The sequence below is a fragment of the Perissodus microlepis genome, chromosome 3 (genome assembly GCF_051167445.1).
Source record: "Perissodus microlepis isolate ML-2025 ecotype Zambia chromosome 3, ASM5116744v1, whole genome shotgun sequence".
NCBI classification, from domain to species: Eukaryota; Metazoa; Chordata; class Actinopteri; order Cichliformes; family Cichlidae; genus Perissodus; species Perissodus microlepis.
Genome location: NC_140463.1, coordinates 9,301,381 through 9,373,336, shown reverse-complemented (window position 1 = coordinate 9,373,336; position 71,956 = coordinate 9,301,381). Strand labels below are relative to the sequence as shown.

General features: G+C 42.7%; 2 long non-coding RNA genes and 2 pseudogenes across 2 annotated transcripts; 2 read left to right on the top strand and 2 right to left on the bottom strand.

The window, feature by feature from the left end:
* Positions 1-9,058: 9,058 nt before the first annotated feature.
* On the bottom strand, positions 9,059-9,560 carry LOC146389791 (uncharacterized). Its single transcript, XR_014798556.1, has 3 exons — positions 9,354-9,560; positions 9,191-9,279; positions 9,059-9,112 (listed from the first exon to the last, which is right to left on the bottom strand). It is a non-coding gene; the product is annotated as an uncharacterized LOC146389791 (long non-coding RNA).
* A 2,202-nt stretch (positions 9,561-11,762) lies between these two features.
* Positions 11,763-12,678, bottom strand: LOC146389790 (uncharacterized; annotated as a pseudogene).
* A 15,002-nt stretch (positions 12,679-27,680) lies between these two features.
* On the top strand, positions 27,681-32,368 carry LOC146389789 (uncharacterized; annotated as a pseudogene).
* Positions 32,369-55,623: 23,255 nt separating this feature from the next.
* On the top strand, positions 55,624-56,394 carry LOC146389788 (uncharacterized). Its single transcript, XR_014798564.1, has 2 exons — positions 55,624-56,088; positions 56,222-56,394. It is a non-coding gene; the product is annotated as an uncharacterized LOC146389788 (long non-coding RNA).
* Positions 56,395-71,956: the final 15,562 nt, after the last annotated feature.

Below are 71,956 nucleotides of genomic sequence, written 5' to 3'. Positions count from 1 at the left end.
CTGTGATTGAGCAGCAATGTAAATCCAACTATTTTCATGGTTGTTGTGGTCGTGATAATTTTGTGAGGCCACATCAAAAAGGCTCGGAGGAGCTTGCTTAAGTTCTATAAGTTGTGCCTCCATTGCTTGTGTCCAGATCACACGCTGCACTGCTACTCCGTCTTTTCACATTCATTTCTGTGTTTGCGCAGTGTGAGAGGCTGCGGTGACACTCTCACGATGTTACAGCCGACAGGATTTCAAACAGGTTTGATTTTCTTACGACCAAGTGATTGATGATCGGTTATTTGTGACCCAGAAAGAGTAATATTTCAAACTCCACCACTCTGTGTTCCTCCGCCACTGCCTCGTTTGAGTTTTGTACGAAATGGATTCTGGGATATTGCATTTCGTCATTTCGAGCTGATTGGAGACCAAAGCAGCCAATCAGATTTTTTTGCATCCAAATCTGTGATTTGCCACGCCCCCTCCCACCATGACAGTAGGCCAAACAAAGCACACGGAAGTGTCAGCTATGGTTCGTACGTACTGTGTCGGTTGCAACGTTAGATCACACGATAGGGACGGCAAGAAGCTGGAAAATGGGCTCTCTTTTGTTTGGAAATCAGTTTTACCCCGGTTCTTCTTTATTCCTCGGGCCTCCAGAGATGCACCAGACTCAGTAGTCATTTTCACAAAAACTTTATTCATCTTTATCCATCTTCATTCATCTTTATTAATCTTTATTTATCCTCATTTAAGCATGCATTCTTCTAGAAGGGAACTCTAAAATAGGCTACGCATATCTTCACTTTTCATCATTTCCCCCTTCTGGAGGCAACGGGAGGGATCTCACGTATCCGATATTACTAAACGAAGACGTCAGGCTTGGATTGCAGCGGTCAGACTCGGACCGGTGTTCCAGATTAACTGGTGTTTAGATTAACTGGCGTTGGTTGAACAGATGTGTGGCAGACTTGCGTTACAGGAGCTGCTACCAACAAACCAGCAAAAAAAAACGCCAAATGTGTCATCTGTGACACTTGTGAGGTTATCTCAAACACACTCTGTCAGTCTTGATGCTGTTGAACAACAAAATGTTTAAAAATGTCGCGGGTTTACCTGGTGATATTCTCACGTGCGACGCGATTGCGAAAACAGCCAACAATTAACACCACACTGGTGTTGTTCACAGGACCGCAAGAGTAAACGATAGGGAGAATCTTGTCGCCGTTATCACTCCCCTCACACGTTTTATTACTCCGATTTCAGCGTTTTTGCTTCACAACCAAAGCGTGCAGTTTACTTTGTGTGCACTAACATGGACTCGAATCAACCAGCGGCACCTCTGGCCAAGTGCCACAGCCTACAGCCAGATCAACTTGTGACACACATTTGCACCACGTTTGAATTCGTTTCATGCACAACACATTTGTACCTTTCAGTTGTGTCTGTTTGTGCATCATGCAAATAAACCTTTGAAATGAATGAAATGATATCATGTATCTATTTTGGACCACATTTGTAAAAAAAAAAAAAAATCCAAATTATATACACAAAGTCATAGGAATCACCACCCCTGTTCATCATGATTTTAATATTTTTGCCCATAAGAAAAACGTCTTGAACAAAAATGACACATCAATATTTCATTAGTGTTGTCACATCACATCCTGTAAGCAAAGTCTGTCTGTGTCTTTACTCTGAAAACAAATATTTTAGAGTTGGTTGTTATATACAGTCTGTATAAGAGTGGTTAATCCAATAAACATTTCTAAGGAGATGGAAGTTACTGTGAATTTACAGCAATTTTCTCTTTTTCCCATTTTTATATTCTAATTTCTTTAATATGCACATTTCTGTCTGTTGGGTCTGTGTTTCCACATGCCCCGCTAGTTTAGAGACTTAGTCCTCATGAAGAACACTAGACATAACAGAACATCTTCAACCGGTCTTTAACTCGCTAACGAGGGAAGTTTTGGACAGAACCAGGCGGTGGAGCATAATGCTTATCACCTGTCTCCAGCCCAAATCCTTCAAAGAGCAGCTGTCCTAGTTGCATTTTATTGACATGACAGTTACAGTACACATCACAGCACAAGCACCTCCCACCGTAAAACCCCCCTTGGTTACAAACTTGTCTATGTTTTCATGCCAGAAGATCCCACTCAAGAACACTTAAATATTTTAACAACCTAAAACTTATTCTGTGTATTTATGTATTTTAGTTTGCACGATTAATGTATGAATTGAGGGTGAAATTAAGATGATGTTCGTGGAGAATTTAGCTTTATGTTACTTTTTACATTCTAATCAATGATTTAAAAATTTAATTCGGGATAAAAAATCTATTATTAGAGCAGACCTTCCCAAAGGGGGAAAAAAACAACAACGCTTGGACACTGCTAGCACGGGGCGCCTACACAAACGCAAAGCAGGAGATGAAGTATAGCTGAATATGTCTGTGAAGGTTCTCAGTCATCCAGGTCATCGTAGTCAAAGGAGCTCGCTTTTCTTTGCAAGCTCCTTTGACTATAGCTGAATATGTTTCCAAACCAACTTCATTCCAAGCCAAAGACTACAAAATATGGTGAAGCATATCTTCCCTTTGGCTTCACCTGCACAAGTGCCAAGGTAGGTCTCCCCTGCAGAATTGGTTTTCCCTTCATCGGGAGCACACGCTGGGCTCTCCAAATCACGGACAAACAGTATCCCACATTCTTGATTTTTAGTTCACAAACACTTCTTGTAATGACTAACTACTCCTGACATTTTGGAGACGTTAGCTCTTTATACAGTAAAGTTACACTGGGATACAAATAAAATCAGGCTGATCCTGCCACCAGTAGCGTTTTTTGATACGGGCGACACGGGCGGTTGCGGCATCGTGGTGGGGGCGGCATCACGGGCATCGGCAAAAAAAAAAATTGCTTGTACTCATGCTGCCCCGACATCAGCCAGCCCATAGTGGGAATGGCATAGGCACCGATCTGTTTTCTATCGCCCATTTGCTGGGAACACACACACAGATGATTGAACTCCTGAGGTAGATAATATGGCTGCAGGCTAACGGCTAGCAGCATGCCGTCTGGACCTTGAGCTGTGTCCGGGGTTACAATATCTGTTTTTAATGTAGACAATGGGTCCCACCTCTGCTTTTTCCGCTGGCCTGTGTGTCCCTATCGGCTCTCACGTATGTGAATCCGCATAGGTCACACATCCTGATAAAATCTGCATCCCCCCCCCTAACTTTTGGTAGGAGGGAGATATCATTTCCAAAGTAACTGGTTATTGGTTATATTGTCATTTATTTATCAAATGAACCCCTTTGTGGTAGCACCGCTAATGTGCATTATTGATAAATACAGCATAAATTGACTGGAGAGCGACGTGTTTACATGATCACGTCTGCTTTTACAGTATTATAGTATCAAAGTCTCCCAACAGGTTATTACAGTGCACAGCTTAAGGTAAATAGTCTTCTGCACGGCACATTATAATGTCATGAAATTAGCATTAAAATGCATTCACGAATCGAGTCTGTTGTCATTCAGCATTTGGATGTTATTTCAATGACTGCAGTTCAGCTACAACTAGCGTACAGAAACAGAGCTGGGCGAGTTGCTCCTCCTCCTTTGCGCGGTCATGTAGATGGGGATGCAAGTTCCTCCCACGGATTCCTATCCTATCCTAACTGTCCAAACGGCCCATCTGTCTCTGTTCCTGTCCATGATGTGGCCTCCCATGATTTACGCACCGTCTTTGTGGGCCTGGATCCTTGTGTCATCGATTCACAGAGAGTTGGGGAATGGCTTTCAACTCTCTGTGAATGGTACTCGTGGCCATTGATCAGTGGGCTTTGGTCAGTGGGCTTTGGTCAGTGGTTGTTGATTAATGGTCATGAGAATTTGTATATTAATGATCAAGGAACTGACCTCCCAGCCCATTGTTCCTTCAGTGGGCTGGTTTCAGTCATTATGCAAATGTACTGTTTATAAGGTTGGGGAAATCTGCAGTCAGCTGAGACTGAGGAAGTCACTTAGATGAGTGATGAAACGTTTCTCCCACTGAAAACGTTACGTCCAGATCAACAGAATCAGCTTTTGGAGATTTACTTAACTGCATGATTGAGCATGTATCAAGACACTTTAAAATTTGGTTTTTAATATTACTATCACCGGGTTATTACCAGGAGAAGCTCACAAAGCTTTCTGCTATACTTTAGTTTCTCATTAAAATAAATAAATAAAAACTTTCAGATCTTGGTACATCACAAAAACAGACATAAAAAAGGCCATTCATTTGGTTTCCATGTTAATATTTATTTAGCCACAGCTATTTTATTTATCTGGAGATGCCCGGGGAAGAGGCTCATAACGTGGTGGGAAAGTGGCTGTGTGGTTTCCCCTTGGGTATTACATATTTCTTAATTAACTCCACCTCCGCCCTCCAATCAATGCTGCTCACTGGCCCGGGAAGCCGGTAAATTCACAGCCTGGTACGCCGGCCCCGTCGTCTACATGGAGGCGATGTTCACGCCGCCGGCCCTTTTCAACACAGCCAGATTCCCAGTCTCAAAAGTCAGCTGTCGTGAGTAACAAGGACTATTTTCCTTTACTATAACCATAATCTTGCCATAACCATGCCAGTCATCAGTCCATCTGCTTGAGGCTGCCACGCCATCACCATCACAGACACCCATGGCAGCCTCGCCACCATCATCTCCAACGCCTGTGGCTGCCACACCACCATTACCATCTGCTCAATCGTCTGCAGCTGCAATGCCGCCGGATGGACCCACTCTGCCCGAGCACGAGGTCAGCACAACGGAGGGTCCTGCATGTCCATGTCCGGCACAGCGTCCAGCATGCAGGGTACTGTCAGGGACCTGGGCTCGAGCAACCCTGGTTCCATGTGCACTTATATTCACTTATATGGTTGAATTTGCAGCTGGAATAGGGGTTAAAGGTATCATCAGACTTGGGAAGTTGCTGCTTTCTACAAACAGCAAGTGAAATAGCACAACCAACAACTGTAATACTTGCATTAACAACAATAATAACAAAACAAACTACTACGACAATCAGTCCAACATATCCCTCCAACAGATCCATCCATTTGGTTCCTCCTGGCTGACCTGAAGGTAAGAAACATATGTAGGGTGTCAGCTGTCAAGTAGGTGATGAGTGAAGTAAGTAAGTAACTAAAACTTATTAATATAGCACTTTTTTAGACAAGAAACAACATAATACACAACAACATCATAAAAAAATATTTTTATAGTTGATCAGAAATTTACTGTAACTGTTTTGTCTGGGAGTGTTATCTACTGAAACTGAATTGTAACTGAATCTTGGCTCCATCCAAACATCCCCAATGCCTAGGTGGAGTTACCAAGCTGGACATTACACTACCAGGATCACACCAAATATTCCAGTAAGGAAAGGTGCGACCACAGCAGAGAGCAACCAGGGTGTCTATATCATTGTTGGGGACTTTAATAAGGGATGTGTGGAAATTGTACTCCCCAAATTCCACCGATATGTTACATGTCCTACCAGAGGGGTGAGGACACTGGACCATGTGCAGATATCAAGCAGGCCTACAGACTGACACCCCTCCATGACCTAGGACAATCTGACAGAATCTCTCTGCTCCTCATCCCTGCCTACATCCCCCTCAGGAAAAAACAAGCCCCTCCAAGCACCCTGGTCATGGCTACAGACCTATAGCCCTCACAGGAAAAGCTATGTGAGGATGGTCTTCGTGGACTACAGCTCAGCGTTCAACACCATAATCCCAGACATTTTTACCACCAAACTGGACCACCTTAATCCTGATCCTGATTTAAATATTTCCTCATCAACTGGCCCCAAACAGTCCATGAGTCCAATAAAAAAAGACGGTTCACTCGTTAAGCTGAAAGAAAGATGCTTTAATCACAGGAGTCACACATGTGTCCACTGTACCATCTGGGAACTCTTCTTGTTTCGTAATATCACAAACACTAAATACTCCTTCTCTTGTGCTGTTTTGTAGCAGTGTATACACCTGAGACTGTCACCTGTCTGTCTGTCCTGCACTCTCTCTCTGTTTCTTTCTCTCTGATTGTGTAATAAAAGTATGAACATGTGTTTATAAGTTACACTTGTGTTTGAATCCTGCAGCTTATCACACATTTGATTTCCATGTGTGACAACTGCAAGTGTCCAGAGGACAGACTGAGGGACCCACTGCTGCACATCATCTGTGAGGCTTTGCACCCCTGATGATCCACCAGAACAAACTCAGCAGTGTGTGAGGAAGAGGAGGAGGAAGAGCCAGCAGCAGCTGACAGATGGAGAGAATAGACAGACTGTTCCCTGTTTGTGAAGGACTGCTAGAAAAGTTTAAAATAACTAATTGTCTGTGTATAAAACAGTTCAGTCTGTCCTGAATCAGTCTTATTAGGTAATGTTCAAATAATATTATCATTCCAGTGTTTTCAGTGTGGGAGAAAGTACTCAGGGCCTTCAAGTTACACACTATGAAAGGCAGCAACAAGTTTAATGTTCAGAAACCTAAAGTATGTATCAGCAGCAGAATGGACCTAAAAATAAATGTTTGTTTCAGTTCTATGAAGCTTTGAGTATTTTAGATTAGTAGTACTGCTCTGTTTGTTGCATCATATTGCTGTAATTGTTTATATGCTTTATATATTCTGAGGTAAGTTGATCTATAGTGTTACATCATATTATATAAGGATGTCATGTGTTTGGATACTTTCTGCCCAGTTTGACCCATTTAGCAGAAGTCAGCCTGTTTAAGACTCTGATATCTATTCTGTATGACTTAAAGCAGTTATGACATGGTCTGATTTTCTCACCCAATAAAGGAATATTTAATATATCAGTCTACTCTTCATTCTATCAGAAACAGTTATCACAGCTCGTACATTTGCTTTTTTCCCATATATGTAAGCATTGAGCCAAATGTAATAATGCCAACAAATTAAATGAACAATATTTGTCTCTTATATATGATACATCTATATGTATTTATACACTGTAAAAGAAACTTGTCTTTGAGTGAAGATTTATGGTGATGGGAAATATAAATAACTGAAACTTGAATCTTTACTGAAGTTCGGTATTTGACACAGAGTTCACTCACATGTGACAATAAAAGTGAATTGATTTGAGAGTTCAAGTTTACTGCTGTAATAACTAATAATGATTAATACAATAACTATAATATTGGCCGTATTATATTTACACTGACTATTCTCATGAAAAACATTAGCTAATTGTTATTTAAAAGCTAATCTTAAAATGACTGTTCAGTACAGAAATGAAGCCCAACAATCATGTTTTACAGTCCTGTGGTCTCAGCCTCAGATACTTATCAAATCACACAGAGCTCATGTAGAAACACACAAACAAATGAACAAAATATGTTCTCAGATACTCAACTAATCAAAGTGATGTCATGACAAAAATGAATGACCAACAAAACATTTTTTCTCCTTCATTTCTGTCAAACAAAGCTGTATGCAACGTTTCCAGCGGTTAGTATCATGGTTGCTAGGCAACCTGGGCAGCGCGACGGAGGCTAGACCGTCCCATTTCACAAGCCTCGCCTAAGCGGTCGTTGAGTACGCGGCCCTTGTGGACTGCGTACTTTAAGGCTGCAGAACCTGAATTGAGTTACAGCCTAAGGATGTTCCAATTCTCAGCACCAATATTTCCCTGAGTCCTTAGAAATTCTCCTTCCCATGATTTCATCGAGGCCGAGGAAAAGAGTTTAGGAAAAGGAGATAGAGATTGAAAATGTGACGTCATTCAGGGCTAAGACCGCAAAGAATTCTGGGAACTCGTGGCAAGAGGTACTAGTGCATGCAGGCTTTCAATTGAAATCAGTTACACAGCGATAAAAAGAAACACAAAAAATGGCAAGAAGCTGTTGTATTATTAACTGCAATGGACTACTTGCACAATCACTTCCGCGTTCTATGTAGTCCTGCCCCAGTGCTTCCGGTGTGGTTAAACCATGGCGACGTTCTACACTCGCTGCCTACAAGAGCTCCCAAAATTGAACATCACTGATGTTCATCGGATTTGCAGAGTGACGACTACCCCCGCCAGCAAATTAGATAAAGGATTTAAGTTATATGCTGCATCATATGTACACAACTACGAAGGTAATGTGACCAAGTGGTCGGCGGGGTTATGAAAGAAATAATAAAATGACAACACCACCTGGGGGGAATTCTAGCCCCCAGGAAATATGAACTTTAGAAATGAAATATAATTAAAAAGAACGTTTGCACAGGTTCAGGGATGCACACTGAGGCCGGCTCAATGTATTAACACCATTTTATTTATTGAAAAATAAATAAAAAAACAAAACAACAAAGACAGCGCACTAAATGTCTAAAATAGTGTCCCAAATTACAACAAAATAAACATACAACTGGGACTTACCAGCAGCGGTGGATCAAAAGAAAACCACACAAAAAAACCCACTATAGTCTATTCACCTGGTGCTGTACAACAAAAGTGTTGAAAACGACCCGCCACCTAAGTTCCCACGGCCGCTGGTAGATCCTCAGTTCACTGAAATAAAAGCACAAGATATACACGTTAAACAGGATAAAAAGAGCATGGGACATAAAAAGGCTCTCTATATACTAAAAAAAGAAATTAAAAGGAAAACTGAGACCTGCAATAAAACACACCCACATACACACCACAGAGCACAGATTGGAAATACTCGTGCTCTGCGAGCCAGCCCACAGCTGGTGCTGGTTCCGATTGTCCGTAGCCCTACTCAGTCTCGCGCAGCTCTCCACAACTGGGAGAGGGAAAGGGAGAGGCGGTACCAGTTTTTGTAACACCAGCCCAATATGCAGCTGAAGATCGCCCCGACCAGCCGCAAAAGCTGGAGTAAAACGATAGTCCAAAAAGGGGCTTAGTGTGAGACCCAAAGCCCCCAGGGGCGAGGCAAGGCCAGCAGCAGGAACAAAACTGGACGGCCAACAGATCGGAACACAAGATAAAACAGGGCAAGACAAGACAGCAGCTAGGCAGGCGTCTCGACCCTTTGCTTAAAATCAGGCAGTTGGTCCCTGAGAGGGTGCGGCAGCAATCAAACCCTACAAACAAAAAAGGCAAAGATAACCTTAATCGTCTCTAATTTACAAATACTAGCAGCTATAATATAAGCGGCTTACCCCAAGACTGGAGGCGCTGTACTGTACGGTGAACGCAACTCACGCGTCTCTCCACCACAGCTGGAGTAAAGAAAAGAGAAACAGCCGCGCTATAGCGGGCCGCAGAATTATGACTACTAGTTACCGACTTTTGAGAGAAATCAGAGGTCGAAAGGAGGCCTACCTGTAGCAGTCACACAATCCGATTGCATCGGTAAATTAACCAATAGGCCAGCATTTACTGCTGTATCGCACCAGAAGCTCGGGAGGAATGATCCAACAAAAAAACCCAGCTTCCCTTTATACAGGTAAACACCACCCTGTAATCAATATGCAGGTGGGTTCCTAATTAACCCAATCACACGATACAAGGAGCGAGTGCAGCGGAAAGAGAGCGAGGGTGGTAGAGCGAGCGAGAGAGAGAAAAAGAAGGGCGAGTAGCCCATCCGGCTACAGTAAGAAAAAGTAAATTAACGACAAAGAAACGCTAAGCGTCAAATGCAAACACTACGTTACTCCGCTATGTCCTTCATTTGATGTCAATTCTCTATATTAAATGTTTTATTAAACGGTATTTTATGTCGTCCGAAACTATAGTTGAGGTTTTCTTAACTAATGTCACTTTTGTTGTTAGACACTGTTATAATAGCGTTAGGTAGTTGGCTAACTAAGGAGGTAGTTAACTACCTAATGCTACTCTTGCTAAGTGTAAAATATATATGTTTAAGACGTGCTGACATGAGTAATACAGAAATAATGCTAATGGTATCTTTATTCAGTGTCCAATAAAGACAGGTTGTCAGGGGAGGTCGGTGTGAGAGCCTTGTGCTACAGGTCAATGAGGAAGAGTGAGGCACCACACAGACTAAGTGTAGGCAGGAAGCTGTGTAAAGTTGTTAATCCCCGTTCAGTGGGGTTCAGTTCATTTAAGCATTAGTTAAGTTCATTCCTAAAGGCCCATCAACTTGAATGTTTTCCTTGTCTCCCTGCTTTATCACTCCTAATTTGACTAGTCAGATAGTTAAATCAACGTGTGTTTGGGTGATCAGAAACATTTGACACCAAGTTAATACTGCAAATATACACAATCAAAGTTATTACAGTTATCAAGGATGGTTAAGTTGTTTTATTAGGGAGAGAAAGAAACACTAAGCATTCAGGAGGGTAAGCCTGTAGGGGTCAGTAACCATAACACTGAACTATGTTCCTGTTTGGCTCTTCCATGAAGATGTTACATTTTTAAATTTTTGTTCTTTCTTCTTAGATTAAGCTTCTGGATTCATCGCTGGTGATACTGACACATAGTCAGTGCTCCTGTGTGGCAGGCGCTGTTATGTGCAATCACACAGTGGCACTGCTCTTCCAAACAGCACACTACTCACAACTCACCCTGTGCATAGCTGCACGGAATCTGAACAGCAATGGCACAAGCCACGGACAGTGGTAATTTAAATGAGGTTAAAGTTTTTGAATTAGTCCATGTTTACATATGAACAGCAACACCATCCATAGTAAATGTGTCTTCTGTTAGGGTGTGAAGCCAGGACCCATCAACTCCATGATCTTCACTAAGCCGGTACCAAATAGGATGGCCCAGACTGGAGTACGGTAATTAGATTTGTAAAATTTGGTTTCATGTGTTCCAAATGTATGTTGCTATTTGTTCATACATACATGTGTCAGAATAGGTATTTACATACAACATTACACTTTCTGAAGACGGCTAACTCAGTCATGTACATATACATCCCAGTCTCTAACTTATGCACCACTGTTTTACACCTTTTAGTTTTTAGTTTAGTTGTTGTTCAACTGCTCATCAGTGGGATGCAGTGGTGTGACTTTGTTGTGTGGGCACAAGAGGACTACCTAGTGCAAAGAATATACATGGATACAGATGTGCACAATGCAATCAGAGAAAAGGCAGACTATTTCTTTTTTTACATATATATGCCAAGATACCTGTGTTTGGAAAAATGAACAGTGAAAACATAGCAAAAAGAAAAACAGATCCTTCAGGCTGGCTGGAACAAAATAACTGATGTTTTATTTGCAATGTATTTCATGAATTATTTTGTTGTTACATGTTACTTTTATGTGAAATCAATAAACTGTTATTTAAGCAATGGCATCAATTTCATTTTTTAAAAACACACATTAAAACATTGAATTTGTGTAGAACTTATTTACATAGTATTTAAAACTCCATGCCTAGCATACTGATATACATTTAGACAATAACACAACTGAATGAAGAAAATGACAAATGGTATTTTTGATGTTACAAAAGCACAATGTCACTTATGATTTTAAAACGATTTAGTGATTTACTTTATAATTTTGATAAACAATTTTGTTGAATCTGAATAGTAATATAGTAGTATAATTAAACAGTATTATTAACATTCAACATTTGCAATGAATTTGAATTATCAATAACTGAAACTCAACTATCAGCACTCAAGTACCAGTTCTGTAATCAAGTATTGTCAGCTGAGAAGGAAGAAATGCAACTGTAGTGGCCTCAGCTGCAGGTCATTTTCCATAAGTTACTTGTACTGGCACTGGTGTCTTGGGAAAAATCCATCTTGTCTCACTTAACCCATTTTTTAACTAATGCTCTGTTCTGGTAATTTGACAGCATACATGCTACTGCAAACAGTTGGTTGATATTGTAAACATGTGACATGGTAATGATGCTATCAAAAAGTTTGTTCTGTTTTATCCTCCTAATGACTCGCTCCACATGCACCCTGAGTCTGGCTATGGCCTGCGTCTCCTTAACCTGGTATGCTGGCATCTGCTTCTGCTTAGATAGAAAAGGTGGGCAGTACACTTTGCATTTACAACAATCGGTGATTAGGAAGCCCTTATCTACCATCCCTGCCATGTCTTCAGTCAACTTCTCAACAATGCCTGATTGTTTGAATAGTTCCTTGTCACTAACCGAACCAGCATACAGATTAGAGATGAATGTCACTGGACCATGTGGAGCTATGCCAACCAGGGCTTTCATCGTACAGTGGGATTTGTACGAAGAGTACATTTCACTTTGGAGAAGTGGTGAGGATGGTGTCTGACGCCTCAGCTCTGTACAGTCAAGGATCATCTGGGTGTCTGAGAAATCTTTGAATTCCTCAGGGAGGTAAGCTTGCACTTCTTCACGTGTAAGCCAAATGCATTGAGACCCCAGTGCAGTGGCAAGAAAATTTGTCCATGTTGCAATAATGCGGCTCACTGTGGACTGGTGTATGTTAAATCAGTGTGCCAGGTCCCTCACCTTCAAACCAACTGACAGGAAAACCAGGAAAAGAAAAACCTCGTCAATTGGCTGTAGCAGCTGCCTCTGGAAGGTGAAAACAAAAGGGAAAATGTTACTCCTTAAGCTATGAACTAGTAAAATTATGCTTTTCTTGGCTAAATGTTTTGTAATGGTTATGCATACCATACTGTACCATGGGGTAAACAATGAGGTGCTGTAGTACACAGTATGTAAAGGATACTGAGTCTAGCATACATACACCTGTGTACGTATGCTATTGTACATTATGTAATGTTATTGTACATAAATACAATAACATTACACCTCTAGTTCTAACTACCAACAAACCCATAACCTACCGTTGATGTTCGTGCAGGTGTCAACACTTCTTCGTTCTGATTGGCAGCTGACTTGGCTCTTGAAACCCGGATCATTTTATAGATGCAAGGCTCAATCAAAAACCAAAATGCCATCAAATGATCATAGCTTGGAAATCTATTCACGAGAGAGACATACATCGTGTCAATCATTAATTAACATCCAACATTGGCATAAAAATAATGTAAACTGTGACAAATATGCTAATGGTATGCTGTATAAAATAGTCTGATTAAGAGTCTATTTGGTGTTGTATTTTACCTGTAGCGTTAGGATATGGTTTAAATACTAAAGCATCTACATGAAACATACAATCAGCAGAGAAAAAGTAAATATCTATTTTGTTTTCATTAAGACTGGAAACACTTGAAATTTAACCTTGGTATATTTTAAACAGTTAGCTTGAATAGAACTTAGGTGTACCTGGTATAGAATCGGATGTCAGTGTCGGAGCCAGCAAAACGCTGTAACCCAAATTCTCGCTGGACACGTAACTCCTGTATTTCCATTCTCAGAGTCTCCACGTCTTTGGACAGGTCTTCTGCAGCTGATGCAGATATGTCCAATGCAGACGGCTCAGGGACTGAGCAGTAGTCATGATCTCTTGTAAGACTGTGCTCTTCTTGATCGTCAGGAGGAACTAGTTCAGGGCGTCGCTCCGTTCTCTCCCAAACACTACGCCGCGGTGGTTCAACTTTATAGCCATTCCACTCAAAAAAGTGTTGGTACAGCACCTTTAATAAGCCGCCTTCGACCATCGAGGGTTGTTGGCTCTATGAGTTGATCACTGGCAAAGTGTCTGCAGCAGACCCTGGTGTGAGAGGTAATCGTGAAATGATCCCGGCATATGTTTACCAGCCATTGTCTTCTCAAGTCGGAATGGGTCGGAAAGCCATGAAAACTTAGTATGCCGTTAAATTTGGCTGAAGCCGAACAAAGTGGGACACAGCAATGCTCGGAGTATTTCTTGTCCTGTTTTTGAAAATGTTCTGTTTTAAATACTTTCCTTTTTATACTCATTCTGAAGCGACATTAGCATAGCTACCGACAGATAAACAAACATACCGGAAACGCCCAAGCGGTAGTATTTGGAAACGGAAATACGTCACATGCCCTAGTGCAAGTAGTCCATAGCCGGTCGCAAGACAGCCACGGGAAGCCGACGGGTAAAGAGATCGGTTGTTATCGGATTACGTCGTTGAAGAGAAATTGTTCGAGCCATGTTTCCGAAGTAACAAATAGCTGACGGACGGATTGCAGCCATTCAAAGACCAAATATAACGTCCCAGAACACTCCAGCTCACATGTTAGTCTGCTCCAAGCATTTCCACAAAGGTCAGTGTTTTGTAGTAGTTAAAACGTCATTTTTCATAACATAATTGGTGATATAGGTTACAAGCAAGTCTGGCGCTGAACAGAAATTGTCGCGCTATGCTCCTTTGTTTATTGTGCATAAATAGTGAATTGTCCTGACACAATATTGCGTTTCGCTTCTGTTATTACCATGGTACATTGACAAAAACATATACTTTTATTCACAGGGTAAAACTGGTTTTTTGTATCACTAATTGCCCAGTACGATTACAACATACAATATTATTGTCACTGCTACATTTCTGTGATGCGTACCAGAAATTATTTCCACTACTAATTAATTACCATTGAGCTTAAAGGTCCTATTAATAAACGGTTAAAGAATGTGTATTTATGAAGACGATTTGTGAGACTGGTAAACTTATGATACGTACGATGGTCTTTCGTTCTACACGGTGCATTTCAAGGTCCTGTACCCATCCGTCGGTAAACTGTACCTGGGCTTGTTGCAGTGACCTGAAGTTACTAAACTTCATGAGTGTATGCACTCATGCACCGTATAATTATAAATATGAGCGTGGTGAAAGTTGGGCAGCACGCTAACGTCTTTTGTCCACTCGGTGTGCTCGTAAGGGTCTAACCCTTTAACTCCTTTGATTTTTTTCCTCGTATCTTTTCTTTGACTTTTCATCAAGTCTGTCTTTGTACGGACCGGCATTGTTCTCCTTCGTTTTGTACATACCTTTTTTGGGGGGCAAAGAAAAACCAAGAATTTATTGGAACCGGAGAACGAAAGTTTTGCGGTGTTGCAAATGCTTGCATTTGATGCGGTACTTGGATTGTTTTGCCACGAGTTCTCGGCATGCAATGCGCGAAAGTAACGTGGTCTGTCAATCTCTAATTTCGAAATTACACCCCACGTGGTTACGTTGTGCAGCTGAGTCACGTGACCGCACAGTAACAAATCACCACAGAGCCAGGAAAAGGGGCGGAGAAAATGTGTGTGTAGGAGAGAGGAGTCGAGCAGAGAGAGCTGCTTTTTCATGAAACGGGAGTAAAGTAGTAAACTTACAGGAACATATACCAATACCAACGTTTGGATCGATGTCTGCATCGATTTGCACACCCTTGTCTCCTGGATCGTAGCTGAGATCAGCGTGAACCACGTGGGTCTTTGCTCCCTGATCTGTTTCCTGTTTGGAAAGACTTCCAGCTTCATCACGGAGTTTCTCTCGTTTTTGTAACATGTTGACCTATGTTTGTATCAGCCACTAGATGGCACTGTGTTGCTGCAATGTGTGTAATTCACTGGCGAGCAAGAAGCTCCAGGAAAAAAATGAGAATAAAAAATAAAGTGGAATCGGAGCAGAGATCGGTGTGTGCGTGCATTTAATAAGAAGCTCGGTATACAGACAAGGATAACACATGGTGTCAGAGTAGCGGTTTTCTACGCAATCCCTCGCCGTCGGACAGCGCAGTCATGGAGGCTTACGGCGTTCCCACACCGCGCATGGATTGGGACTCTAGCAACCTGCCCGAGGCATGGCGGCGTTTCAAGCAGCACGCCGAGCTAATGTTCGCTGGTCCTCTTCGGGGGAAGGAGGAGGCAGACAAGTGCAGCTACCTTCTTCTGTGGGTCGGTAAAAAAGGACGGGACGTCTACAACACGTGGACGCTCATCGCAGACGACTCCCGAAAGCTTCAGACGTACTACGATAAGTACACTGATTACATCATACCGAAAGCTAACCCAATCTACGCCAGATATAAGTTCCATGAAAAGATGCAGGGTGAAAATGAGGCGTTTGAACAGTTTATTACGGAACTGAAACTGCTTGCTAAAGACTGTGGGTACCCAAATACAGATGAAATGGTCAGGGATCGCATCGTATTTGCCACTAACTCGCCACACGTCCGAGAAAAGCTACTCAGCCAAGGCGCAGAGCTCACGCTAGAGAAAGCTATAGATATAGCACGATCACACGAGCTAGCAAAGCAACAGCTAAAATCTATGGGTCACTCCAGGGGCCAAGAAACTGTGCACGCCATCGGCAGGAAACCGTACAGACAAGAAAATCAAACAAGAAGCGTGAAACCAAAAGAACACGCTAATGCAACACTAAAAACGTGCAGCTATTGTGCCGGACAACACAGTAATAAAGACACCTGCCCAGCAAAAGGGAAGCAATGTGCAAAATGCAAGAGAATGAACCATTTTGCAAGAGCATGCAGGTCAAGACTCCCTTCGCAGACAAAAGCCCACCTCAAATCAGTACACACTGTGAGAGAGAACATAGAAATGACAACTAAGGACACAGATGAGGAGCAAGACTGTTTCTACATTGATAGCATCACCATAGAAAATGAAGGAAGAAATGATGAGCAAGCATATGCAGACATGCAACTTGGTTACCCCCCCACAGACAGTGAGGTTTAAAGTTGACACTGGGGCACAAGCAAACACAATTCCAGCCAACATGTTCCAGACACTCTTCCCACGTGTGACACTGAAGCCTGTCACACACAAGCTCACAGATTACGGGGGACACTCACTCAGCGTGGAAGGGAAATGCCAGCTAAAATGCAAACACAAAGACAAAACCTGCACGTTGGAATTCCATGTTGTTAACACAAGCGCCCCACCTGTATTAGCAATGAAAGCTTGCCGTGACCTTAACCTGGTCAGGATCGTGATGGCAGTGACGGAGGAAAGAGACAAGACAACCAACAGTTCACAGGCAATACTAGACGAGTATGCTGACGTATTTAAAGGGATAGGAGAATTTCCTGGTGAATGCAGTTTCCATGTAAACCCAGACGTTGCACCCACAGTCAGCCCACCTCGTCGGATTCCCATCGCTCTGTGAGCCCGACTCAAAGACGAGCTCGACAACATGGAAAGGAATCAAATCATATGCAAGGTCACAGATCCTACGGACTGGGTGAATGCACTTGTTGTCGTGGAAAAACCCAAGACAGGCAGACTCAGAGTATGTCTGGACCCCAGACCCCTCAACAAGGCTATACAAAGACCCCATTACCCTCTACCCACCTTGGAGGATGTCACCACAAAGCTTGCTGGGGCCAAGTATTTCAGTGTTTTGGACGCCAGATCAGGCTACTGGGCCATTAAGCTAAGCCACGAATCATCTCTGTTAACCACATTTAATACTGTGTTTGGCAGGTACCGCTTCCTCAGGCTGCCATTCGGCATAATCTCAGCCCAGGATGAGTTCCAGCGACGCGTGGATGAGACCTACGAGGGCCTGAGGGGCGTGGCAGCCATTGTGGACGACGTATTGGTCTTCGGAGAAACCAAACAGGAGCATGACGACAACCTGAGGGCCATGCTGCAGCGCAGCAGGGAGAGAGGTGTAAAACTGAACCCTGACAAGTGCACCATCTGCGTCAAAGAGGTCAGTTACTTCGGTCAAACATTGTCACACGAAGGACTAAAACCAGATCCACAAAAAGTAAAAGCCGTCCAAGACATGGCGCCCCCACAGAACAGGGCAGAACTGGAAACAGTGCTGGGGATGGTTAATTATTTAGCAAGATTTGCCCCACACCTGTCAGAGATAAACGCACCGCTCCGCCAGCTGGTAAAGCAGGACAGTGAGTTTGTATGGGACAAGAACCATGACAGATCCTTTCAACGAATGAAGGAGCTGATCACTAGAGAACCAGGCCCAGTTCTCTCCTTTTTCAACCCCAAGAAAGCACTACGACTCCAGGTCGATGCATCCAAAAGTGGCCTCGGTGCTGTGATGCTGCAGGACGGCAAGCCAGTCGCCTACGCATCCAAATCACTTAACAGCACTGAGCAGAACTATGCCCAAATAGAAAAAGAGCTGTATGCTGTTCTCTTTGGCTGCAAGCGGTTCCACGAGTACATGTACAGTCGACATGTGACCATTGAATCGGACCACAAGCCACTCGAGTCCATACTCAAAAAACCACTGGCATCAGCACCACCACGGCTACAGAGGATGATACTACAGCTGCAAAAGTACGACATCAACATCATCCACAAGCCAGGGAAAGACATCCCGGTAGCCGACACGCTCTCCCGGAAATCCATAGAGTTCCACGATAAATCACTATGTGACAGGATGGATGCGCAGATCCACTCAGTCCTCAGCAACATGCCTGTCAGTGATCAGAGACTCTCAGAGATAAGAAACGAAACAGCCCAGGATCCTCAGCTCAACACCCTGACAAGGACCACATTGAGTGGATGGCCGGATAAAAGGTCTCAATGTCCGCCTGACATCCAGGAGTTTTGGAACCACAGGGATGAGATCTCACTGATAGACGGGATCATGTTCAAAGGAGAGAAAATGATCATCCCAAAAAGGCTCAGAAAGGACATGATAGATTGGATTCATTCCAGCCATATGGGCATAGAAAAGAGTAAAAACAGAGCCAGAGACCTTCTGTTTTGGCCAGGCATGGGAAAGCAGATTGAGGAAGCAGTCAGAGCCTGCAGCACATGCCAGGAGAGACAAGCTGCTAACCCCAAGGAACCCCTGTTGTCACATGCAATACCAGAACGACCGTGGCAGGTCATAGCCACCGATCTGTTCACTTGGAACTCGGAAGACTACATCATCATCGTAGATTACTACAGCAGATTCTTCGAGTTGGAAAGACTGCACAGCTGCACTGCAGAAGCAGTGATCCACAAACTAAAGTCAGCCATGGCTAGGCATGGTATTCCAGAGTCAGTGATTAGTGATAACGGCCCGTGCTATGCTTCAAGTAAGTTCCAACAGTTCGCAAAGTCATGGAGTTTCACCCACACCACTACTAGCCCCCATTACCCACAGAGCAACGGCCTAGCCGAGAAAACGGTCCAGACAGCAAAAAAACTACTGGACAAGGCCAAAGCTGAACATAAGGATCCCTACTTGAGCCTATTAGAATACCGGAGCACCCCTGTGGACAACTTAAAGTCGCCTGCACAACTACTCATGAGCCGGAGACTCCGCTCCATCCTCCCTGCAACACCAAAACAGCTGGAACCCCAAGTAGTTTGCCAGCAAACAGTGCGTGAGAGGAGAGAAGTCTGCCAGCAGCGCCAGCAGACTTATTTCAACAGAGCCGCCCGACCTCTGCCTCAACTATATCCTGGCACACCGGTCCGGTTCCGGCAACAAGATGGTTCCTGGAAACCAGCTGTGGTCACAAGTTGTGCCGACACGTCCAGAAGCTACAACATAACCACAGATACAGGACAAGTTTATCGCCGTAACCGCTGACACCTCCGCAAAAGCAGAAACAGCGTAGGAGGTGAGGAGTTCATTCAACCAACAGTCAACAGCGATGACAGCTCTGTGGTTTCTCAGCCCCTGCCTGTGGAGCCCCCTGATAAAGACATTACAACACCCGGATACACGACTCAATATGGGCGTGTTACTAAACCAAGACAGGTCTTGGACCTGTAATATTGTAAAGGGTGCAGGCGGATCGCTCCCCTAAAAAAAAAAAAAGGGGCTGTTTACATGTTTGTTGTTCCAATTATGTCACTAAATGCATCTGTTTATTATGGTTATGATGTAGCCAGTATTGAGTCGAATGCTATGTTAGTAAGGGATGTTGTCTGTGAAGGTTCTCAGTCATCCAGGTCATCGTAGTCAAAGGAGCTTGCAAAGAAAAGCGTCTGGACTTCTTTAAGTTACTTGAAGACGTTTCATCTCTCATCCGAGAAGCTTCTTCAGTTCTAAGGTCAAATGGTGGAGAGTCCCAGATATAAACCTAGTGGGAGTATCCCCCCACAGAGGGACAAAAGGACCCCCTGATGATCCTCTAATCGCCTGAGCCAAGGTGTGAAACTGGGTGTGGGTCCCAATCAGCCAGGGTTTCGGGTGTGTTCATTGTGAAACCTGGCCCCACCTTATCATGCGAATTCCTGAGGTCAGATGGCCCAGGATGTGAGTGGGCGTTAAGGCGTCTGGGAAGGGATCTCAAAACTGGATTATAGATGGCAGAGAGTTGGTGTCGTAAACCCCCGCCTCTGTTCAAAGATGGTCGCTCACAGTGGACATAGATGGCTTCTGTCACTCCTCTTTCAAACCATCTGTCCTCTCTGTCCAAAATGTGAACATTGGCATCCTCGAAAGAGTGTCCTTTATCCTTAAGATGCAGATGGACTGCTGAGTCTTGTCCTGTGGAGGTGGCTCTTCTGTGTTGTGCCATGCGCTTGTGAAGTGGCTGTTTGGTCTCTCCAATGTAGAGGTCTGGGCATTCCTCGCTGCACTGTACAGCATACACCACATTGTTAAGTCTGTGTTTTGGCGTTTTGTCTTTCGGGTGAACCAGTTTTTGTCTGAGCGTGTTGCTGGGTCTGAAATGCACCGGGATGTCATGCTTGGAGAAAACTCTCCTAAGTTTTTTCTGATACACCGGCTACATAGGGGATGACAATGTTGTTGCGTCTGTCCTTCTTATCCTCCCTCGCTGGTGTCTGGTCTTCTTTTCTGTGCCTCTTTGCTGACTTTAAGAACGCCCATTTAGGATAGCCGCACGTTTTGAGTGCTTCCTTTACATGTGTGTGTTCCTTCTTTTTTCCTTCAGGGAAATCCTTCTACCCTCTCCAATCTTAGAAGAGGTTTACAAGTTTGTGGACAAGGCTCAGCGGGCCCAACAATCTAAAGGAAAAGAAAGACAACGCAGGAAATTTCACACCTTGCTTTCAAAAACACACACTCCTCATCCTGAACCTACACAACCCAGAGAAGAAAACACACCTGAAGTCAGTCAGGAGAAATGGGTTAAGAACTTTTCAGACAGGATTCTCACTGACCCTGAAAAGAGAGTATTAGCCAAAGGACTCAATTTTGCCATTTCTCCACAACAGTTGCCCATAGTGGACCTCATCACAGCCACGGAATCTGCCATACGGATTAATAAATTATCACAGACAGAAGCAGAGCAAATCAGGATGAAAGTCTCAGCCACGCTCTCCAGTGCCAAAGTCCCTCCATCCAACCTCACAATACAGGAAAAGAAGGCTGTCGCTTCCCTGAGCAAAGACCACAACATCACTGTTTTACCAGCTGATAAGGGAAGATGCACCATGGTCCTAAACACTACAGATTACCATACAAAGATCACTACGCTCCTCAGTGACAACAATACCTACGAAGCCTTAAAGCGAGACCCCACAAGCAGCTACAAAAAGAAAGTTATAGCTTGCCTTCAAGACTTTGAAAAGGACAAAATTATTGACCGTCTTACATATCACCGCCTTTACCCAGGGGATGCCATACCCTGCATCTACGGACTTCCTAAAATCCACAAGGAAGCTGTCCCACTCAGACCCATAGTCAGTAGCATAAACTCAGCCACTTATAACATTGCTAAACACCTTGCTACCATCCTTGCTCCTCTTGTGGGGAACACCCCACACCACATCAAGAACTCCACCGACTTCACTGACAAGGTCCAGAAACTTACCCTGGATCCAGATGAAACCATGGTGTCCTTTGATGTAGTCTCTCTCTTCACTTACATACCCACCACGGAGGCCGTGGAGACTGTCAGAAAACGACTACAAGAAGACAGCTCCTTGGAAGACAGGACCAACTTCACACCCGATCAGATTTGCACACTGTTAGACCTCTGCCTCACCACTACATATTTCAAATACAACGAAGGCTTTTACAGACAAAAACATGGCTGTGCCATGGGCTCCCCCGTGTCACCTATTGTAGCCAACCTTTACATGGAGGAAGTGGAAAGGAAGGCTCTTGGCTCTTTCAAAGGAAGAGTACCCAGCCACTGGTACAGATATGTGGACGACACCTGGGTCAAAATCAAGACACAAGAAGTGGAATCCTTCACTGCGCACATTAACGCTGTGGATAAAAACATCAAGTTCACCAGGGAAGACACAAAGGACAACTGTTTGCCTTTCCTGGACTGCGCTGTGCACATTGAAGAGAACGGCAAACTCAACATCGAAGTTTACCGGAAGCCCACACACACGGACCAGTACCTCCTCTTTGACTCCCATCACCCTTTGGAACACAAACTTGGAGTAATTAGGACCCTACACCACCGGGCAGAACATGTTCCCTCTAAGCCTGAAGGAAAAAAGAAGGAACACACACATGTAAAGGAAGCACTCAAAACGTGCGGCTATCCTAAATGGGCGTTCTTAAAGTCAGCAAAGAGGCACAGAAAAGAAGACCAGACACCAGCGAGGGAGGATAAGAAGGACAGACGCAACAACATTGTCATCCCCTATGTAGCCGGTGTATCAGAAAAACTTAGGAGAGTTTTCTCCAAGCATGACATCCCGGTGCATTTCAGACCCAGCAACACGCTCAGACAAAAACTGGTTCACCCGAAAGACAAAACGCCAAAACACAGACTTAACAATGTGGTGTATGCTGTACAGTGCAGCGAGGAATGCCCAGACCTCTACATTGGAGAGACCAAACAGCCACTTCACAAGCGCATGGCACAACACAGAAGAGCCACCTCCACAGGACAAGACTCAGCAGTCCATCTGCATCTTAAGGATAAAGGACACTCTTTCGAGGATGCCAATGTTCACATTTTGGACAGAGAGGACAGATGGTTTGAAAGAGGAGTGAAAGAGCCATCTATGTCCACTGTGAGCGACCATCTTTGAACAGAGGCGGGGGTTTACGACACCAACTCTCTGCCATCTATAATCCAGTTTTGAGATCCCTTCCCAGACGCCTTAACGCCCACTCACATCCTGGGCCATCTGACCTCAGGAATTCGCATGATAAGGTGGGGCCAGGTTTCACAATGAACACACCCGAAACCCTGGCTGATTGGGACCCACACCCAGTTTCACACCTTGGCTCAGGCGATTAGAGGATCATCAGGGGGTCCTTTTGTCCCTCTGTGGGGGGATACTCCCACTAGGTTTATATCTGGGACTCTCCACCATTTGACCTTAGAACTGAAGAAGCTTCTCGGATGAGAGGTGAAACGTCTTCAAGTAACTTAAAGAAGTCCAGACGCTTTTCTTTGCAAGCTCCTTTGAGTAAGGGATGTTGCTCAGGATGTTATTCCTGTAATTTCAGTTGCCTTAGAAATTTTGCAAGCCTGAGTTGTTTTGTTGTTTTGTTTTTTTTTAAGAAGGGAGATGTAACATGTTGACTTATGTTTGTATCAGCCACTAGATGGCACTGTGTTGCTGCAATGTGTGTAATTCACTGGCGAGCAAGAAGCTCCAGGAAATAAATGAGAATAAAAAATAAAGTGGAATCGGAGCAGAGATCGGTGTGTGCGTGCATTTAATAAGAAGCTCGGTAATACAGACAAGGATAACACAGTTTTTTGGGCTCATCTAAAGGTAAGCACGGAGCTAACTTTAATGCGGTGTTACAGGCATGGCCCTTTAAGGGTGAAGCCTGATGGGAAATGTATTCGGGATGTGTGTAGCGGGACTGCCTGATGTGGGTGTGTAGAGAGAGAGCAGAGAAGGGGAAAAAGTAACGGTTAGCTACAGAAGAGACGGAAACAAAATAAATAAAAGGAATATAATCCCTCCCTCGACAGCCAGAGTTGTGTCGGCGATGCTCGCTGTGAGTAAACTGTTTCAGCCCACTGTACGCCGTGTTCGTGCCTTAGAGAAGAAATAAAGTTCGGTGAAGCAGTTTCCTACGCCTCCTTCGATCTTTTTGCTAGCGGAGTTGACCTGTATAGTAAGCTGTTGCCGGCTACGAGTCAGTTACGGAACCTTCAAGTAACTGCCAGAGGTTTCCTTACTACGGTTCGGGGCCGCGGATCTGGCGCGGTAACAGTGGGTTCAGTTTCTGTTGAGAAGTCGGGAGGAATGCCAAAAATTGCGGAGAGGGGGTTAGGAGGGACAGTCTGGCCATATGCTTGGCTAAGTGTGTCGAATATATTCCTCCTAAATGCACTCAGTTTCGAACAAGACCAAAACATGTGGACATGGTTGGCAGGCGATAGTCCGCATCTGCTACAGGGATCACTAATGGTTGGATAGATTTTAGATAATTTTGCGTTTGTATAGTGTACTTTATAGACCACCTTGCACTGAATCAAAGCATGACGAGCACAAATTGAGGACGAGTGAATCAATTTCAAAGCAGAATCCCACTGCTGTTCTGGCAGGGTTGTCTGTAGCTCTTCCTCCCATCTCAGCTTAATATGAGAAATGGATTTGGGGACCAAAGCATCTAGTATTTTATACAAGGCTGATATCAGTCTGTTTTGATGAGGGTTCGTCTGCAGGATGATATCCAGATTTGTTTCTGGAGGCCGATTGGGAAAGTGAGGGAACTGCGTTTTTACAAAATTTCTAGCCTGAAGATAACGAAAAAAGTTGGAATTAGGCAGGTTGTATTTAGACGATAGGTCAGCAAAAGATAGAAAGGTGTCCTGACTGTACAAGTCCTTAACAGTCCTAAGTCCGTTATCTTTCCAACTGCTAAAGGCCGCATCAGTGTTTGAAGGTGCAAAATTACAATTTTTTGATAAAGGCGTTAGCAAAGACGGTCCAAGTAGCCCGAAGTATTTTCTGAACTGTCGCCAAATAGTTACCGTTTCCTTAGCTATTGGATTATCCCCAACAAGGGTTGGAGAAAAAGGGAGTGGTGAGCTGAGTATTGATTATAATGAGTAACAGCTAGATGCAGTTTCCATTTGTACCCAGGCTGGTGCAGGGGGGTCGTTATGAACCCAATGTAAAAGTTTTTGTATGTTAGCTGCCCAATAGTAGTGTCTAAAATTGGGCAGACCAAGACCACCGTCAGTTTTAGAAGACTGAAGAATAGACTTGCGAATTCTAGCTTGTTTCCCTCCCCATATGAAATGTGACAGAATCTTTTCTAACTTGTCAAAAAATGCCTTGGTAAGAAGAATCGGGACATGTTGAAAAAGATACAAGAATTTTGGGAGGACACTCATCTTTATCAGGTTAACTCTCCCTGCCACTGACAATGGTAGAGAAATCCAACGGTCACAATCTTTCCCAACATTTTCTAGTAGGGATAGAAAATTCTCCCTCATCATTTTATGTATAGAAGAGGAAATAAAAACCCCCAAATATCTAAATCCGGTTTCTGTCCACTTAAAAGGCACTATTGAGTGGGGAAGAGCTCTGGCCAGGGAATTGAGGGGTTGCAACTCGCTTTTTTGATAATTGAGCTTATATCCTGACAGTGTACCATATTGGTCCAGTATGTCAAAAAGCACCGGGAATGAGTTTAGAGGGTCAGAAATGTACAGGAGCAAGTCATCTGCATAAAGGGAGAGTTTGTGGGTCACACCGAACCTTGTAATGCCTTTAAATCTATCCTCTGAACGCAGCCATATTGCAAGAGGCTCGATAGCAATGGCGAATAGGAGGGGTGAGAGAGGGCACCCTTGGCTAGTGCCCCTCTCAAGTGGAAAAGGCAAAGACAAGTTGTTGTTAGTACGAATACAGGTGGATGGCGAGGAATATAGTAGCTTAACCCAGAGAATAAAGTCAACCCCTAAGCCAAACCTATCCATCACCTCATAGAGGAAGCTCCACTCGACGCGGTCGAAAGCTTTCTCCGTGTCAAGAGATACCACAACCTCTGGAATTGAGTTGCATGATGTATGGATAATATTCAAGAGGCGTCTTGAATTGTCATATGAGTGCCTGCCGGCCATAAATCCCGTCTGGTCAGAGGCGATAATTTGTGGCAGAACACGTTGTAGCCTAAGTGCGAGGATTTTAGATAGTATTTTAAAATCAATATTTAAAAGAGAAATTGGTCTGTAACTGCTGCACAACAGAGGATCCTTGTCCTTTTTCAAGATTAAACAAATAGTAGCTTCGGACAAAGTCTTGGGTAATTGACATTTTGAAAAGGCTTCATTATACATATCTTTCAACAATGGTGCCGTAAGATCAGAATTGGCTTTATAGTATTCTGCAGAGTAACCGTCAGGGCCCGGTGATTTACCTGTGTTTAAGGATTTAATGGATTCTTGTACCTCTACTACAGTAATAGGTCCCCCTAATCCCTTCGTCAGATCTCTATCTATTCTTGGAAAATGTATATTTTGGAGAGTTTCTTCTGATAGAGGGGGAGAGCTTGAAGTGTACAGATTGGAATAGAAACTTACAAATACTTCATTAATTCCCTCTGGGTCCAATATTATGTCACCAGCAGCAGACTTGACCTTTGGGATTAGCTTGGAGGTTGCTTCGGCACGGGCTTGATAGGCCAGAAGTTTCCCTGCCTTGTCGCCGGATTCAAAAAAGCGTTGCTTAGTCTTAATTAATTGAACCATAGCTGTTGCGGTGGTGGTTAAATTGAGACTGGCTTGAACTTTCACACGTTCTGTATAGAGGTTAGGATCTGGGTTTGATGCATATCTGCCATCTAGATCTTTGAGCTTATTCAATAAACTGGACGTGTAAATTAACTCTTTGTTCTTTAAATTTGACACAAATCCTATAAGCTGGCCTCTCATGTAGGCTTTCGACGTTTCCCATAATACACCTCTTGACACTTCAGTAGAGTCGTTCAACTCAAGGAAAAGTGAGAACTGTGATCTCAAAAAATGTGTGTAGTCATCCCTTATCAACAGGCTAGAGTTAAATCTCCAATATTTAATGGGTCGAGACGGGGTCGCTAATACCACATCAAAAGAAACTGGTGAGTGATCTGAAATGGCGATAGCATGATACTGACAATGGCTAATTTTACAGAGAAACCTAATATCGACAAGAAAAAAGTCTATACGTGTATATGTACGGTGGGGATGAGAGAAAAAGGAAAATGCCTTAGTAGTAGGATTCGTATGTCGCCATGGATCCACAATCCCCAGCTGAGTTTTAAAAAATTCTAGGGTTTTAGCACATTTATTCAGGGAACAGGCCTTAGTTGACGATCTATCCAGCAGAGTGTCCTGAACCAAGTTAAAGTCACCTCCAATAATAAGATGATAGTTTTCCAAATTTGGAAGTGAAGAGAAAAGTTTAGCTATAAAAGAGTCGTCGTCCCAGTTCGGCCCGTACACGCTAGCCAGTATCACAAGTGAGCCCTGCAAGTTTCCTGACACAAATGTGGAACGGCCATCTGGATCAGCAATAACTTTATGTTGCTCAAACAGAATATTATTACGAATAAGTATGGCTGTCCCTCTAGCCTTGGCGTTAAATTTGGAATGATATATATTGCCGATCCAGTTTCTCTTGAGTCGCCTCACTTCTTTGTTGCAGAGATGCGTCTCTTGAAGAAAAAACACATCTCCTTTAAGCTGCTGTAAATGCGCCATAACTTTGTTAACTTTGGTTGCATTCCCCACCCCTCTCACATTCCAGGAGACAATTCTAAGACCATTGATTGTGCTCGACATACCTTACTGTATTCAGACAGGTCTTTGATTTGACAAGTTGACAGTGGCCAGGGGAAGACTGGTGTCTGTATTTGAGGTAGCAGACTGTGAACAGAACAGGGGAAAAAAAAAAAAAAAAAACAGAGAAAGAAAAAAATAAATAAAAAAAATAAATAAATAAAATAAAACACAACAACAACAACAAAAAAACATATAACAAGGCAATACATACATGCAGATCGAACAACATAAATTGGATCTGGAAACCCCCGAAAACAAAACTTGCAAGTGTCCATTGCACCGCAGGGTGTAAACATTCCCCTGCGAAGACTTCGCCATCATAACTCTTATCAAATGGCTTGCTTCCCTGTGGCGGCAAGGTCTCACTATGAAAATATGCCTTGTCAATATTCTGCTAGAAAAAATTAAGGGACTAGGATGTATCTTACTATACAAAAGCGGACAGAAGAAAAGCACAAAAAAGGCAGGCTGAGGTATTGTTGTCCTCCATTTGTATATGGCAGGAATCAAACTGTAGGAGAGGCAATAATAATGAAAGAATGTGTGTTTATATAAAGTAAAACAGTATATACATATATGTGCACGTAGCAGACTAGCGTGCCAACGGTGGCATTAGAACAAAGTATAAACAGGGGTATTGTAAAGGAAAATGAGAGAAAAACAGAAAACACAATGAAGTTAGAATTACTCAAACCATGCTGTCCTCTAGGTACCAAACATCAAACTAAAATGTCATGAGCCCTTCTACGGAAGTGGCGGGATCCAACCATGACCCTCAGATCAGGTTTCCAGAATGTTAGAACTCAGGGGACGGTGTGAGGCGATGTAGCTCCGAGCGTCGCCTGGTGACGCCAGTCGCTTCCGGTTCCCTTCGTCAGTCATAACGAACAGTTTGGCCGGGTAGCGAAGCTGAGGCTTGAGTCCAAGATCATACAACTCCTTCATAACTCCGCGGTAAGCAGACCGTTGTTCCAGCACCTCAGGGCAATAGTCCTCGACAATATGGATGGGAGTGTCCTTATATTTCAGTTTACCCCGCATTTCCCGAGCTTTGCGCACAACGAGCTCACGGGTCTGGTAACTATGGAAACAGACAACAACCGCTCGGGGTTTCGCGTTGGGGCCTGGTCTTGCCACCAGCGCCCGGTGGGCTCGATCCAACTCCGGGGCCGTTTTCAAAACGTCCACTCCAAATATGTCCACAAGCACCTGAGAAAAGAACACAGTTGGCCTGGGCCACTCAATATTTTCAGGGACCCCCAAGAGGCGAATATTGTTGCGGCGGCTCCTGCTTTCAACGTCGATTAGCCTAGCTCTCAGCTTATTGTTATCCTCCGCCACCACCGCTAACTTGGCCACCACGTCCTGGAGCTCCGCGTTTGTAGTTGTGGCCATGGTTTCCAAAGCTGTAATCCGTTGGTCATGGCTGTTGAGAGTCGTTTGGATGCTGTCCAGCTTGTTTTCAAGTCGCTGAACGGATGTCTTGAATTCTGCCGAAAGCGAGGCTTTGTGCTCGTCCAGCGTGGTCTTTAGCATAGCCATGATAGCCTCATTAGCCGCACCGAGCTCATCTCTTTTTTGCTCCTGGTTCCTGGTGTTTCTACTGGTCATCTTGGCAGATTATGACACCAGACACACAATACCACCAATACAAGTCCACACTTTGTTGCGGGTAGTGAGAAATTATCAAGTAGTTGTGATAAAAGTAGGAGTCCTGCGAAGAGCGACTATTCCGACATGCCGTCAACCGGAAGTCCTGAAACAACAATATCATCTGAAGTAAAAGAGTTTCTCTACTGATTGATATTTCTTCAATAATGCCATTTTCATTACAACTCTCATTGTAGCACATCATTGTAATGTGATACTATCACCAGAAGGTGGTGGTAACACACCTACAATGTGTTTTTGTTTACATGTTTGATTCCACCAATGGAGGGAGTTTCCGTTTGTTCCACGACTGCATTTCACTCACTGCCTCTGTTTGTATCTCTGTCACTGCAGGACCAACATGGAGCGAGAAGTCAGCGCTCTCAGGAGGCCGACAAACGTCACAGAAGAAAGGGAGAGAAAACCTACAGCTGTGATGAGTGTGGGAAGGATTTTACCCAGGCTGGACACTTAAAAACTCACCAACTCATCCACAGTGGAGTTAAACCTTACAGCTGTGACTTGTGTGGAAAGTGTTTTAACCAGACTGGAGACTTAAAAAGACACCAACTCATCCACAGTGGAGTTAAAGCGTAGAGCTGTGATGAGTGCGGGAAGGATTTTACCAAGGGTGGAAACTTAAAAAGACACCAACTCTTTCACAGTGGAGTTAAACCTTACAGCTGTAACTTGTGTGGAGAGTCTTTTACCTGGGCTGGAGGTTTAAAAACTCACCAACTCATCCACAGTGGAGTTAAAGCGTACAGCTGTGATTTGTGTGGGAAGTCTTTTACCGAGGCTGGAAGTTTAAAAAAAACACCAACTCATCCACAGTGGAGTTAAACCTTACAGCTGCAACTTGTGTGGAAAGTCTTTTACCCGGGCTGGAGGTTTAAAAACTCACCAACTCATCCACAGTGGAATTAAAGCGTACAGCTGTGATTTGTGTGGAAAGTCTTTTACCGAGGCTGGAAGTTTAAAAAAACACCAACTCTTCCACAGTGGAGTTAAAGCTTACAGTTGTGATTTGTGTGGAAAGTCTTTTAACCTGTCTCAAAACTTAAAAAAACACCAACTCATCCACAGTGGATTTAAAGCACACAGCTGTGAGTTGTGTGGTAAGGCTTTTGCTCAAAATAGCGACTTACAGAGGCATCTAGTTACCCACTCTGGAATTAAAGCGTACAGCTGTGACTTTTGTGGAAAAAATTTCCGCAACAAACACTACCAAAATAGTCACCTACGGATTCACACTGGAAATGATGTTTACTGCTGTGATCAGTGTGGGAAACTGTTTGCAACAGATGCACAGTTAAAACTACACATGTTTAACCACACTGAGGAGAGACCTTATAAATGTGACCTGTGTGAGAAGACTTTTAAAGCTCCACATCAGCTGAATATCCACCAACAGATCCACACCAGAAAGTAACTCTACAAGTGCAGTTACTGTGAGGATGTATTTAGTTTTATCTTGTAATTGTAACCTGATTGTTTGGAACAAGTCTGATCAGTAAACTTATGGAGTTATACTGAATGAACTGTTTGGAAAAATGAAGACTCATTTTCGCTCAGTAAGCTGAGTGTTATAATGTAAACAGTAAAATGGAATTGGACATTGGCAGAGATCACTTATGCTGTCATTGTTTAGAAGCGGATTGACATACATAGAAAGATCCAGTTCTCAACCCTGTCGTCACTGTGGTGGTGGGAAAGAGTTTCTCTGTGACCTTTTTGGAAAAACTTCATAAACAGGACCTAAAACCACATCAACGTAGCCACACTGGAGACAAAATGAACTACTGCAAAGAATGTGGGAGAGGCTTCCACACACCAAGTACATTAAAAATACATGAACTCTTCCACAGTGGGGTTAAAAAGCACATCTGTGACCAGTGTGGGTCATCCTTCACCACTGCAGGAGAGACACCATACAAGTGCAGACACTGTGACAAAAGCTTCTCACAATCAGGTCATCGTAACAAACATGGACGTACACACATGGAAGTGAACTTCAGCTGTGACCAGTGTGACAAGAGCTTCAGGAATCTCAGTTCATACTCCGAACACAAATAATCCCACACTGTAAATAAACTGTTTCACTGTTACCAATGTGCAAAAACATTCACTTCATTATCTGCTCTGTGCAAACATCAGCCTGATCATGCAGGACTGAAATCACTGGATCACAATGAATCTGAAGAGAGAGAAAGATCCTCTTCTGGTTTCAGGGTCAGAGTTAAAAACCTTGAGATCAGGCTCCACAGAGTTCAGATGGAATCTCCTGTAAAGAGTGTCAGCTGATGCCACACTTGGATCTGATGAGGTAGCTCTGATTTCTGGACCTGTAGTGAATAATCCTGAATGTTACATTTAGGAAGCTGCATGTATAGATATGCATATCAAGTTTATTTTTTTTCCTTTGAGGGATTTTAATTCTCTAAAATGTTATCCCTGTTACATTTTAATCTTTGTTTCCTTAGGACACAGTAGTGTTTAGTAGTTGTATTCATTTTATGTGTTACCTCAGTTAAATTTCAATTCTTCATTCATATTTAAACTTTTACTGTGGTAAAATCTTCTCTTAAATCCTTTTCTCCCAAAACAGCAAATAATTACACAGCAGTTGCTCTTAAAACTTCCAAAATGAACTAAATCTGTCCACCAGCTTTGAAACAACACCTGCTGTGACTTTATGTCCAGAAAAAAGAAACTCAAGCTAAACTGGTTTTGGGCTGTACTTCCATGTAATACCAGTTTGTACCAGAAGATGAAGCAGTGAGTCAGTGTAACCTTTATTCAATTAGGCAAAGAACACATTCGTATTCAAAGTGGCAGCAAAGAAATGTTGAAAGTTAAAAACAGCAGCACACATCTGGACCATTTTAAAGATCACAGGTGACTACTTTTACTTAATTCAAATTCTGTTAAACCTCTATTTTTGGCTCCTCCTTTCACTTTAGTGTATTTAGTCCTTGAAGTCCACATGTTGTTTTTTAATGAATTTTGATCCACATGTTTGCAGCTGTTTTCTTGTTGATTTGAAGTTTGTATTATGAAATCCTGATACTGTTAAAGTGTTAGTTATATTTGATGAAGTCTGTGTAGAGTTTATCTTATTAAACAGTTTGGTGTGAAAAATAAAGAAATGGTCTCAGAACAAGTAGTTTGAGCCATGATTTCAGATTCAAACTAATTTAACTGTTTTCAGTGGTACATGTGGAGGTAGCTCATTAAAAACTCTAAAATGATCTTCAAGGATAATATGTTTGATATTTCTTAAAAAGGTGCTGTTGGCATGAAGTTTTCAGACAGTGTGTTTAAGAGTCATTGTGGTTAACATCTCACACATTCCAATAAAGCAGATGTTCCTGCATTACAACAGCGGTTTTCAGTTGCGTTCTCCCCCCTGCTCGTCTACAGGACTCTCATGGAGCACCACTTTGAAACTTTGTAACTCTCTCTCTGCAAAATACAGTATATAATGACCAATGCTGGGCAATTAATTATATAGTTACTTCTTCAAAAAAGTTTCTGAATATTGCAAACAACAAAGATTTTTGCAGCTGTTTACCTAAAAATGCTGCTGATGCATTTTTTTAAATAAACATTTCAAACTATTTACAGAACAATCAGGTGTTCTGCATCAAATCTGATGCCACACAAATTATTTGAAAAATGCAGTTTTTACCGTTTCTTCTCGCAGTAAATATATACAACAATAGTATTCAGGAAGAAAACCAAACATTGCATTTTTTTTTATCACAACTCTGGTTTTATATGGCCTATCAACTCAATTTAAAAAGTGAAACAAGTCTCTATATTAACGGCCTATCAGTCAAACAATACTGTTTGGTCTGGGTCTAAACAGAGCGCGTTGTGTGTGACGTCTTCTTTTGAGCATGTTCTGCTTTGAGGGTTCACACTAGATCGTGTTTGCTGTCACATTTTATTTGTAGTGTGAACAAGCAGACAAAAAAATCGTATTTGATAAAAAAATCGGAATTGAGCATTAAGACCTGCAGTGTGAACGTAGCCTAAGAGGACCCTGCCCGTCAATTCTCGATACGAGGGGGGTACCCGGCGTGTCAATAAGTGAAGCAGAGGGAGCCTGACCATGCGTCGCACATTTGACGAGTTAGGAGTGAGAACGTGTTGAACATCTATATTTAAGATGTTTAAAGAAAAGAACAATAGAAGCTGAACAAACCTACAAAAAGTATAAGAATAAACTGATAATAATTATAAGAAGCAGAAAAAGAAATTACTACAGTGAACTTTTAGATGAAAATAAAAACAATGTGAAAAACGTGGACAGCAATAGGTCTGTCTAGTGCAGACCTATTGCTGGCACAGCCAAGACAATTCAATTGCCACTAGCACAGCATTGGGCACCAGGCAGAACTCTTTGTGTGATCTCGTGCATGAGGGAGAGAACCGTGAAGAGCATACCATATTTCTAAGATTTTCAGGGCCGAGTACAATAACCTCAGTTTTATCTGAATTAAGAAGCAGAAAGTTAGCGGCCATCCAGGTCTTTATGTCTTTAAGACATTCCTGCAGTTTAACTAATTGGTGTGTGTTATCTGGCTTCATGGATAGATAGAGCTGGGTGTCATCTGCATAGCAGTGAAAATTTAAACTATGTCTTCTAATGATGCTGCCTAAGGGAAGCATGTATAATGTAAACAGAATTGGTCCTAGCACTGAACCCTGTGGAACTCCATAACTGACCTTAGTGTGTGAAGAGGACTCTCCATTTACATGCACAAATTGGAGTCTATTAGATAGATATGATACAAACCACTGCAGCGCAGTACCTGTAATACCTACAGCATGTTCTAATCGCTCTAATAGGATATTATGGTCAACAGTATCGAACGCTGCACTGAGGTCTAGCAGGACAAGCACAGAGATGAGTCCACAGTCAGAGGCCATAAGAAGATCATTTGTAACCTTCACTAAAGCTGTTTCTGTGCTGTGATGAGCTCTGAAACCTGACTGAAATTCTTCAAATAAGCCGTTCCTCTGCAGATGATCTGTTAGCTGTTTGTAGTGATGGGTCGGTCACGAACGAAATGGCTCTTAGAGCCGGCTCTTTGACGTGAACGACGCGAGCCGGCTTCTTATCATGAGCCGTGGTTTTTTTTTTTTTTTCTTTCTCTCAGCCTCTCTCGCACTTTTTTTTCGCTTCACTCAGCATGCAGCCTTGTGCTTTACGCTGGGAAGAGGGGGGAGGGGCGGTAGTTACACTCAGTAGCACAGGAACAGAGCAGGAGAGAGAGACAGAGAAAGAGCCAGGGACAACAACGTCACATTAGAAAGGTATAGTAATCATCCACAACTATTTTCAGTTGCGGATGATAAAAGATTCAGAAAGTTCATTCATGCAGGCCCATATGACAGAGAATATGCATGTTCTTTTTGTTTTCATTTTATAATTTATATTTAATTGTGTTGTGGTTTGCAGTGTTTTGTGTTGTTTCACTTTAAATTTGTAAAAGGAAAAAGCTGAAAATTTAAATAGTTAAAAGTTGAAATGTGAATAGTTGATTTTTGTATTATATGATTTATTTATTACATTTTTTGTGGAGTGAATAAATAAAAGTATATTTACGGTGGCCCCTACAGACAAAGCACATACAAACTTCAAATCACGTACGAATTCTGAAGCACGTACAAACTCCAAAACACGTACAAACTCCAAAACACGTAAAAACACGTAAAAACTCAGAAGCACATAAAAACTCAAAACACGTACAAAAGACAACAGAAGTGCTCCAGGATGCTAGGTGCAGTGTTGAACTTTTGTTACCTAGTGGCTACACAAGCCAGCAAGTACCAACTACCGGATTTGGTGTGTGGTAGTAACAGGTAAATTAACTTTTTTTTTTTTAATTATTTGAATATATATGAATGCTTGTGTATAAATACACAAACCATACACATATGCTTTCAATTGTGTAATTTAAGTGATCTAAGTAGCTCTGTTTTGGAAGTTCAGTTAACGCTAGAAATGTGTTTTGGAATTTGGACGTGCTTTGTCTCTAGGGGCCACCGCATATATTTATATATAAAAATATATAAATAAAACCACTTTTTTTTACATTAGTATTTCCTTTTGTGCATAATTTTATATTGTTGTTAATAATAAATTAATTAAAGCAAAAAACAACCTGAAGAGCCGGTTCGGAGCCGAAAGAGCCGGCTCTTTTTAGTGAGTCGAGCCGAAAGAGCTGGTTCTCTAAAAAGAGCTGGAAATCCCATCACTATTATTGACGCGCAGGGTACCCCCCTCGCATCTAGAATTGACGTGCAGGGTCCTCCTATTGAATACTATAGAGCTCCCTAAACATTGTTTATTGATGACAAGAGATTTCCGCGGAAGAGCCTGTTGTCCATATATTTATATATTTCCGAAATCACATTGTAGTGACGTGTACTGAACACAATAAATTATATAATGTAAGCAACTACCTGAGAAACAACAGATGCAGCAGATAAATTAATTATAGGCCATTACTTTTGTATCGTTTATTGCATTTATGGAGGGAGTGGTGTATGCTGGGTAATGGCACAGCTAGCGACTGGGTGACTTTATTCACCCGCTTCGGATGTTATCTACAGTGCCCCTCTGATGACATGGTCCAAAAAATAAATAAATTGTGCCCACGAAATACTATTTCATGGGCACGAAATGGGTATAACGTGCCCACGAAATACTTATTTGTGGCCACAAAATACTTATTTGTGGCCACGCAATACTATTTCGTGTTTACAGGCAACAGCGCCAGGGGTGAGGTTGTACACCCTGATGGTCTTCTGGATGCCAAGCAAAAGAAATTACTACAGTAAACAGTAAAATAAAAACAATATGAAAAACATGTGGACAGTATTAAATAATATTGTAAATAAAGGAACTAAGGGATTTGAATATCCAAATAACTTTTAAATAAAAAAATACAATGATCAGTGACATGAAACAAATTGCAAATGGTTTTAATGACTTTCCTCTTTATGTTGGTCTAGGCTTGGCTAAAGAACTCTAAATGTAGCAAAGTCAATGTTTATGAGGGGAGTAGATGAGCCACGCCAATAGTAAGGACTAGTGTAAAATATCACAGCATTACAGTAACAGAGGTTGTGTTTGGAACACTTTTTCAGATGGCACTAGGAAAAGTACATCAATATAAAAAATGATTATTTGAAAATAATAAATTGCATAAATATAGGAAATCATCCTATTTATTAAATTGGAATTCAAAAATGAATTTACAAATGCAGAATTTATTCTACAATTCATTATTTAAGATCAGAATTCTTTATTTCGATGCGCGTGGCTCTTGTGGTCCTCCATATTTGACAGCATGACGGTGTGTCAGCTTTTCAAACTTTGCACCACCCTCAACAGTGGGCATTTTGCCAAGCCAAGCTGGCAGCAAAAGCTACCAAACCAGCCGTCAACAAACAAAACAAACTAACAACCGTGTGTTGAAAAAATAATCACACCTGACAGTAAAAATAGAAAAAAGGAACTCGAAAACTTTAATCCACTCACTCCTACACTCCCGTCCCCAGCACCATTCACTCCGCCATTCACCCAGAGAGAGAGAGAGAGTGAGAGAGAGACGTCTTTGGAACAAAGTACATAAACACATGCATTGAGGAGCCTGATTACTGCACTCGATATGCAGACAGTCTGGCAGAGACTGGATGCATGAGCTTCTTCCTTGTGGCATGGTTAAGTGAATGAGCAACAAGTGCATGGACCAAAGAGCAGAGGATATTGGCTCCACCCAAAGGTGGAGCCTTGTCTTCTCAACCAAGCCTAGGCTCAGAGAGAGAGAGAAAATATACACAACCAAGAGTTGAGTATGAAAAATACATCCTAAGAGATCCAAATAGATAACAAACACCATCTAGAACATAATTTACACAATTTGGTGTTTAATACGATTTGTATATGTATGTAATTTATTATTATAATATAGTGCTGAGAACCACAGTCCACTAAAAGAAAAATTATCAGTAACTGAATTAATTTACTTAAGCTAAATTCACTAAAGTTCAAAGTTTAATATACAATTAAGAGCTTTTAAAAGTTAAACATGTGAAGAGCTCATAAATCATGATGTCTTATTCTGTGAATAAGAGAGAGAGAGAGAGAGAGAGATCAGTTGAATCTAATAATACTTATTTACTACTTTTACTTTTTTCTTCATAATGTACTTGTCCCAGTAGTAATTTTCCACCTTGTAAGAAAGTGCTTTATTGCCTTAAAAAACTACAATTCCAGTATTGCCATTTACAGGAATTGGTCTAAGTTGTTTTTGGTGGGAATTCAACTGTAGAAACTGATGGTATGCTTCAACTGTCACTCTCACTTTACTTTATTTCATCTTAAACATGTTACACCTTTATGGGTCAACCTCAAGTTTCCACCCTGTTAAGGTTAATTAAGGAAAATCTTAATTACACAGAATATTTTTTAAAACATGTTGGATTTAGTTATTAAAGGTGTGTTAATTTATTGAAGGTTAGCTGGCTAAATGTTGATCAGCTAAAGAGCTACAGCTAGATTAGCCAAAAAAATTCCACCCTGTCGGGTTCGACCTTGTTGGGTTCATAGACCTAATTTTTTGGGGAAGTTATCAGGGTAGAAATTCTAAAGAGGAGGAGAAATTATCTCCACAAAAAGGAACAGGTTCAGCCATCGCACAGTGGAACAAATTCTCTTCTTAAATAAAAATGAAAAAGGGTTACTTTTTCATTTTTATTTATCGTGTTTTTAATTTGCAAGTTCATAAGCATTTCTATTTCACAATCAATTCTACCCCCAGGTCAAAAATATGTATAGGAAAAATTCTCTAATATAATATACCCCTCCAGCGATTAACAGCATAAGTACATTGAGGCGGGACCTCAGAGCAGAAGCATACGCCATAATGTGTTGTACATTATTATTTGTATGTTATATGTAACGTGGTATTTTTCAGTTATTGTATTTACCAACATCAAGAAGTCACAAGTAGAGAAAGACCACACCATGGTGCATGTTTAAACAAGGAAAGTTTACTGGTCAAAATTATTTATTAAAGAAATAAACAACATTTTTTTCACCCCCCTAAAATAATATGTTTAAAGCAACACAACGGTGGCCCAATATCAGACAGAATTCCACTCTGTAGAGTGAGCAATCATAATGAAGCAGATGTCACCAGAGAGGACTGTGTTGAAAAGCTTTTAGTAATGAACCGTTTTTCAATACAAGCTTCAATGCTTCAGAAAGCTTCATTTGGCCATCACTACTTTTAGCCATACCAAAGTCTAGGCTGGTTCACAGAGGTGATCGAGCGTTTGGGGTTGTAGCACCTAAACTGGGGAATAATCTAACTCTACAGATCAGACAGGCTCCTGTCATCAATCTCTTCAAATCTAATCTAAAAACACATTTGTATTCACTGGTTTTTAATACAGTATGAGATCAATTTGGTAATAATATTTTACGTTATTTTGTATTTCGTAGTAATAGTTTTGTACTTCTGTACAGCACTGGATTACATGTGTGTCATTACATGTGCTATATAAATAAAATGAACTTAAACTCTTTTCAGACCATTTATCGCTACAGTGGCTCCACCACATGAAAGATGCCAATACTCAGATCACCCAGTATTATCTGGCCCTACACCCATTTAACTTCAAGGTGGTCCATAGACCAGGGGCACAGATGGTAATGGGTGATTATTTTCTCCTGCTCACAGGGCAGGGATAAGCTTGGCCTGATGGGTCCCTGGCCTCATATGGGTATGGGACCTGTGTGGTGGAGGTGTGCTCTATAGCTCAGCTGTAGAGGACAGGTGGTGCAGCAACCTCAGGGGACAGTACCAAGGAAGGGATATGGAGTAGTGCCAGATCCGTTATGTAACATAAGTGAAAGATTCAAAGAAAAGGAACAGCGTGCAAGTATGATTAACAACTGAGATGATACTGACATTTGTAAAGTTGAAACTATACTTAGTAGGTAAAAACTTAATATGGACGAAGAAAGAACAAAGGATGGTAAGTTTCCCAGAGGATCTTGTTTTGAGTGATTTGATTTTAATTGGATCTGAAAAGCTAGCCCTCCACATCATTGGTGGGATAAGGTTATCATGTTAGCTTCAAAATTTGCAACCACAGGACTAGCAATAACAGTCATGTGAGAAAGTGTCAGTGCTCCCCAGGGTGGCTGTGGCTACAATGCAGCTTGCCATCACCAGTGTGTGATTGTATGTGTGAATGTGTGGATGACTGAATGCGTAAAGTGCTTTGGGGTCCTTAGGGACTAGTAAAGCGCTATACAAATACAGGACATTTTTTTTAATTATTTCACAGTAAAAGTGTGACTGGGTGAGCAAGCAAAATTTACTGTTAGAACCTGAACCATCCTCTCTGTGGCAGGAAATTCTTGCGCAGTAGTCAAAAAAGTCACTGCTGTAGTGTGGGTGAAAGTAGCAGTGAGCAAACAAATCAGTGAGGAACTCAGTATGGTTAAGAGGAGGACACAGAAGGCGGAATCACACAACAGGAGCTTACTCTCTGTACAGCAAGCAAAAACAAGGGTCAGATACAGGATTTTTATTTGGAATCCATTTTACCTTTGTTTTATACAGATATACCACATGTGTTTTTTTGGTAAAACTCATTTAAATGTTTGGTAATAAAGTTTGGTTGGTTGGTAATAAAGTATTTATTTTAATCTAGACACAAATACAGCAGCATTGTATAAATTTTCCATGGCAGTACGTTTCTAATGCACTAGGCAGCTCATTCCCTTTCCCTAGACAACACTTAAAAAAGAGAGAGTTTTAACACACTTCAAAGAAAAGCAAAAGACAAAAGGAGTTTCCTTTGGTATTATATGCAAACACTTCTGTCTATCTATGGAAGATGAGCTCAGTAGTTTCATTTTCACTTGCAGACAAGATGGAGTAGTTCGAGGAGTATCTCACAGCTCTCTGACAGACACTATGAGCCCTTTACTAACACTTTCTGAAAATCAGCATTTCCTTTGAAAATCAGTGATGAGAAGATTTTGTAAATAATGATAGGATACTTTACATGATTCGATTCACTTCTATTTAATTGAGTGTCATTTTGAAGTGCTGTCACAACAACAGTATGTTGCCATAATAGTTTAAGGTGCCACTGTAAGGTAAAGAGCAAAAATATACTAGAGAAAACTCCATAAATCAGAGGATCCTCTATAAGCAGGTCTTGGTGAAACTTTTAGCATGAATACACCCAACTTAACCAGAGTCAGAGAGCATCAGCCATCTGGATACTTCCAGAGACTAGAAATGTTGATGTGAAATACCTTTGGATCAGACATGTGATATCACATGGTATACATATGATATCCAGTATATGATTTTATATTACATTTGTACTTACAGTAAATAAAATCTGCCTGATCAGCCCCCACTCCCTGCAACAATTTACCACATGTAAGCATTTACAACTCTAAAGACAACTCTGAGAGTCAGACAACATTGAACAAACTGTATAGAATACCCTAAATTTCCATGAGTTTGCAATATCTTTGCCTAATGAACATTTAAACAGGAGTTATAAGTAATGAAAAGTTTTCTGTTATCAATAAAGTTTTTTTTTAAAGTGAATTTTACCCTTGGCTTTTACAAGACCTTTCAGGAAGCCAAAGTTTTTCACATCTACTGGACGATTGCACAACTGGAAGTTCACTTGCCGCAAGAAATAAACACATTTGTAAATTTACACAATATGTACACAACACACTCAACTATGAATTAAGAGCATAACATCAACAGTTAAAACCAAATCTTAAGAGTTTAACAAAATACGTTTCCTTTTGTGGATTGCATTAGCGTGCTTTATGCTTTTTACTGTTCAGGAACACATGAGTAATGCAGGGATGTCACTCCTGGAGGGCTGCTCTTCATTTGATTCAACTGTGCTAAACCAGAAAGAACTAAAACATGCATCGCTTCTCTCCAGTACAGAATTTGGGCATCCTTGGACTAATGAGAGGGTGATACTGAGATCTAGATTTTAGTAAACAATCAGGTCTGGTTTGAGGGCAGTGGTTGAGATGTGTAAAATATCACGCAAGTGGGAGTCACTCATCCTTGATCTCAATCAGTTCTTGTTTAAGTTCATGACAGAGAATGTTTGCTCACACAAATATGTGGAAACAAATAAGCTTGGGATTTTCTTAGCAAGAGATCGCACTTCAGGAAACCTGTCTTTGTCTAGCTGCCGATAAAAGTCAACAAGAGAACACTGCCGGTGTTTTCTGCGGCACTCATCGTCACACAGCAGCTCAATGAGCTCCAGCTGAAGCTGCGGAGGAGCATCATCAGGGTCCACGGAGAAGGGAGATGAGAAAAGCAGCATGTCTTTTTCAATAGCTGCAAAGTCCTGAAATTCCTGAAACCGTTTATTAAATTCTCCAGAAAGAGACGTGATAGCTGTTGCGTACCTCTTCATTTGGACATTAATGTCCACTGGGAAACTGTCAATATCCTCTTTCAAAGCTGGAAAGTGTGCGGTACAGGGCTCTGTTAGGGACAAGTGTTGCAGTTTGGTTCCAAAGGCCTTGATGTGAGCGTATAGTTGGCTCACCACTGCGTCTTTTCCTTGAAGATTAACATTCAGCGCATTCACATGTTTCGTAATGTCAACCAAAAAAGCCAGATTTGCCAGCCATACAGGATCAGACAGTTCTTCCACTGGTTGTCCCTTCTCATCTAAAAACTGTCTGATTTCCTCTCTGAGAGAGAAAGCCCCCAACCAGTGCAGACCCCCATCTTAGCCACCTCACATCATTGTAATAAATTACATCACCATATTCAGTCTGGATGTCATGCAGAAACTGCTGAAACTGTCAGTGGTGCAGAGCTTTAGAGCGAATACAGTTGATTGTCTTTGCTACTGGTTTCATAACATCATCAAATTTGAGATGTTTGGCACAGAGAGCCTGCTGATGAGTGATACAGTGAAGTTTAACAGCGTTACCTGCTTCTTCGCTGACTTTATTGCAGATCAGTGTGGACAATCCGCTTCGCTCACCAGCCATGGCAGGTGCACCATCAGTAATGATCCCAGAAACAGCTTCACAAACAGAAGCTGTTTCTGGGAGGAATGAATAAATCCATTCCTCTGTCCCCCAGCTGTCTGTGCCACAGTGTTGCGTGCCAAGCAAGCATTGAGAAATTCTTGCTTCTTCTCGGGGCAAATGTTCTCCACCATTTTCATGACACAGTCTTTGACAAACGTACCTTCAGTGAAAGGTTTGCCATGTTTAGCTATTAACATAGCCACTTCGTAGCTGACTTTCGTGATATTTTCATGTGTCTCACAGGCCATGAAAAATCGCTGTTGCGAAGCCAGAGCAGCTTGGAGTTGCTTCACTTTTTCAGTGCGCTCACTCCCTGTTAGCTTGTTATATGTTGCAGCATGTTTAGTCTCGTAGTGTCTCCTAATGTTCAAATCCTTAAACAAGGCAACAGTCTCTTTACAAATCAGGCAAACACAATTGCCTCGAATTTCAGTAAAAAAAAATACTGCTCCTTAAAGCAGCGGCCCTCACCATCAACCTTTCTCTTTTTTTGTAAAGTCGCCATGGCAGAAATGAGCAGAGAAGGGCGGACTCGCAGCACAGGTGCAAGTAGCAGAAAAAATGTGCTGCCACCATGTAGTGAAAAAAGGAATTACACCTATATATATATATATATATATATATATATATAAATAAAGGTGTAATTATATACACCTAATTATATACACCATATATATACATACATACACATATATATATGTATATATATAAATACATATATATATGTAATACTCTGATAAATATCAGTGGTATTTATTTTGTTTTCATGAGAATAAGTTAAAGAGAAAATTACAGTTCATGACGGGGCTAAAATTGGTATAAATACTTGATATAAATAAATGTATTAAAATGCATAAATAGTTGTGTTTAAAATCAGTTACGTTAAAGCATAATGTCATGGAATGTGAATGTCTTTAAGAAGAGAAGAGGTTTAAAAATTATTTTCTTACGCTACGTCATGCGAATTCATGACCTTGAGTTTTTTTTACTTCCGGGAGGGGAGAAAAAAAAACAAGAGAGAAGAAGAGGAGTAATGAAAATGGCGCAGACAGAGCAAAGACTCCGGGACTGCGTATGTCACCAAGGTTGAGGTTGTTCAGCAACAACAAACCACCCAACTGTGGACTTCCCGGTAATTATTCGGAGCGTTTGAGCCGGACTTTCTGTGTCCATCCGTGTCGGGTGAACACGAGGCAAGGTTGGTTACGTTGGCTAGTTGGAGCTAGGCTAACGCCACGGTCCTTGCTGAAGGAGATTCCGCCTGAACGGACAGAAGGAGTTTTGGGAGTCGTCTCGGGAGAGAGCCGTTGACGGAGGACGATTCGCTACTACCGAGGGAACCGGGGATTCGTTGCTCGCTGCGGCGAGTGGAGACGGTCGCTACCGCAACGAGCGAGTGATTCATCGGATGTGGCCGAGACGTCACGGATACACGGAGGTATCGTTATTACAAAGGGCTCCAACTAAAGCGCGCCAACAAAAATAGACTAGGAGTGCACTCCAAACAAACTAAAACTAAACAGGTTGAGAAAGGAGAGACTAAAATCTATCCCCCGGGGTTATATTTTATTTTCTGTATTCGTTCTTTTTCATAAACGAAAAGGGGTTTGAATGTGAATTTCCTGCAAATGCTTAATACATGTTCTAAACCTGAGATCTTGTGTTGGGGTTATTGCATGGTGTTTTATCATTTAAATATTCAGATGCATAAGTGTTTATCGGGCAAGTGCATTTCCTTTAGCCTCCACCAGGCTATTTAGACACGAGAATCATACGACCCCCTAGACTGATATTTATTTTTCGAGATGTATCTTTTATCACAGAATGTTTAACCAGGGTTAAGACTCCACCTGAAGGCCTATAGGGGGGTCTTATCACACGAGCCGGTGGCAAAAGTGTTACATTTTTGGGGGCTCGTCCGGGATGCTTGTAATTTTTGTTATGACTGACCTGGTTTTCCGTTATTCACCAAAGAGAGGGAACTAATTTTTTTGAGATTGCTAAGGAAATTATTTTTAGTGTCAAGTGTGGCTACATTTATTGTGAGATCACTTGCTGTTGAGCTAAAAAGAAAAATGGAAGCCATTGAAATCGAAGCTTGGTGCAAAAGGAAGCAGTTAGCTTATGGACATGCAGTTGTTTTGAGTGATGTGGACCCTGATGTCACAGATGCAGTTCTGCTATCGGCTTTGAGTCAGGTCAAAGTATTTGGAAAATCCGAGATAGTTGACCGTTGTCTTGATGTAGCTTCTAGGACACAGTTGGTACTGATCAAGACTTCAACAGACTTGACAAATCAAACCTTACCTGGTGTTGTTGGACTTCCTGGGGAGGCGGGTCCGTGGCCAGCTCATGTGCTCACTGCTCCTGCAGATAATGACGGATTTCAATCTAAGCTAATGTCATTCCTGAAGACTGAAGGTAAAACTCTTACTGACGTTGGTGGCTTACTTCAGCCTTCACCCCTTGACGTGAACACTGCTTTGATACATGCCATCAGTTCTTTAGTGGATAAATGTAACACCACATCCGTTGATTCCCAGAGCTATCGTAAGCTGCGCATGTTCTCTGGTGTGAAACCTACGCCCAGTGGGGAGGAAGAGTATGATGCCTGGGCAGAGCAGACAACACATCTGCTAGAAGAGTGGCAGTGCAGCGACAACATAAAGAAACAGCGGATAGTGGAAAGTCTGAAAGGTCCAGCTGCTGACATTGTAAGATTCCTGAGAGTGCAGCAGTCCATTGCAACTTCATATGACTACATGCAAGTTTTGGAGACAGCTTTTGGAACAACCGAGAGCGCGTCTGATCTTCTGGTGAAGCTTAGACATACATACCAAAATGTTGGCGAAAAGTTGTCTACTTACTTGTTGAGGCTGGATAAAATGCTGCACTGTATTTTCAGAAAAGGAGGCGTGGCACTGTCTGACATGAATCGATTACGGATGGAGCAGGTTGTGAGGGGAGCACTGCAACAAGACATGATTGCACTTCGTCTTCGTATGACCCACAAGCTGCGAGAACCCCCTTCTTTCAGTGAGTTGCTAAAAGAAGTAAGGGAGGAGGAGGATATGCTCCAGAGCGGAAACGATAGTAAGAACTCAGTAATGTCACAGTCCGTAACTCCTGTTTCTAAGTCGGCACATGAACAAGAAGTCGATTCTGAAGTAGCAAAGCTGAAAAAAGAGATAAGTGTCATGAAAGCTGAGATGCTTAGTCTTAAAGCTGCTACAGTCGCATCACATCCAGACACCCAGATTCCACCACTAGGGATCCCTGCCAAGACACCTTATACAAGAAATGTTACCCCACAAAGGTCTGGCTATCAAGAGGATAAACCTCGAATATTTTGCTATAGATGTGGGGAGGATGGACATTTTAAGAGAGAATGTGAAGGTGAAGAAAACCTACTCAAAGTCAATAAGCGCCTCATTAAACTGACAAAGGAATCGGGAAACTACCGCGGGATCCAGTAGAGGAACGGTCTGGCATCCCGGTGGTTGTGAAACATTCCGCCAAGTGCAACAACTTAGATGGAAAAGTGAACGACACTGTACCTGCAGGCTTGGTGGGCCCTAGCTCTGTAGTGTCGGTACAGATTGAAGACATTTACTCTAAAGCCATACTTGATTCTGGTTCTCAAGTAACCCTGCTGTACAGATCCTTCTACGACAGATATTTGACACACCTGCCATTGACGTCTATCGACACTTTGGCGATATGGGGTCTCAGCTCCGCCGAGTACCCTTACGATGGCTATTTGTCACTTAGGCTGGAGTTTTTGGAAGCAGATGTAGGCGTGAGTGAGACCATTGATGCACTTGTGTTGGTATGTCCCGACCCAGTTGTGAGAGGTGAAGTTTCCCTGCTTGTTGGCACCAACACACCCACCGTGAGGCGATTGCTTAGCCACTGCAGGGAAAAGGGAGGAGAAAACTTTGTGAGATCCATGCATATTCACCCCGTCTTCAGAAAAGTTTTCAATGAGATCTCAGTGCTACCACCTGATACTGACAATAACCAGAGAGGAACCGTGTGGTTCACTCAAGCCAAACCTGTCACCATACAGCCTGGGGGAGTCGCCCAAGTGGCTGGGGCACCAAAGTTTCATGGAGTGCTGAGCACTCAGACAATCCTTGTAGACTCACCTGATGACCCTGAGAATGAGTCACGGTTTCCCGATGGACTCCTGGTGAGACCAGAGTTGCAGACCTCCACTGGTGTGACGGCCAAAAGAATTACTGTTCTGGTCAGAAACGTGTCAGCACGGGAAATTACCTTGACCAGAGGGACGCCAATAGCTCATCTGTTTCCAGTCGACGTTGTGTCATCTCCACCTGGAAGGGAAGAGTCTGAAGCCGAGTCACCTGGGAAGTTGAGCTCCTTTTCTTTCAACTTTGGAGACTCACCCGTTCCTAAGGAGTGGAAGGAAAGATTGGTGACAAAATTGATGGAACGGAGTGAAGTTTTCTCTCTGCATGAGTTTGATGTAGGATGCAGTAAAAGCACCCAGCACACTATCAAAGCCACAGAGGACAAACCATTTCGTGAGAGGTCTCGTCGGCTGCCGCCTGCAGACGTGGAAGCATTGAGACAGCATCTATCGCAGCTAAAAAATGCTGGTGTTGTTACAGAGTCACGCAGTCCTTATGCCTCACCCATTGTGGTCGTGAGGAAGAAGAATGGGAAAATAAGGATGTGTGTGGATTTCCGGACTCTAAACCGCCGCACTATCCCAGACCAATACACGGTGCCAAGAATTGAAGATGCTTTGGCCTGTCTCAGTGGAAGCAAGTGGTTTAGTGTGCTTGATCTTCGGAGTGGATATTATCAAGTGCCCATGGCAGACTCCGACAAGGACAAGACAGCTTTCATTTGCCCGGCTGGATTCTTCCAATTTGAAAGAATGCCACAGGGAGTGACAGGGGCTCCCGCTACGTTTCAGCGGGTAATGGAACAGACTGTTGGAGACATGAACTTGCTTGAGGTATTGGTTTATCTCGATGATCTCATTGTGTTTGGAGCAACGCTTGAGGAGTATGAGATCAGGTTGCTGAAGGTGCTTGACCGTTTAAAGGACGAAGGACTGAAGTTGTCGCTGGATAAATGCCAGTTTTGTCAGCCATCGGTAACTTATGTTGGACACATCATATCTCAAGATGGGGTGTCTACCGATCCAAAGAAGACTGAAGCTGTAACCACGTGGCCGAGACCCAACACTGTGACTGCATTACGGTCATTTCTTGGATTCTGTGGGTACTACCGGCGTTTCGTGAAGGATTACTCCAAGGTAGTTCACCCATTGAACCAACTGTTGTCTGGTTACCCCCCAGCTGCAAAGAAGAAAGCAAAGGAAAAGCCGGATAGCACTTACCTTAACCCCTCAGAGCCTTTTGGTGGTCGATGGAGTGAAAAATGTGAAGCAGCCTTCGGGGAGCTGAAGAGACGACTTACCCAAGCTCCTGTGTTGGCTTTCGCGAATCCTCAGCTACCTTATGTGCTACATGTAGACGCTAGCCGGGAAGGGCTAGGAGGAGTGCTGTACCAGGATCAAGGTGAAGGATTGAGACCTGTGGCTTTCGTCAGTCGGAGTTTGACTCCTTCAGAAAAGAATTACCCAGCCCATAAATTGGAATTTTTGGCGCTGAAGTGGGCGGTAGTGGACAGACTGCATGACTATCTGTACGGACCAAGTTTGAGGTGAGGACAGACAACAACCCTCTGACATATGTGCTAACGTCTGCCAAGCTAGACGCGACGGGTCACCGTTGGCTTGCTGCCCTGTCTACATATGACTTTAGCCTCAAGTACAGATCGGGAGCCCAAAACATTGATGCCGACACTCTCTCTCGCCGCCCACATTCGAGTTCAATAAACAAGAGAGAGTGGAGCGACATTCCTGCAGCAGGCGTGAGGGCCCTGTGTCAAATGTCTGTGGCGATAAAGCACAGAAATCCACGCTCTGGAAGAGCCATTGACTCTTTTGGCAGTTCTCCACAAGCTATCCCACAAGCTTATTGCAATCTGGCCTCTTTGAGTGTTAAAAATATGCCCTTTGTGAGTCTTGCTGAGTTGTCAACCGCTCAGCGGGGAGATCCTGGCATAGGACAAGTGTGGTCAGCTCTGAGTAATGGAAATAGCAACCAAGTTGACAAGACCAAGCATCCAACTTGCTCTTTGCTGTTGAGAGAGTGGGACAGGTTAAAGATGCAGAAAGGAGTGATGTATCGCATTGTAACCCCTCCAGGCAAATCATGCTGTTCTCAGTTGGTACTACCAGAAAAGTACAGAACCCCCGTGCTGAAATCACTGCACGATGACTCGGGTCATTTGGGCCTCGACAAGACATACGGCTTGGTAAAAAACCGGTTCTACTGGCCTCGGATGAAGTCAGAGATTGAGGAGTATTGCAAGTCTTGTGAGAGGTGCATAAAAAGAAAGACTCTACCCAAGAGAGCTGCACCTTTGTCGCATTTGCAAAGTGATGGACCATTTGACCTCGTTTGTATGGACTTTCTGTCCATTGAGCCTGATTCGAGCAGCACAGAAAATGTTCTGGTCATTACTGATCACTACACTCGCTATGCTCAAGCTTTTCCAACAAAAGACCAGAGAGCCTCTACGGTTGCAAAAGTGTTGTTGGAGAAGTATTTTGTTCATTATGGATTGCCGCGGAGGATGCACAGTGATCAGGGCAGAGATTTTGAAAGTCGCCTTGTCCATGAAGTGTTGAGTTCACTTGGAGTTGAAAAATCAAGAACGACGCCCTATCATCCTCAAGGAGACCCCCAACCCGAGAGGTTTAATAATACGTTGTTGGATATGTTAGGGACTCTGGAACCGAACAAAAAGACAAAATGGAGTCAGCACATTGTTCATTTGGTTCATGCTTATAATTGCACTCCTAATGAAGCTACAGGATTCTCTCCCTATTTTCTTATGTTTGGGCGTGAAGCCAGGTTACCTGTGGATTTATGTTTTGAGGTTTCCAGTGATGGCACACAACAGAAAACTTACCTCAAGTACGTTTCTGACATGAGGAAGGAGCTAAAGGCTGCCTATGAACTAGCCGAGTCCGTCGCTGCCAAGCAAAATGAGAACAATAAGCAGCGGTATGACAAAAGAATCAGGTTCGCACAGTTGTTACCTGGAGACAGAGTCTTGCTACAAAACCTCGGCTTACAAGGGAAGCATAAACTGGCCGATCGCTGGGCGTCAAAACCATATGTTGTGGAAAGCAAGGTGCCGAACCTACCAGTGTTCCGGTTGAAACCTGAAGATGGAGATGGACCAATCAAGATCCTCCATCGAAATCACTTACTGCCTCTTGGGAAGAGGATATGTCTAGATCCTGAATCCCATACGGATCTTACACCTACAAGGAGGGTTCTGCGACGGAGAAAACAGAAAGAGTGCACAGACGAGCCTGAAAAGGAAAAGACCCTATCACAGAAGATGGCAGATAAGGACTCTGAAAGAGAAGGAGTTACACTCAGTGATCAAGTTGGAAAAGAGTACATTGACTCAGAGGATGAGGACTATGGACTTTGGTATGATTTAGCTGTTGAACCCCTCAGAAACAACATGGAAGATGACACTCTGGAACCATTCAGTTTGGATTTGGATGTGTCCTTAAGCGACTGGACTGAGCAACCAAAAACAGTTGAGCTGGGAGTAACACGGGAATGTGTGGAGGAACCTGAAGTGGACGGTGTAAATGACTCTGAGTCTATTGAGACAACCGAAACCGAACTACCAGAGACTGGCGAGAATCGCGAAGAGACCGGCAAAGACAAAACACTGACTGAAGACATTCTCTTGCAAGAAGAAGACACTGAACTTAACTCTGAGACTAATCCTGACTTTGACATTAAGACCAGACCTCAGAGGTTAAAGAGGGCTCCTCTAAGGTTAACTTATGATGAACCAGGTCATCCCAGTGTTGTAGCAGCCTGTAACAAGGCGGCCCTTAGCGGCTGGAAACACAGTGAGATGGACCAAAGCAAGTGTAGTGGAACAAAGTATTTATTTGCTATACAGCTCTCCTTACAACAACTTGTCAAGCTTCTTCACAGCACAAAAACCCACCCTCTAATGACAACTGGCAGCCTTAAATATGTTCAGCTGTCACAGACTAAACCATTATTCCACTCTCAGGTAAATTCTTAAATCCCAACCTTCCACCACAGTATACAATATATCAATTAGAATAAATAAATACATAAATACATTTTCACATTTACATATTAATAAATATTTCACACTTTACTGTTACACCAAACCCAATATTATAAAAACCCAGAAACCCAAGCACAACAAGATTCACCACACTCTCTTTACCAATGGTCTCTCCCGGAACCTTTAAATGGTGTCTGGACCCCCGGGGAAACATTTGCCCAAACACCTTGAAGAGGACACAGGCAAGAAAGGTGAGTAATCATTATCTTACAAACACTTATTTGCACCACTTTTATCCCTAGATTTCACACACACATTTGCATTAGTTTTCCTTACTGGTAAACCTTAATCACAATCTCAATCACCATTCTTCTCTCCTGACAGAAAACCACCACATTCCTTGATGAGGAGCAGCTGTGCCAGATCTGAAATAAGGCTACCAACTGATTTTAAAATTCCCAATAAATAGTCAATAAATATTTAAACTTCTTGTGTGTGCAAATCCATGCTTAAAGTGCAATGCTAAATAAAGTGCTTGATAAAGTGCTTTTAATAAAGTGAAAGGTGTGCTCTAAGGTGCTATACAGATAATATAATATAAATAAATGCAGTAAGGGAGTCCTCTTCCTTACATTTCCTCCTCCCTGTCTTTAAGCACGAAGTGCTTCAGTCCTCTGTCATCCTAGATAAACAGTCAGCAACCACATTTGACTTCCCCGGCCTATACTGGACCGTAAAGTCATAAGGCTGCAGAGACAGGTACCATCCTGCAATGCGGGCATTCGCATCCCTCATGCGGTTTAACCACTGGAGGGCACGATGATCAGTCTCCAGAGTGAAGTGACGTCCCAGAAGATAATACCTCAAGGCCTCAATAGCCCATTTCATGGCCAAGCACTCTTTCTCCACCGTCGAATACCTTGTCTCCCTGTCGAGTAGTTTCCGACTCAGAAACACCACAGGCCTTCTTTCACCATCCACCTCTTGCTGAAGGACAGCTCCAAGGCCAACTCCTGAAGCATCAGTTTGCAAGATGAATGGCTTGTTGAAGTCTGGACTGTGTAGAACTGGATGTGTGCAAACTGCTTCCTTGAGGTCTCTGAATGCTTGCTTACAGTCTCCTGTCCAACGCACTTTGTTGGGGGCTGAGCCTTTTGTGAGGTCATTCAGTACAGTGGATCGCTCTGCAAAAGAAGGTATGAATTTCCTGTACCAACCTACTAGACCCAGAAAACCTCTCACCTTCCTTTTTGTTGTCGGAACTGGGAAGGACTGAATTGCTTCAATCTTTCCAACCTGCGGCTTTATCTTCCCAGAGCCAACCACGAAGCCCAAGTACTCCACTTCTCTCTTGGCTATGGAGCACTTCTTGGGATTGATAGTCAGTCCAGCCATTCTGATGGAGTGTAGCACCTTCTGTAGGTGAATGACATGCTCTTCCCAGGACTGGCTGTACACCACCACGTCATCCAGATATGCTGCAGAGAATGCTGACACATCTCTCAGTACATGGTCCATTAATCGTTGGAATGTCGCTGGTGCACCTTGAAGCCCAAATGGCATGACTTTAAATTGGTACATACCAAAAGGAGTTTTGAAAGCTGTCAGCTCTTTCACTTCTGGTGCCAAAGCCACTTGCCAGTATCCTTTACACAGATCGAGTGTTGTAATGTACCTTGCTGATCCAACTCTCTCCAGCAGGTCATCCACCCTGGGCATTGGGTAGGGATCAAACTTGGATACTGCATTCAAATATCTGAAATCAATACAGAATCTCAGGGTGTCATCTTTCTTTGGTACCAAAACAATCGGGCTGCACCACTCACTACTTGACACCTCAATGATTCCCAGGTCCAACATCAATTTTATTTCTTTCTGCAGCACTGGCACCAACCGTTCTGGAATTCTGTAGCTCTTTTGTCGAACGGGTGCATCCTCCTTCACCCGTATCTTGTGCTGAACCAGTGATGTGAAGCCTGGTGTTTCTCGAAAGAGCTGTGGGTCCATGAGTGGTTTTATATCAGCCTGCTCAGTAGGAGACAAATGAGAAAGGTCAACTGAAGCACAAACTTGAATGTTAGTTGGAAAGAACTTCTCAGTCACCTCCTCATCCTTAACTGAACGCACCAGTAACTGATAGACCGGCTCTTGTCGGCTGTGGAATTCCTTCAACAAGTTCACGTGAAATGTCTGATATTTTTTAACTCTTTCTGGCATATTCAGCTCATAAGTGACTTTACTCACTTGTCTGACGATCTCGTATGGTCCATGCCATTTTGTCAGCAACTTGTTATCGCTGGTAGGAAGCAATAACAGTACTTTCTGACCTGGAAGGAAGACCCTATCCCTGGCCTTCTGATCATACCAAGTCTTTTGATGTTTTTGTGCAGCTTTCATGTTGTCTTGCATCAATGATGCCATTTTCTCCAACCTCTCTCTCATGGTGATGACGTAGGCTGCGATGTTTTCGCCCTCTGCTTTGGATTCCTCCCAGCAGTCCTTAAGCAGATCCAGGGGGCCTCTCACTTGGCGACCGTATAAAAGTTCAAAAGGCGAGAAGCCAGTGGAAACCTGCGGGACCTCCCGGTAGGCAAACAGAAGGTATGGCAGCCATTGATCCCAGTCAGCACCTGTGTCGGAGACAAACTTGCGCAGCATACTTTTGAGAGTCTGGTTGTATCTCTCCACTAGCCCGTCCGTTTGGGGGTGATACGGGGTGGTCTTAAGTCCCTTTATCCCTAAAAGCTTATAAACCTGCTGCAACAACTTGGATAGAAAGTTCGTTCCACAATCCGTCAGAATTTCTCTTGGTATGCCTACCCTAGAGAAAAGCTGCAGAAGACAATTAGCAATGTGACGAGCTTTAATTGATCTGAGTGGGAAGGCCTCAGGAAACCGTGTTGCATAGTCACATATGACTAATATGTAGCGATGACCTGTGGAGCTCCTCTCTAAAGGGCCCACAATATCCATGCCTAGCCTCTCAAATGGTGTTTCAATAATTGGCAGTGGTTGCAACTGGGCTCGCGCTACTCCTTTGCCTGAGATCAACTGACATTTTTCACAGGAACGGCAAAACTCAGAAACCTGGACATACATCCCTGGCCAAACAAAACGGCTGCTGATCCTATTCAGTGTTTTGTGAAAAGCCATATGACCTGCCCATGGAATTGAATGACCCAAATCCATAACTTTGTTTCTGAACTGTTGTGGGAGTGCTACAGCTTCGCACTTCCCCTTTCTCTGGTACAAGATGCCTCCTTTAATCAAGTAAACAGTGTCTGCAAGACAGCTTACCTGACCTCGACTAGCCCCCTCTACCTCTGTTACCTTCTCAAACCAGGGTTTTAGAGTAGGGTCGCTTCTTTGGAGTGCACCTAAATCTGAGGGAACATCACACTCAAGTTGGTTATTTGGCTTAGGGAACAATGCTGTACCTTTTTCCCCTGAGCCTTTGAACTTTTCTCTTCTTTTCTGAGCCCTAGACTTCCTAATCTTCCCTGGCTCCGTTTCAAGAGACTCCTCAAAAAAGGGTAGTTCTTGCATCATTTCCTTTGCACTTTGTGCTCTTGTGACTACATGACAGGGTTTAAATGGTTCACCTGTCATATCTAGAGGAAGTGAGCTTCCAGATTCATCATCTAAGCCTTGAATGTCTTTCTCAGCACTCACTTCAGGGTCATAATCTGACTGATGTATTAGATCAAAAAGAGTGGGGATGTCATTACCAAGTATCACTGAATATGGCAAACTGGGAACCACAGCTACCACTAACAAGTAGGTTTGACCTCCCACTGTCAGGTAAACCTCAGCAGTGGGGTACCTGTGTTCGTCTCCATGCACACAACTTATTGTAGCCCCAACCCCACTTAGCTTTTCTCCTGAAATTATGCTAGAATGTACAAGAGTTTGGAAGCACCCAGAGTCAAGCAAAGCTTCCTCTTTACGCCCATTAATTAAAACAGGGACAGTACAAGCTGCCTTTCCTACCAGCTCTGTGGCTGGTCTTGGAACTGCACACAAAAGAGATGGTTTTGACTTAAGGACAGGGCAAAATTGTTGTGTATGGCCAAAGTTATGACAGTGATAACATTTAATATCCTGAACTGAAGAATTAAAGGATTTCTTCACATTGTGAGGTCTATGAGAAGGGAGCTGCCTAGAACTAGAAAGATTTCTAGCCTGAACTTGACCAGAACCCTGTTCACCCCCAATGGACTTACGTGGTTGGGCGTAGTGGGGCTCGCGGCTGAAGTAGGTGCTCTTGCTTCCTTTTCTGGCTGAAGTGAAAACCTCTGCGAGGCTAGCTGCTTCCTTTGCAGTCTTCGGGTCATGCTCACGTATCCAGATCTCCAGCTCTGGGTTAACCATTCTCAAAAACTGCTCCAGAATTATCTGCTCAGATATTTCTTCTACAGTTGATTTTTCAGGTTTAATCCATCTTGAAAACAGGTCTTTCAATCTTACATAAAGTTCACGTGGCGTCTCACCTGGTTCAACTTTCAGAGATCTGAAGCGGCGTCTGTAGGTGTCAGCAGTGATCTCATATTTTGCCAGAATTGCCTCTTTCACCTTATCATAATTCTCAGAGTCTGTTAAATCCATAAGAATGTAGGCTGTGCGGGCTTTACCTGTCAACAGGGGAACCAGACGAATAGCCCACTCATCTCTGGGCCATCGACACACGTTTGCCATTCTTTCAAACATAGTCAGAAAATGTTCAATGTCATCTTCTGTTGACAGAGGAAAAAGTTTTGGTTCAATTAAAGACCTGGACCCACTGGCCACTGGAATGTCTTCACCATTGAATCCAAGTTCTTGTTCTTCAGATGTTGTAGGGGGCGCTGGCGCCTCTGGTGGATCAGGCTTATCAATTACAGCGTTAACTTGTAGCTGGATTTGCTGAAATTGATGCTGCATGCCTTTCCACCTTTGCTCCTGACGTGACAAATCCTTCTCCCACTTTTGGTCTCTGGCTGCTTGAGACCGCATAAGAGATTTCACCAACCCTGTCAACTCCTCCAATTTGTCCTCAGGGCTTGTTGCTGCCATGGCCTCTAGCTCAGATGAAGCTCCAACTCCTTCATCAGGCTGCTCCTCTTGGCCTGGCTTTCTTCCACCTCTTGTCATCATCTTCTCACTGTGGCATGAGTGACACACTTCTGACACCACTTATAACAAGGCGGCCCTTAGCGGCTGGAAACACAGTGAGATGGACCAAAGCAAGTGTAGTGGAACAAAGTATTTATTTGCTATACAGCTCTCCTTACAACAACTTGTCAAGCTTCTTCACAGCACAAAAACCCACCCTCTAATGACAACTGGCAGCCTTAAATATGTTCAGCTGTCACAGACTAAACCATTATTCCACTCTCAGGTAAATTCTTAAATCCCAACCTTCCACCACAGTATACAATATATCAATTAGAATAAATAAATACATAAATACATTTTCACATTTACATATTAATAAATATTTCACACTTTACTGTTACACCAAACCCAATATTATAAAAACCCAGAAACCCAAGCACAACAAGATTCACCACACTCTCTTTACCAATGGTCTCTCCCGGAACCTTTAAATGGTGTCTGGACCCCCGGGGAAACATTTGCCCAAACACCTTGAAGAGGACACAGGCAAGAAAGGTGAGTAATCATTATCTTACAAACACTTATTTGCACCACTTTTATCCCTAGATTTCACACACACATTTGCATTAGTTTTCCTTACTGGTAAACCTTAATCACAATCTCAATCACCATTCTTCTCTCCTGACAGACAACCACCACATTCCTTGATGAGGAGCAGCTGTGCCAGATCTGAAATAAGGCTACCAACTGATTTTAAAATTCCCAATAAATAGTCAATAAATATTTAAACTTCTTGTGTGTGCAAATCCATGCTTAAAGTGCAATGCTAAATAAAGTGCTTGATAAAGTGCTTTTAATAAAGTGAAAGGTGTGCTCTAAGGTGCTATACAGATAATATAATATAAATAAATGCAGTAAGGGAGTCCTCTTCCTTACAAGCCCCTACAGTGAAATATGTCTCTTGTTTGTATAAGTGGATAGGAACACCCATCTTTGCTTAGTTGTGTTTTACTCACCAGTTGTGCCATATTGGTTTATGTTTTCAAGGTACAAAGTCATGAGGGCATGCTTTATTTGGTGGGGGGAGAGTGTAATACTCTGATAAATATCAGTGGTATTTATTTTGTTTTCATGAGAATAAGTTAAAGAGAAAATTACAGTTCATGACGGGGCTAAAATTGGTATAAATACTTGATATAAATAAATGTATTAAAATGCATAAATAGTTGTGTTTAAAATCAGTTACGTTAAAGCATAATGTCATGGAATGTGAATGTCTTTAAGAAGAGAAGAGGTTTAAAAATTATTTTCTTACGCTACGTCATGCGAATTCATGACCTTAACTTTTTTTTACTTCCGGGAGGGGAGAAAAAAAACAAGAGAGAAGAAGAGGAGTAATGAAAATGGCGCAGACAGAGCAAAGACTCCGGGACTGCGTATGTCACCAAGGTTGAGGTTGTTCAGCAACAACAAACCACCCAACTGTGGACTTCCCGGTAATTATTCGGAGCGTTTGAGCCGGACTTTCTGTGTCCATCCGTGTCGGGTGAACACGAGGCAAGGTTGGTTACGTTGGCTAGTTGGAGCTAGGCTAACGCCACGGTCCTTGCTGAAGGAGATTCTGCCTGAACGGACAGAAGGAGTTTTGGGAGTCGTCTCGGGAGAGAGCCGTTGACGGAGGACGATTCGCTACTACCGAGGGAACCGGGGATTCGTTGCTCGCTGCGGCGAGTGGAGACGGTCGCTACCGCAACGAGCGAGTGATTCATCGGATGTGGCCGAGACGTCACGGATACACGGAGGTATCGTTATTACAAAGGGCTCCAACTAAAGCGCGCCAACAAAAATAGACTAGGAGTGCACTCCAAACAAACTAAAACTAAACAGGTTGAGAAAGGAGAGACTAAAATCTATCCCCCGGGGTTATATTTTATTTTCTGTATTCGTTCTTTTTCATAAACGAAAAGGGGTTTGAATGTGAATTTCCTGCAAATGCTTAATACATGTTCTAAACCTGAGATCTTGTGTTGGGGTTATTGCATGGTGTTTTATCATTTAAATATTCAGATGCATAAGTGTTTATCGGGCAAGTGCATTTCCTTTAGCCTCCACCAGGCTATTTAGACACGAGAATCATACGACCCCCTAGACTGATATTTATTTTTCGAGATGTATCTTTTATCACAGAATGTTTAACCAGGGTTAAGACTCCACCTGAAGGCCTATAGGGGGGTCTTATTACACGAGCCGGTGGCAAAAGTGTTACATATATATATGATTGAACTACAAAGCTTGTAATCATATTTCCTGTTGTTTGAACTTGTTTGAACCAGACGTCATCTACTCTTCACTGAAGTAGTCCACCAGTCCAACCACTGACGTCCAGCTCTTCTTCTTGGCTCTCAGCGAAGGCGGTCGCACTTTTCTCCTCTCCTCCTCACTCTTATCTTTCCTGCTTAGCTTCTATGTTCTCTTCTTGTCTCGTGTGCATTACTTTCCCTGGAATAGCCTCTCACTGTCGTTCTCTAAAACCTAAAAGAGAATTATGGATTTGATCAACTGGTCTCTGAATGCTATTGACACCCTTTTTCTCAACGAGAAGTCTGGGCTCGGGAGAGCCTGAGTGCCCTGGAGGGACTTTCCCTGCCGGATACACGATGGACGGGTGGCAGAACTGGAGGGTCATGTGCCTGGCGGGACTGTCGATCGAGGACGCTGAAGATATCTATCTATTCGGAACCGTGATAACAGGGTTCTTGCTGATCGGAGTTGGCTTAGCCCTGGTTTATCGGAGAAATAAGAGAGCGGAACCGGCTGTTCAAACCCCCCCAAGGCTGCCCACTGGATTCGAAGCGATGGGACGAGGCGCGACCTCTCACACCGAACGTAATACGGTCAACACCTTGGAGACGCTTGCATCGGCTGTGAAGGCTCAAAGCAACAACATTGAGCGTATGGGGGGATACATCAGAGAGAGGCCTGCTCAAAATGACACCCTTGAGCGACAGTTGGAAGACATCGCGGAACGGATCACTGCAGTTGTGAGGTCTCAGAATCAAAAGAATGACAACACCATGGAACAGAAGTTTGATACCATCATGGGGAGGCTCGCGACTCTCCAACGGGAGATCGAGAGACCAGTGTCAGAGTGTTAGGGCAGCCTGAAAATTCTCCTGGGCTGCTCGCATGGAAATTTACAAAATCAACATCAACATTGCGGACCCCCATCACGGCGCCAGCTGCAGGCCCAAGACTGGAGCCGAACAATCACTCCCTGATAACGACTGTGTTACGGCTATTCTTCCCGTCCCATGCAAGGTCACCTGGATCGGCTGGAGGACTGTTTACTTAGCCTGATAGGCCGAAGGACACTGTCTCAGCTGAACTATGGACACGCACACACATACACTTACACTGATAAGCACTCACTCATCCCCCCTCCCTTTCCTACGCCTTCGACGCTTTTAGCCCCCTGGGAATACGAGGCGGGTCCGGGCCCGTGCTGTCGAAGAGATGACGGCGCCGTCGCAGGATGGCTGCTGTGTTGCCTGGGGTTACTCCTCATCCCCTACCCATCCCTGTGGCTTGTCATGTCTTCTATAATGTTGTGCTGTGGACATTTACGTGCTTTTTTGTGCAGAGGAGTTTTTTTGTTTCCTGTTCTCGTGCTGTCCTACCATGGAAGCACAGCATGAGTGGAGGTCTCTTTTTTTCCTCTTGTACCTTCCCGTTGTTGTGTACATTTCAGTGTTTTTCTTGTAACGCTACCGATCTCCGACTTGTAATCCCATGTGATGTCTGTGTTATGTGTGTAAGGTCGGGGGGGGTTACCATCTCGCTGCAGGGCAACCTGCTTGCGACAAATAAAGCTGTCATTCATTCATTCATTCATATATATATATATATATATATATATATTGGAGGTCTTGATTGAACTACAAAGCTTGTAATCATATTTCCTGTTGTTTGAACTTGTTTGAACCAGACGTCATCTACTCTTCACTGAAGTAGTCCACCAGTCCAACCACTGACGTCCAGCTGCTGGTCTCTAAGGCTACGTTCACACTCCAGGCGAAAGCGCATCAAATCCGATTTTTCTGACCCTATGCGACCCATATCCGATCATGCTATGACAGTGTGAACGGCGCAAATCCATTATTTTCAAATCCGATCTGGGTCACTTTCGTATGTGGTACTGAATCCGATACATATCCGATGTTTTAGAAAGCGACTGCTGTTTGAACGGTCATGTCGCATTAAATCCGTCTTTTACGTCACCGACACAAGACAGACGCCAATTATCAGCGCCGGAGAAGCGCCCGATAAGACATCGCGAACGCTTCCTGGCCATCCAGTGAAACTGTTGTGAAGACAACGTTGGAGAAACGTGAACATTTTATTTGTACTGTATAATCTGCAGATTCTGACAGAAATCTGCAACTATCCTTTGAAGCACCGCTCCTCTAAAACAGCAATAAGGATCATTATTAGGTTATTTACATTATTATGTAAATAACAAAATAACTTAAAGCAAGAATTGGGAAACGTAAAGTCTGAAGTCTTTCTATTAAGTGCCATCAGTCACACAATACTGTTTGCGCTGGGTCTAAACAGAGCGCGTTGTGTGTGAATTCTTCTTAGTGTGAACGCTTTGAGCGTTCACACTAGAGTGCCTTTGCTGTCGCATTTTATTTGTAGTGTGAACATGCAGACAAAAAAATCGGATTTGATCCAAAAATCGGAATTGAGCATTAAGACCTGCAGTGTGAACGTAGCCTAAGTGGTCCCTCCAGCACCTCAGACCAGAGGACTTCCACATGTTACAGATTTGAATACTTTTGTTTTTCTTACAGAAATACATTGATGAACAAAGTCTAAAAACAAAATTTCTGTGTATTATATATTAGTACATATACACATACCTCTATATATCAGAACGGTAATAAAATTGGCCCGTTGTTTCATGTACTTTCTCTGCGGGATTAATAAACTTGCTCTCACGCTTTTTCTCATGGGGATTTCATGTGGGTTTCAAAAATATGTCAAAAGGAAAATGTGAATTGTTCCAGTTCGGCTGTGGCTAACCAATATATGCTTCAGTTAGGTGCAGCAAACAGTCATCATGAAACAGTTCAGTTCAGTTCATTTTTATTTCAAACATTTCAAACATGTGCCTTCACAATCATTACAAAATATCATTCCATTATTTGTTTGAAAAGGAGTAGGCAGAAGTATTTACTTATTTGTCCCTACCCCCTCAAGTTTTACCTCTCATTCATTTAATTATTTATTTATTTTTTGTCTTAAATTAAACAAACAACATATGAAACAAAAGTAAAGCAAAACAAAACAAAACATACATAAATCAAAACCAAGAAATTAGCAAGCCCCACCACAGTATAGTTTCTTTCATATGAAAAATACAGAATGTGTATATTTGCAGATACACAAGTTATGGAAATACAAACAAACCAAAACCAAAAAACCCAAAAAAGAACCACAACACCATTACCAGCAACATTACTGCCCTGGGTTAACCCCGTTTTCTTCATTCTTATACTTATTTAAAATTAGGTTTTTATATTTTACTTTAAACTGTTTTATGTTTTTACTGTCTTTTATTTCTTCTGTTAGACTGTTCCATAATTTAACTCCTTCAATTGAGATAGACATAGTTCTTAAAGTTGTTCTAGCACTTTGTATTTTTAAATTCCATTTCCCTCTTAAGTTATACCCACCTTCTCTTTCTATGAACAATTTACAGATTTCTTTTGGAAGCAATTTATTTCTTACTTTATACATTATTTGCGCTGTTTTAAGCTTCACCAAGTCTTGGAATTTAATAGCTTGCATTTTGACAAAGAGTGCATTTGTACGGTCCCTGTACCCCACATTATTTATTAATCTAATGGCCCTTTTCTGTATTATAGTTATTGTTTGTGTGTTACTTTTGTATGTGTTTCCCCAGACCTCTACACAGTAGCTCATTTATGGCAGTAGTAAAGCACAGTATAAAATGTGCAGTGCTTTCTGATCCAACATATGCTTTGCTTTCCCCAGGACGGCAATGCCCTGTGCCAATTTCCCCCGAACATAAGTAATGTGTGGCTTCCAACAGAGCTTGTGGTCAATGATCACCCCAAGAAATTTTATTTCATTTACTCTTTCTAAATATACATTGTCAACACATCATGTAGAGTGAGTGAGTGAGTGAGTGTGTGTGTGTGTGTGTGTGTGTGACATACACTCATGCACAGAAACACACACCCTATGTCCATATGTCAACTAGGATAAGGTTTCCATCGTTCTTTTCACTGGTAGCTGTAGATCCTGATAATGTTGGGAATATGACGCATTGGAGCCACTTCCATCAACAATTGCCATTTTAGGCCCATTAAAGACACGTGACTAGACAGACACCGCGTGTTATAAATTTGGGGCCACATGGGGTCTGCCCTTGCAACTTCTGATGGGTTGAAGTGATGTGAACACGGCATCGCTACCATAATTCTATTTGCTCAAACTATTAAAAACAAGCTGTCAATCATCCACATTAGCCAAGAGAAGCCAAAGCTACAACGCCTCAGAGTTTAAAGTGCCAGAGGCAATTTAAACTCTTCTTGTGTATGACAGAAAGACCCTGCTGCTTCTGAATGTGTGGTTAAAGCTTCAAAAATATTCAAAAAAGAAGGAGTTGTTGGCGTTTTAATGAAATTAAATCATTTCTCCTGCTTAATATCTAATAAACATAAATTCATATAAGGTGTCCAAAGTGTGCCAAAATTGGACAAACCTTGGAACCCAACGCCTGAACATTTATTTAGTAAAAGTGCTGTAATTTTTCACTGCTTCACGTTGGAAGCACACATCTTTGCACAGATGATGTTTATATGTTGATTGCTGATTTTCTAGATTAAAATGTGAGCTAAAGCATATTTCTAAAGGGGTTATATGGGTTAAAAATAAATTAGGCAAGGAAAAAATTACTTACTTTTTCTGTGTTCCAGCCTCAGTAACTTTGACACAGTAACATCTGCTGTAATATTTACACGTCGTTTACACAATCTCAAAAGGGTTCACTTTGTTTTGATACCAAGATTGTTTAAACAGAGTTTGTAATTGCAGAGGTCAGAGGCCTGGGAGCTTGAGGGTCCTGCACAGCTGTTCCTAGGACTGGGCTCTTCAGGACAGAGATCTCTTCTTTGTTTTATTTGTTTGGTTGTTTGTTTGGTTGTTTTTTGTCTGTCCTGTTTGTTCTTTAGCCATCTGAATTATAGTCTGAAGGCCAAGAAAGGTGCCCAATGTATTTACTTTACCAGGTGGATCATCACAGCTTTGTTTTAAGAAAGGGAGGGAAAGAAAAAAAGAGGAGAAGAGGGACAGTAAGAGAAAACACTTTAAACAAAAAAAAAACAAAAAACAAAAATCAACTGGACCACCTGGTGAGAGAAAAAAGAAAAAAAAAGAGAAAACGGGCAAAAAGAGAGAAACACAGTAAGCACAACACCACTGCAATAACCTAGATAACTGCAACTAACAGTAGGTACTAAATATTGAATGTTACTGTGTAGCACGCAAGACAGACACATCAGAATGTCCTTTGAGGTAGCAACCATGAAAAATATAGTTTGAACACCCGTGTGTACACCTGTCAGTGCAGGGTGAACCGATCCCCAGGCCCAGAAGCCCTGAGGCTTGAGGGCCCCCAACCCCCTGGAAGGGGCCTGACTGAGCCACGGCTGCCAGGCCCCACCAAGCAGCCACCGGAAGTGAGCCAACACGTACCTGAGTGCCCAGTCCCGGACACCCAGAACCACAAACGCACCAACGTCCAAGGGCATCAGCCACTGGCAGGGAGTGTGGTGGGGGGACATCGCCCCCTGTACCTTGGAGGGCCTAAGATGTTTCCAAAGAGGGGTAGACTAAGACCCAACCTGACATATAGACACAGACGAAGAAGCACACAGACACAAGAGTACAATCCCACCCTGATTCACACATATACAAATACTCGTTACTCGCCCAACATGGAGACAAACATAGATGAACACCGTACACACACTCACACTCCCCAAACATGCTTTATACCCCAGGTTCAGGTACCATCACCCCCAGAGGGGGAATCCGTCCCAAGACCCAGGAGATGTTACCCTTTTCCCTGGGGCAAGCAGACCGTGCCCGGTCCTGTAGCAGGAGGGAGTCCCTGCATCCCAGACCCCGATTAGAAGGCCAACTCCTCCTCCCAGTCCCCCATCCCAATGGTGAGACAGACAGTGATCTCAGATGTTGCTCCTGGAATCTGCTGGAGCCACTCGCCTAGTTTGGGCATCCCTGCACCCAGCACTCCAACTACCACTGGGACCACTATTGCCTTCCCCCTACACATCCTTTCCAGCTCTTCTCTGAGCCCTTGGTACTTCTCCAGCTTCTTGTGTTCCTTCTTCCTGATATTGCTGTCTGTTTTGACTCCACATTCAAGAAGAAAATTGTGTGGTAGTTATATTTGCAAAAGTCTAACTTGTAATTTGCATGAAATAATTTCATGTTTCTATGGTGAATGTAATTAAATCATGTAGTATCTGTATGCAATTCAGCAACTTAATTTGTTCTTGTTGAGATGTTGTGATACAATCTACTAAGAGTTGTTGCCTGGACTCACAAAATTCCCAAGATAACATGAAATTTCAAACTGCAGGAAAATCACTGGGGTTATAAAAGGCAGAATACCATACACACACCATGTATATGCCATTGCTATTTATTGTGGTTTAACCTGGTAAAGAAAAAAATGTAAGGAGAAGTCTGCATTAAGCCTTATAGTCATAGCTTTCCTACTTTTGTCAAGGCTTGCGTGACAGCTCGGTGGCATGGCGGTTAGAGCTGTTACGTTATAGCGAGAAGGTTCTCGGTTCAAATTCACACCCCAGGTAGTTGGCAGTGGAATCTCTCTGTACATTCAACCAATGCCCACTATTGAATTAAATAAATCCAGCATGCTCCTTTTTTCAGTGCAGCTACAGTTAATTTTTTAACACTGCTCTCAATTTGCACTGTTTTATGTACATTTTATAAGAGTTATGTATGTATAGATGTAAATTTGCACAAACAAAATGGAGGCCCTAAATCAGAGATTTACTACAAACACTTTGTCCGTTAGTGTGGTGTATTTATTGTAACTGAATCCAGGCTCCATTGAAACATTCCCAATGTCTCAGTGGAGTTACGAACTTGACTGAACACCACCAGGATTGCAACAAAGATGGATCAAAGATTTTCTACGCAACCGACCTCAGACAATTAGACTTGGCTGTGTGAAGCCCTTGCCCACTGCCACTCAGCACCATAGGGTGTACAGCGTGGAGGTAGAAAAGTTGCCTTGCAGGTCAACCAAGAATGTTGAATTTAATTCTGGATTTAACAGGAAGCCAATGAAGGGAAGACAGAACAGGAGAAATATGCTCTCTCTTTCTAGTCCCTGTCAGTACTCTTGCTGCAGCATTTTGGATTAGCTGAAGGCTTTTTAGCGAGTTTTTAGGACATCCTGATAATAATGAATTAGTCCAGCCTGGAAGTAATAAATGCATGAACTAGTTTTTCAGCGTCACTCTGAGACAGGATATTTCTAACTTTAGAGATGTTGTGCAAATGGAAGAAAGAAGTCTTACATATTTGTTTAATATGTGCGTTGAAGGACATATCCTGTTCAAAAATGACTCCAAGGTTCCTCACAGTGTTACTGGAGGCCAAGGTAATGCCATCCAGAGTAAGAATCTGGTTAGATACCATATTTCTAAGATTTTCAGGGCCAAGTACAATAACCTCAGTTTTATCTGAATTAAGAAGCAGAAAGTTAGCGGCCATCCAGGTCTTTATGTCTTTAAGACATTCCTGCAGTTTAACTAATTGGTGTGTGTTATCTGGCTTCATGGACAGATAGAGCTGGGTGTCATCTGCATAGCAGTGAAAATGTATGCTATGTCTTCTAATGATGCTGCCTAAGGGAAGCATGTATGATGTAAACAGAATTGGTCCTAGCACTGAACCCTGTGGAACACCATAACTGACCTAAGTCTGTGAAGAGGACTCTCCATTTACATGTAGAAATTGGAGTCTATTAGATAGATATGATACAAACCACTGCAGTACAGTACCTGTAATACCTACAGCATGTTCTAATCGCTCTAATAGGATATTATGGTCAACAGTATCAAACGCTGAAGTGAGGTCTAGCAGGACAACCACAGAAATGAGTCCACTGTCAGAGGCCATAAGAAGATCATTTGTAACTAGTGGTGCAAAGGATCACGGTTGATCCGTAATACGAACCGATCCCACTCCACGGTTCAGGACGCACGTGATCCGAAGATTCGAAAAAGAAAAAAAAAGTATGTGTATGGTGCACGTGGTCAGTCTGTCAAGCGGTAGTTATTGCCAGCGCTAGCGGTCCAAGTGGCAGAGCAGAGGAGTTTGCGGCATTTAAGCAGCCCTTTGCTGCCCAATCTGACCAGGCTAAAACTATTACAAAAGCTAATGGGGTGTTTAGCTGCAGATGGGAGACAAGGGGTTTAAACTGTGATAAACGTGCTTGAGCCACGCTATGATATATCGTTGCACGTCCACTTCAGTGTGACAAGGTCGTTCCAAGCATGTATGAGCAGGAGAAGTTTAAAGTTATGGCTGAGCTGTCCCAGGCATCTTCTGTTGTTTAAACTACAAATGGGTGGACCTCCAGTGCAACGGAAAGCCACATGACTGTGACCACTCGTTATATCACAGCGGAGTGGTAGTTGGGGTTGGGTCCTGTACTGCCCTATAGATTACATTAGATTAGATGAAACTTTATTTATCCCTCAGGTGGGTTCCTCTGGGAAATTCAGTTTCCAGTAGCACAGCATCGACAGAAGTTGCAGAATGTGAGCAGAAATATACCATATATACACATATATAAATACAGAGAATACAAAAGGGATAAATAGAATAAATAGGAATAAGAATACAAGGGAACGGCACATTTCAAGTATTGTGAGTCTATTACACTGTTGGATATTAACAAAAACTATTGCACAGTGAAAAGGCACTACAGCTTACTTGTTCCCCCCTCCTTTGTCCCCGTTTCCCCTCCCTCTCCCCTCCAGCGAGAAGTTAAACAGTTTGATGGCGTGTGGGAAAAAGGACTTTTTAAGTCTGCTGGTCCTTGACTTTGGGAGAAGCAACCTGTCACTGAACAGACTCCTCTGGTTGTTTATGGCCGTGTGCAGAGGATGCAGAGGATGCCCAGCATGGTCCATAATGTCAATATTGCACCTTAATTTGTTTTTATATAAGTGAGTGGAATGAGTCTTCAGTTGAATGTTTTTTAATAGGCAAAAAATACTTAAATAAGTAAATGGCGAGTCAAATTTTTGTTTTTTTTTCTATTTTTGCTGATCCGAAAATTGATCCGATCCATGACTTAAAACCGTGATCCGATCCGAACCGTGAATATGGATTAAAGATTAAGGAAACTGTCCACAAATTCCTCCACTACAAATCAGTCTGATACCACTTCTTACAGTGTTCACATTTACTAAGGCACTACTCAAAAGGCGCCACAAGAGGGCACTCCAACTCAAGAGATAACCTATTTACACTGAACAAAGCAGGAACAAGCCCAAAACAATCAAATAACTGGGCTCTCATAGCTATCGCTACCTAGCACATATGCTAAAGGTAACTAAACCCAATACACACTAGTAGCAGGTTAAAAATCTTAAGCATGGAACATTAACTCACGTTTATGTGACGCACACCATCCCCAACAAATACAGGATGGGCTATTTGCTTGCCTTCCCAGCAGCTCTCTCCTCAATCGTTAGACCACGAATGAACTAAGACCATCTAGCTCAGAAGTCCCATGAATCCCATCACTGCCCAGAGGCTGCTAGGTAATGCAGTTCACACTAACACAGGCTTTTCTACAGTAAACATAGAACTATTTACAAAATCTTCAAGTAAGAAAAGATTCAAAGAATCTGCCACCAAAAGGTGGCGTTTAACCTTCCCTGCAGTGATAATGGCCAGCGCTATGGATGTCCGCTAGGTGATATTGGACAACTGGCTTGGGTTCAAACCACAGGACCAATTGATGCCGCTTCCAGAGTGATCAAATGAGGCTGAGGGATTGACCATATGCCTATATCAGACAGCTGTACAACACTGCAGCTAGATGGTTTCAGGCTGGCCCCAATCAAGCATTCCATAGAGCAGACCTTCCCAAAGTGTGGGGCCCGCCCCCTAGGGGGGCGCAGAGCCATGGCAGGGGGACGGGGGATGAAAAGGGGGGAAAAAAGCAACAACGCTTGGACACTGCTAGCACGGGAGCCTACAGAAACGCAAAGCAGGAGATGAAGCATAGCTGAATATGTTTCCAAACCAACTTTATTCTAAGCCAAAGACTAGAAAATATGGTGAAGCATATCTTCCCTTTGGCTTCACCTGCACAAGTGCCAAGGTAGGTCTCCCTTGCAGAATTGCTTTTCCCTTCGTCGGGAGCAGCGCTGGGCTCTTCAAATCACGGACAAACAGTATCCCACATTCGTGATTTTTAGTTCACAAACACTTCTTGTAATGACTAACTACTCCTGACATTTTGGAGATATGCATACTATACTATACTTTATACAGCAAAGTTACAGTGGGATACAAATAATATCAGGCTGATCCTGCCACGATTTGTTCCCCCGGTTCAAATCCCGGACAAACAGTATCCCACAGTTGTTTATGTTTTTAAACCTATTTTGCACAGAGAGGCATTTTTTGAAAAATGTATTGATAGCAATGTTGAATATTATTACACAGGAAAAAAAACAACTACACGTAAAATAATCACATCGTGAAACCTCTGCCTTTGTAAATGGAGGGACAGTAACTGCATGTGTAAGCGTGTAAAACCTGCAGATAGTCAGACTAACAGTATTTTGTCTTTATCTGCCATTCTGCAATTCATCTCATGTAAACAATAACGTGGCGCACAGCGTGACGTGAAAATAGCCACATACCTTTGACGTTGCGTGACGAACTCTGTATTGCTCGTCCACACGTAAATGCAAAAAAGGAGTTTTAAAAAAATCGCAGTTTTCGGCGATTCGAAATGCCGTTTACGTGTGGACGAAACAGCTGCGTTTTCAAAAATACCCGTGTAGGTGCGGACGTAGCGTAAAAGAGTTAGTAGTTTATTTTATTACTACCTGTAACTTATTGCAGATTACTTGTATTTGCTTAATTGTTTACTAAATGTTTGAGGTGTGAAATAAACCGCAATGGAGCAAAATATGGGTGTGTGTGTTTGGAGGATGTGTGTGTGCGTGTACGCGGGGGGGCGCGAACATTTTTCTTGTAAAACAAAGGTGGGCCCAGCAAAAAAAGTTTGGGAAACACTGCCATAGAGGGATTCCCCAGGCACATGGTGGGTCCACTGCCACTGATGCCGAGCCCGGAGGTGGACCACCTAGCCATGCTCCAAAGGAGGCTAAGGTTTGTAGTCAGTAGATCACATGACAAGGTGAGGTAAGGTCTCACAATGGTTTCACTGGAAACCTCTGCTGTTAATGACCCACTCCTTTTTCCACACCCAGGCTGAGGTGATGATTCACATGATTAATAGTGGGTCAACAAAGCTCTTAAGCCACTTTTCCATTAGCACCTATTCAGATGGACTTGTCATAATGCGCTGAAGTTTTTAGGGTTTTCCATTACGTCAAAGTACCTGGTAAAAACTACTAAAATGTGAGGTTATCAGATTGAATGCCACTGATTGGCTGGTTAGTGGCATCACTCAGTGAGTTATGAGAACATCTCATTCTAATCTTGATCCATGAACCAATCTTGTCCAGCGAGCTCAGGGGGCACTACCAAGGAGGCTGGGAGGGCAGCTGAACCGTAATAATATACCATTCATGCTCTCCCCCACGCTGAGACCAGCCAATCAAATCCGATCTTTCTGTGAAAACTAAGTGATTTTCCCACCTGAACGTTTCAGAAACAGCTGACGGGGTCATTCAGCGTCTTGTTTAAATAAGTTTAGTGGACTACGTTTAATGAAGGTACAAAAACCATCTCCAAACTATTAATAATTTCAGAATACAGGTTCTTGAAGTACAAAGTACTGTCAGTCTGATCTGAGGAACAGCAATGACTAGGGTTGCCAACTCCCTGAAAAATAAATAAGGGACACCTCGTGGCCAGGGCCGGGCAACCCAGTTCACCCTTCCCAGTGTGGTGAATTTTGTAGCTCTTTTTTTTGTGTGTGAAATTATTTTTTAACCATTTGACTTGAATTTGATTTAAGCAGATGCATATTCTTTGTGATATGACCATATGGGAAACAAATGATCATTTAGCCATTTATTTTTTAGCTCAAAATGACAACGTTAACACAGTAAAACAGGTCTCTTTCTTAAACAGAAGCCTGTCATGCTTAACTTTTGAGAATATAAGTAAATCTTTCTTTAAAAGAACTCTGTCCTGCTTAACTTAAAATTATATAAATTAATAGAAAGCAATAGAACGAAAAATATTCTTTTAACTCTGCACATATAGTGCATTTAGTACAATTGGCTTCAGTTGAGGTATTATTTCAGCTTTTCTAATGCCAATCAGCTGCTCCTGTTTGTAAACCCACTTGTTCCCATGATTACGCATCATAACTCATCATCATTATTAATCTATGTATTACTTTTATGTATTAGTCATCTATTTGTTGTAATCATCTATCCTTGCAGTTGTTTATTACACAAAATAAATTATATTATCACACTTCTGGCCACATAGCGCTGATATTCACAGCACATGCCCATATTAACCTTAACCAGAGGGTTTAAAAAAAACAAACCAATGTTTACATACCATATCTGCTTCTGCCGTGGCCTGGTGGACAAAAAATTGGTTAAGGGTTCCCCGAGCTTTCACGCCCCTCATGTTCTTCATGTGCCCACCACTAGAAGCATGCCTATGGAAAAAGTGCGCCGGCACACAATGCAGTGCGCTTTAAAGGTGTTATCGTGCATTTTCCCAGCCATGTGTTTTCCTTTTCCCATTCCTCCCTGTACTTTTGCAGCCTTTTTTTTTCTTTCTCTGAGGGGAACAAACATTGCTGCTCTAATGCCGGGCTTACACTGTGCGATTTTTGGCCCATTTTGAGATGATTTTTGAGTTGTGCGACCGATTTGGTGATCGGCCCGATTTTGGCCTTCATCGTGCATCGTGTAGTATACGTGGGGTAACGAGAAGCGATTAACACCTCACGACCAGCTCCCGATCATCAATCGCTCGTGAGGGTGTCACCGCAGCCGCTCACACTGCTCACGCGCAAACACGTAAACGTCGGTGAAAAAGATGGAGCAGCACGGCTGTGCAGCGTGTGATCTGGACACAAGCGATGGAGGCACAACTTGTAGAACTTTGGAAAGCTCATCCGAGCCTTTTCGATGTGGCATCACAAAATTATCACGACCACAACAACCGTGAAAATAGTTGGATTTACATTGTTGCTTAATCACAGCTGCCTGATGAATGTTTTTCATTAGCAATTTAGCAAAGTTGATGGTGGTGGTGTGCGTGTCTGTGTGAGTGAAAGACAGAGAGAGAGAGAGAGCGACAGATTTTCTGTTATAACCTTCATTTTATGGAGGCACAGTGTGAGCACTCAGGTCGCATCAGAGCATCAGGCGGTATAGTGTGAGACCCTGCATCGTGACCTACCAACTTCTAACCCCTGCGAGTCAATCGTGCAGTTTGAGCAGGAGCTGAATAATGTGACTGAAAAAATCGCACAGTGTCTGCCCAGCTTTAGGTGTACTGTCGTCCGAGACTTGCACCGCAGTGTCGGCGTTTGTTTCCCTGTTGGCCATGCTTGTTGTTGTGGTCATCTGTTGTCTTCCGGTATTTTCTCCGTAAGTGACCTTTCCTCGACCAATGAGATGAGCGGTAATCTGAATTGTGTGGACAAGAGATATTTTATTTTGTATTCTCATGGTGACAATTTATAATCAGAGCTATCATTGATCAATCATTCATCATTGTTGAACCAGTTGACAGAATAATCTCTGAATTATATCTATGGTAATCTGATCAAAATATTAATGTATGCATATTATCATCACTTTAATTAGTCTATTGTTGTTCTCTATTATTCTATCTGCTTAAGCTGTTGCAAATGGTATCCATATCATTGTATTCACACCTCTCGAAGCTGTGGGTCCAGTAGGGCCTTCTACATTCACTTACACACATATTCAGGCCTACACCAACATGCACATAGAGGGTCATGGAAAGTACGCACGTTCACTCCCGCACGTACTAAGAACAGGGAGGTCGTCTCAGGACAATCTCTCGGTTGGACACACAGTCTCACAAAACTGCACAACATATCACACACTTGTTTGTC